General features: G+C 39.1%; 2 non-coding genes across 2 annotated transcripts; both read left to right on the top strand.

The window, feature by feature from the left end:
* Positions 1–22376: 22376 nt before the first annotated feature.
* LOC112716598 (small nucleolar RNA R71) lies at positions 22377–22484 on the top strand. Its single transcript, XR_003160414.1, has one exon. It is a non-coding gene; the product is annotated as a small nucleolar RNA R71 (small nucleolar RNA).
* An 8740-nt stretch (positions 22485–31224) lies between these two features.
* LOC112712617 (small nucleolar RNA R71) lies at positions 31225–31332 on the top strand. The gene has a single exon (XR_003157844.1). It is a non-coding gene; the product is annotated as a small nucleolar RNA R71 (small nucleolar RNA).
* Positions 31333–72089: the final 40757 nt, after the last annotated feature.

The raw sequence follows: 72089 nt of genomic DNA on the forward strand, positions 1-72089 counted from the left end.
ATAAAGAAGAACAAGTACAATATGCAGGTTCCATTCAATCAATTTTCACTTAGAGTTTGGTATTTAGAGATGGTTTGATACAACCTCATGATATCTTCCTTGGCGTTATCGTCCTAGCAATCACGTCCTTGTCTGTTTCCTTGGATAATGAGGTATGCTCATCCCCTGGGGTTGATTGGAATCCTGTAACACTATTGAAAGTTGCTTGTTCCCCAATCACTTGGAAAAGAGTTAGCATGCATGTGTATGTGTGAGCTTCTGAGCTTGGCTTGGTGTGTGAACACCAAACTTAGTTCCTTGCTTACCTTGACAAATTGGATGTATGCAATAACTTTGTGTGCTTTTATTCTGAAACAACTATGAGTTAAAAAGACAATTTATGTATTAGAGGCTAAGCCTCTGTCAAGTGAGTTCTCTAATTGCTTAGAGCAATGCTTCATCATTAAGGGCTACAATGCACTCTGGTTTTGGTGGGACACCAAACTTAGAGCCCTATATTCACCCTTGCATTATTTTTGGTGTGTAACACCAAACTTAGCTCTTCAAACTATAGAGAACCCAACTTGATATTTTTATCAAAAGACCTATGAAAAGAAAATTACCTCAGGTTGGGTTGCCTCCCAACAAAGCGCTTCTTTAGCGTCACTAGCCTGACGTTTGGTTCTTGTCAAGGTGGCTGATAGTGCTTGAAGTCCTCCCCTCTTGCAGTGAACCTATGTCCATTAGCTTTGTTGATAAGCTCCATATGCTCTAAGGACATGATTTTTTTGATGGTATACACTGGGGGCAGCTGAGATGGAATAGTGGGAAGGTGAGGTGGTATGGTTGGGAAGTATGTAGAGATCACTTCATCACCTGGAGAGAAATCTTCTGTAGGAATTTTCTTGTTTCTCCATCTTCTGGGTATTTTCTTCCTTGTTTCTCTTAGTGCTATCTTGCTTTCTACAGATTCTTCTTTCTAAGGGATTTTTGTTGCTAGCTTTGCATGGCTCTGGTGGTTCTTCCTGAGCACATGGCTTTCCAACCAATGGGGCTTCTATTTGTATTGTTTCTGCTTCACTGCTTGTTTCTTGCATCAATGCTTCCTTGGTTGGCTCTTCCATCAACTCTCTGTTATCATGATCTGATTCTTGTGAGGGTTTAAAGACATTGAAGGTGAGCTGCTCATCATGTATCCTTAGTACCAGCCTCCTCGCTCTACATCTATGAGTGCTCTGGCTGTGGCTAGGAATGGTCTTCCCAGAATGATGGGGTAGATAGGATTCTCATCCATTTCCAGAACAACAAAATCTGTGGGAAGGTAGTAGCTCATAACCTTTATCAGCACATTTTCAACCACTCCTATTGCTTGTCTTTGAGTTTTGTCAGCCAATCTGATAATTACATCAGTGGGAGTTAGTTCATTGATTTGGAGCCTCTTCATGAGGGAGAGAGGCATTACATTGATGCTTGCTCCCAAGTCACAAAGCCCTTTGTCAATCATTGTTTCTCCTATGGCACAAGGGATGTGGAAACTCCCTGGATCCTCCTTCTTTGTAGGTGCCCACTGCAGTCCTTGTTCATCTTTATGGTTTGTCCACCTTTCAATGGACTCTTTCTGGCTAGTAGCTCCTTTATATACTTGATGTAGAAAGGCATTTGCTGGAGGGCTCTAATGAATGGTATATTTACATCAAGAGATGCAAACATATCAAGGAACCTTGAGTACATTCTCCCTGCTACACCACCTTTAAGCCTGTGGAGAAAAGGTGCATATGGGTTCAACACATCCTTCTTCCTTAGCTATTCCTTGGATGTAGGTTGAGTTGTACAACTTCCTTCCTCCTGGCTTTCTTTGTGATTGTTTTGAAGGTGTTCTACTCCATTCATACTCTCTCCATCACTTGTGGTTATCATTTTACATTCTTCCCATCTTACTTTCCTTGTTTCTCCTCTTGGATTCTTCTCTGTGTCACTGGGGAATCCATCAGTGGACTTGGGAAGTTGTTGAGATAGGTACCCTACTTGGGACTCCAACCTCTTGATGTTCTCACCTTGGTTTTTTATGTTGGCTCGTACCTCTTCCTTAAACACCTTGTTGTCCTGAACTTCTCTGCATAAGCTTTCAAGTAGAGCTTCAATCTTTGAGAGTCTATCATCTGTCAATGATGGTGGGTTGAGATTAGGGGGTTGTGAAGATTGGTTGGATGGGTGTTGGTAATGTCTCTGTGTGGTGTTTTGATGAGTTGCATGGTTTTTGGAGTTGAGGTTGTGGCGTCTCTGATCTTGCACTTAGTCTTGTTGATTTCCCCATCCAAAGTTGGGGTGATTTCTCCATCCAGAGTTGTAAGTTTTGGAGTATGGATCATGGCTTTGTCTAGGTGAGTTTCCAACATAGTTGGCTTGCTCCCAGTCACCTTCTTCTCCTATGTTTGCTCCTTCTTAAGCTGGTGATGAAGTGATGGCTGCTGCAATTTGGTTTTCCTCCACCTTCTTGGTAAGATCTGCTAGCTGCTTGGTGATCATCTTGTTTTGAGCTAGCAAGGCATCCATGTGGTTCAGCTCCATGACTCCTCTGGTGTTACTTCTTTCGGATGCATAGAAGTAGTCATTTTCAGCAACTATTTCAATGACATCTATGGCTACTTCAATGGTTTTCTTCTTGTTTAGAGAGCCTCCTGATGAATGATCCACAGCCTTCTTTGACTCATATGAAAGACCTTCATAGAAGATGTGAAGTTGGACCCACTCATTAAACATCTCTGGTGGGCATCTCCTTGTTAGATCCTTGAACCTTTCCCAAGCTTCATAAAGTGTCTCCCCATCTTGCTGTCTGAACGTCTGCACTTCAGTTCTCAGCCTATTGATCCTTTGAGGGGGGTAAAACCTTGCCAAAAACTTCTTCACTACCTCTTCCCAATTAGTCAAACTCTCCTTTGGAAAGGATTCAAGCCACTTGGATGCCTTGTCCCTGAGTGAAAAGGGGAACAAGAGCAACCTGTAGACATCAGGGTGCACTCCATTGGACTTCACCGTGTCACAAATCCTCAAGAAGGTGGTCAAGTGTTGGTTAGGGTCTTCTTGAGCACCTCCTCCAAATGAGCAATTATTTTGCACCAAAGTGATGAGCTGGGGTTTTAGCTCGAAATTGTTGGCATGTAATGGTGGGTTTCTGAATGCTGCTCCCACAGTTTCCAGGATTAGGATTGATATAGGATCCTAAGACCCTCCTTTCTTGCCCATCACGGTTGGCATGGCCTTGATTATGAGCCTCCTCTTCATGGTTGTTCTCCAAATTCTCTTCCATGTTGGGTTCAAAATACTCTTCCTCTGCTTCCTCAGCACCAATAATCCTTTTTCCTCTTGTTTCCCTTCGTCGTCTCCAAAGGGTTCTTTCAGGTTCTGAATCAAAGGATGTTGAAGCTCCTTCTCTTCTCCCTGTCATACAACAGATTGCACAGCAGGAGATGAAAAGCTAAAACTAGTTTTGTTAGAGTAATTGTTAGTGTGAGTGATGCAAATTATCAAACAGTTAGTGGGTTAGTGAGCAGAATTATAATAAACAATGAAATGAAGAACGAAACAAAACTAAGGGGGTACAGGGTTGAGGAAGAAATCAAAACAACTAACAGAAATTGACTGAATAAATGGTGCACGAAATTGCAATCACACTTTTGCAATTCTGCACAACTAACCAGCAAGTGCACTGGGTCGTCCAAGTAATACCTTACGTGAGTAAGGGTCGATCCCACGGAGATTGTCAGCTTGAAGCAAGCTATGGTTATCTTGTAACTCTTAGTCAGGATATCAATAATTATCAGGGTTGATTGTGAAAAGTAAAAGAACATGAAATAAGTACTTGTTTTGCAGTAATGGAGAACAGGTTGAGGTTTTGGAGATGCTCTATCTTCTGAATCTTTGCTTTCCTACTGTCTTCTTCTTCATGCACGCAAGGCTTCTTCCATGGCAAGCTGTATGTAGGGTTTCACCGTTGTCAATGGCTACCTCCCATCCTCTCAGTGAAAATGTTCAACGCGCTCTGTCACAGCACGGCTAATCATCTGTCGGTTCTCAATCAGGTTGGAATAGAATCTAGTGATTCTTTTGCGTCTGTCACTAACGCCCAGCCTTCAGGAGTTTGAAGCTCATCACAGTCATTCAATCCCTGAATCCTACTCAGAATACCACAGACAAGGTTTAGACCTTCCGAATTCTCTTGAATGCTGCCATCAATTCTAGCTTATACCACGAAGATTCTGATTAAGGAATCCAAGAGATATCTACTCAATCTAAGGTAGAATGGAGGTGGTTGTTAGGCACACGTTCATAGGTGAGAATGATGATGTGTGTCACGGATCATCACATTCATCAAGTTTAGGAACAAGTGATATCTTAGAATAGAAGCAAGCGTGATTGAATGAAAAACAGTAGTAATTGCATTAATCCATCAAGACACAGCAGAGCTCCTCACCCCCAACCATGGGATTTAGAGACTCATGCCATAGAAGATACAATGAGAAACGTGTAAAGTGTCATGAGGTAGAGATACAATGTCAAAAGGTCCTATTAATAGTGAACTAGCAACCTAGGGTATACAGAAATGAGTAAATGACGTAAAAATCCACTTCCGGGGTCCACTTGGTGTGTGCTTGGGCTGAGCATTGAAGCTTTCATGTGTAGAGACTTTTTCTGGAGTTAAACGCCAGCTTTTATGCCAGTTTGGGCGTTTAACTCCAATTTTTGTGCCAGTTCCGGCGTTAAACGCCAAGAATTCTGAAGCTGATTTGCAACGCCGGTTTGGGCCATCAAATCTCGGGAAAAGTATGGACTATTATACATTGCTGGAAAGCCCAGGATGTCTACTTTTCAACGCAATTAAGAGCGCGTCGATTGGGCTTCTGTAGCTCCAGGAAATCCACTTTGAGTGCAGAGAGGTCAGAATCCAACAGCATCTGCAGTCCTTTTCAGCCTCTGAATCAGATTTTTGCTCAGGTCCCTCAATTTCAGCCAGAAAATACCTGAAATCACAGAAAAACACACAACCTCATAGTAAAGCCCAGAAGAGTGAATTTTAACCAAAAACTAATAAAAATGTAATAAAAACTAACTAAAATATACTAAAAACATACTAAAAACAATGCCAAAAAGCGTATAAATTATCCGCTCATCACAACACCAAACTTAAATTGTTGCTTGTCCCAAGCAACTGAAAATCAAAATAGAATAAAAAGAAGAGAATATACTATAGACTCCAAAATATCAAAGAAACTTAGCTCCAATTAGATGAGCGGGACTAGTAGCTTTTTGCTTCTGAACAGTTTTGGCATCTCACTTTATTCTTTGAAGTTTAGAATGATTGGCATCTATAGGAACTCAGAACTCAGATAGTGTTATTGATCCTCCTAGTTAAGTATGATGATTCTTGAACATAGCTACTTTATGAGTCTTGGCTGTGGCCCAAAGCACTCTGTCTTCCAGTATTACCACCGGATACATATATGCCACAGACACATACTTGGGTGAACCTTTTCAGATTGTGACTCAGCTTTGCTAAAGTCCCCAATTAGAGGTGTCCAGGGTTCTTAAGCACACTCTTTTTGCCTTGGATCACAACTTTATTATTTATTTTTTTCGTTTTTTTTTGTATTCACTGCTTTTTCTTGTTTCAAGAATCAATTTGATGATTTTTCAGATCCTCAATAACATTTCTCCTTTTACATCATTCTTTCAAGAGCCAACAATTTTAACCTTCTTAAAACAACAAATTCAAAAGACATATGCACTGTTCAAGCATTCATTCAGAAAACAAATAGTATTGTCACCACATCAAACTAATTCAACTAGTTTCAAAGATGAATTCGAAATCCTGTACTTCTTGTTCTTTTGTGATTAAAGCATTTTTCATTTAAGAGAGGTGATGGATTCATAGGACATTCATAGCTTTAAGACATGAACCTTAAATTTTATTAATCATGAATTAAGAACAAAACTCAAAAATAGATATAAGATAAGACTAATAGTAATAGAAAACAAAAATTTAAATAGACTCCTAATGATAGAGGTTATCACAGAGTTAGGACTCAACAACCTTGATTTTGAGAAGTGGATGCTCCCTCAACTTGTGGGGTATTTGACCCTTCAAGGGAGAGCTTTTGGCGCTTCAACTCCTGTAGCTCACGCCCCTGCTTCTCTTGTTCCTTCGGCAATTTGCAGAGCATGCAGTTTTGATTCTGCTATTCTTCCTTAATTTGTTCCATAGCTTCTTGCAGCTTGGCAACAGATGCTTCTAGACGAGTCCAGTAGTCAATTTCAGGAAGTTCAGGGAGGAACTCCTGCGCCCTCCTTTTGATAGAGTTATCTTGCATTTGTCCTTCCATTGACCTCTTGGTGATTGGGTGCTCAATTGGGATGAATTCATCTACTCCCATCCTCACCCCAGCATCTTTACATAGCAAAGAGATTAAGCTTGGGTAAGCCAGTTTGGCTTCAGTGGAGTTCTTATTTACAATTGTGTAAATCTCACAAGCAATCAGATGATGAATCTCCACTTCTTTTCCCAGCATAATACAATGAATCATCACTGCTCTCTTGATAGTAACCTCAGAACGGTTACTAGTGGGCAAGATAGAACGCCCTATGAAGTCCAACCAGCCTCTTGCAACTGGTTTGAGATCTCCCCTCTTGAGTTGGTTTGGGACACCTTTTGAATTGGTCATCCACTTGGTTCCAGGGAGGCATATGTCCTCTAGAACTTGATCCAACCCCTTATCTACTCTCACCATTCTCCTATTAAAGGATTCAGGATCATCTTGTAGTTGAGGAAATTTGAAGACCTCTCTTATTTTGTCCAGATGGAAGTAAATAATTCTCCCTCTAACCATGGTTCTGTAGGTATGGAAAGCGGTTCCAGTCATTCTCTGCTTATCTGTCAGCCACAGATTTGAGTAGAATTCCTGAACCATATTTCTCCCAACCTTTGTCTCAGGGTTGGTTAGAACTTCCCATCCTCTGTTTTGAATTTGCTCTTGGATCTCCGGATATTCATCTTCTTTCAGATCAAATTTAACTTCCAGGATCACTGACCTTAGACCCATTATTTTGTGGTAATGGTCTGCATGTTCTTTGGTTAAGAACTTCTCTTGACTCCAAAGGTCTTTTGGAGCATTCTCTTTCTTGCCTCTTGAATTGGTTTGTTTTCCTTTGGGGGCCATGATCTTGATGAGCCTTAATTTAGTGATCACGGAAAAACACACAAAACTTAGAGGTTTGCTTGTCCTCAAGAAAAGAAAGGAAAGAGGAGAGAGAGGAGGAGAGCAAATTCGAATGGTGGGGAAGGGGGGTGTGGCCGAACATATATTTATAAGGAAGGGAGAGAGAGTTCGAAAATTTTGAAGAAGATTTGAGAAGATATGGAAAGAAATTGAGAGATATTTGAGTTTTTTGAAGAAGGTTTGGAAAGGATTTGAAAGAGATTTGAAGAATGATTTTAATTTTTGAAAATTTGAAGGTGAATGATGAAAGTTTGAAATGTATTTATGTAGAAAATTATGGATCAAAATAGGAAAGTTTGAAAAAATTTGAGGTAGAAAGCAAAGTCTCTCTCTCCCACCTTTCTGGCGTTAAACGCCCAGAATGGTATCCATTATGGCGTTTAACACCCAAATGTTGGCCAATTTGGGCGTTTAACGCCAGCCAGGGTACCTGGCTGGCGTTAAACGCCAGAAACCCCTTCATCACTGGGCATTTTGCTAAACGCCCAGGATGCTGCACACCTGGCGTTAAACGCCCAGAATGGTGCCCATTCTGGCGTTTAACGCTCAAAGTACCCCTTACTGGCATTTTTTCGCCAGCAAGCTCCTTTTCTCTGCTTTTTGCACTGAATCCTTCTGTAACTCTGTGAATTCCTTCAATTTTGATGATTGCCCTTTGAGAATATGTATCAAACTTTGATTAAACAAAACAGATAACCTACGAATGACTGGGTTGCCTCCCAGCAATCGCTTCTTTAATGTCTTTAGCTGGACCTTTACTGAGAATCATTCAAGCCTCAGTTTTGAGCTTTCTTGCTCAAAATTGCTTTCAAGATAATGCTTGATCCTCTGTCCATTAACAATGAACTTTTTGTCAGAATCAGTATCTTGAAGCTCAACATATCCATATGGTGACACTCCTGTAATCACATACGGACCCCTCCACCGGGATTTAAGTTTTCCTGGGAACAGCCTGAGCCTAAAGTTGAAGAGCAGAACTTTTTGTCCTGGCTCAAAGACTCTGGATGACAACTTCTTGTCATGCCACTTCTTTGCCTTTTCCTTATAAATTTTTGCATTTTCAAAGGCACTGAGTCTAAATTCATCTAGCTCATTTAGCTGGAGCAATCTTTTTCCACCAGCTAACTTAGCATCCAGGTTTAGGAATCTGGTTGCCCAGTAGGCTTTATGTTCCAGTTCTACGGGCAGATGACAGGCCTTGCCATACACAAGTTGGTATGGAGAGGTTCCTATTGGAGTCTTGAATGCTGTTCTGTATGCCCACAGAGCATCATCCAAGCTCTTTGCCCAATCCTTTCTACGGGCAATTACAGTCCATTCTAGGATTCTTTTTAGCTCTCTGTTAGAGACTTCAGCTTGCCCATTTGTCTGTGGATGATATGGGGTTGCCACTTTGTGGCTAATTCCATATCGGACCATAGCAGAGTATAGCTGTTTATTGCAGAAATGAGTGCCCCCATCACTGATTAGTACTCTGGGAACACCAAACCTGCTGAAGATATGTTTCTGGAGGAATTTCAGCATGGTCTTAGTATCATTTGTGGGTGTAGCAATTGCTTCTACCCATTTAGATACGTAGTCCACTGCCACCAGAATGTAAGTGTTTGAGTATGATGGTGGGAACGGACCCATAAAGTCAATACCCCATAGATCAAACAATTCAATCTCTAGGATCTCTTGCTGAGGCATGGCGTATCCATGAGGCAAGTTACCAGCTCTTTGGCAATTGTCACAATTACGCACAAACTCTCGGGCGTCTCTATAGAGAGTGGGCCAGTAGAAGCCACATTGGAGGACCTTAGTGGCTGTTCGCTCACTTCCGAAATGTCCCCTATACTGTGATCCATGGCAATGCCACAGGATCCTTTGTGCTTCCTCTCTGGGTACACATCTGCGGATCATTCCGTCTGCACATCTCTTAAAGAGATATGGCTCATCCCATAGGTAGTACTTGGCATCTGAAATTAATTTCTTTCTTTGCACCCTGCTGTACTCCTGGGGTATGAACCTCACAACTTTGTAATTTGCAATATCTGCAAACCATGGAGCTTCCTGAATGGTAAAAAGTTGCTCATCTGGGAAAGTCTCAGAGATCTCAGTAGAAGGGAGGGACGCCCCAGCTACTGGTTCTATTCGGGACAGATGATCAGCTACTTGGTTCTCTGTCCTTTTTCTGTCTCTTATTTCTATATCAAACTCTTGCAGAAGCAACACCCATCTTATGAGCCTGGGTTTTGAATCCTGCTTTGTGAGTAAGTACTTAAGAGCAGCATGGTCAGTGTACATAATCACCTTTGATCCCACTAGATAGGATCTAAACTTGTCAATGGCATAGACCACTGCAAGTAACTCTTTTTCTGTGGTTGTGTAATTCTTCTGTGCATCATTTAGAACACGGCTGGCATAATAAATGACGTGCAGAAGCTTGTTATGCCTCTGTCCCAACACTGCACCAATGGCATGGTCACTGGCATCACACATTAATTCGAATGGTAATGTCCAGTCTGGTGCAGAGATGACTGGTGCTATGACCAGCTTGGCTTTCAGGGTCTCAAATGCCTGCAGACACTGTGTGTCAAACACAAATGGTGTGTCAGCAGCTAACAGGTTGCTCAGAGGTTTTGCAATTTTCGAAAAATCCTTTATAAACCTTCTGTAGAATCCTGCATGCCCCAGAAAGCTTCTGATTACCTTAACATTGGCAGGTGGTGGTAATTTTTCAATTACCTCTACCTTTGCCTTATCCACCTCTATTCCCTTGCTTGAAATTTTGTGCCCAAGGACAATTCCTTCAGTCACCATAAAGTGACATTTCTCCCAGTTCAAAACCAGGTTAGTCTCTTGGCACCTTTTCAGGACAAGTGCTAGGTGGTTAAGACAGAAGCTGAATGAGTCTCCATATACTGAGAAGTCATCCATGAAGACTTCCAGGAATTTCTCCACCATATCAGAGAAGATGGATAGCATGCATCTCTGAAAAGTTGCAGGAGCATTACACAGACCAAAAGGCATTCTCCTATAGGCAAACACGCCAGAAGGGCAGGTGAATGCTATTTTCTCTTGGTCCTGAGGATCTACTGCAATTTGGTTGTAACCTGAATAGCCATCCAAAAAGCAGTAATAATCATGACCAGCTAGTCTTTCTAGCATTTGGTCTATGAATGGTAAAGGAAAATGATCCTTTCTGGTGGCTGTATTGAGCCTTCTGTAGTCAATACACATACGCCACCCTGTAACTGTTCTTGTAGGAACCAGTTCATTTTTTTCATTATGAACCACTGTCATGCCTCCTTCTTGGGGACAACTTGGACAGGGCTCACCCAGGGGCTATCAGAAATAGGATAAATAATCCCAGCCTCTAGTAATTTAGTGACCTCTTTCTGCACCACCTCCTTCATGGCCGGATTTAGCCGCCTTTGTGGTTGAACCACTGGTTTGGCATTATCCTCCAATAGGATTTTGTGCATGCATCTTGCTGGACTAATGCCCTTAAGATCACTTATGGACCACCCAAGTGCTGTCTTGTGTGTCCTTAGCACTTCAATCAGTGCTTCCTCTTCCTGTGGATTTAAAGCAGAGCTTATGATCACTGAAAAAGTGTCACCCTCTCCCAGAAATGCATACTTCAGGGATGGTGGTAGTGGTTTGAGCTCAGGTTTGGGAGGCTTATCCTCTTCCTGAGGAATTTTCAAAAATTCTTTTGCTTCCTCTGGTTCTTCCTGCTCAGGCTGAACATCCTTGAAGATGTCCTCTAGCTCTGATTCTAGACTTTCAGCCATATTGATCTCTTCCACCAAAGAGTCAATAATGTCAGCGCCCATGCAGTCATTTGGTGTGTCTGGATGCTGCATAGCTTTTACAGCATTCAACTTGAACTCATCCTCATTGACTCTCAGGGTTACTTCCCCTTTTTGTACATCAATGAGAGTTCGTCCAGTTGCTAGGAAAGGTCTTCCTAGAATGAGAGTTGCACTCTTGTGCTCCTCCATTTCCAGCACTACAAAGTCAGTTGGAAAGGCGAATGGCCCAACCTTGACAATCATGTCCTCAATTATGCCTGATGGATATTTAATGGAGCCATCAGCAAGTTAGAGGCATATCCGGGTTGGTTTGACTTCTTCAGTCAACCCAAGCTTTCTGATAGTGGATGCAGGTATTAGATTGATACTTGCTCCAAGGTCACACAGGGTTGTCTTGGTGCAAGCACCTTCTAATGTGCATGGTATCATAAAGCTTCCTGGATCTTGAAGCTTTTCTGGTAAGCTTTTCAGAATGACTGCACTGCATTCTTCAGTGAGAAACACTTTTTCAGTTTCTTTCCAATCCTTCTTATGACTTAAGATCTCTTTCATGAACTTAGCATAAGAAGGTATTTGATCAAGTGCCTCTGCAAACAGAATCTTTATTTCAAGAGTCCTTGGATAGTCTGCAAAGCGGGAAAATTGCTTATCCTGTTCCGCTTGGCGGAGTTTCTGAGGATAAGGCATCTTGGCTTTATATTCTTCAACCTTAGTTACTGCAGGTTTATTCCTTACAAAGGTGGTTGAAGAAGCCTTTTTAGAGGGGTTACTACCAGCACTCTCAGGTGTCTGATTCCCCATTGGCGTTTGAACGCCAGGATTGGGTGAAGAATGGGCGTTTAACGCCAACTTTTCCCCCTTTTCTGGCGTTTGAACGCCAAAACTGGGCAGGGAATGGGCGTTTAACACCAGCTTTTCCCCCCCTTTCTGGCGTTTGGACGCCAAGAGTATTCCTCTCTGGGCTCTTACTGTCTTTTGAGGGATTTTGGACAGTGGTTTGGTTATCCTCTGTCAATTGTTCCTTTATTGGCTTTTTGCTACTTTGAGCAGTGTTATTCAATGTCTTCCCACTCCTCAGTTGAACCGCTTGGCATTCTTCTGTTATCTGTTTAGATAACTGCTGTTTTGCCTGATTCAACTGTGATTCTATGTTTTTGTTAGCAATTTTAGTTTCTTGGAGCATCTCTTTAAATTCTGCTAACTGTTTTGTCATCAGGTGTAATTGCTGATTAAGCTCAACCATCTGTTCTTGAGGATTAGGATCAGTGGCTACTGCCATAACTTTTTCTTTTGTAGAGGACTCATTGTTAGAGTACAAATGTTGATTTCTAGCAATAGTATCTATAAGCTCTTGAGCCTCCTCAATCGTCTTCCTCATATGTATAGATCCACCAGCTGAGTGGTCTAGAGACATCTGAGCTTTTTCTGTAAGCCCATAGTAGAAGATGTCTAGCTGTACCCACTCTGAAAACATTTCAGAGGGGCATTTTCTTAGCATACCTCTATACCTCTCCCAGGCATCATAAAGGGATTCATTATCCTCTTGTTTAAAGCATTGGATGTCCAGCCTTAGCTGTGTCATCCGTTTTGGAGGGTAAAATTGATTCAGGAATTTGTCTGATAACTGTCTCCATGTTTTTATGCTTGCTGTGGGTTGGTTTTTCAACCACCTCTTAGCTTGATCTTTTATAGCAAATGGAAACAGTAATAATCTGTAGACATCCTGATCTACCTCTTTATCACGAACTGTGTCAGTAATTTGTAAGAATTGTGCCAGAAACTCAGTAGGTTCTTCTTGTGGAAGACCGGAATACTGGCAATTTTGCTGCACCATGATAATGAGTTGAGGATTTAGCTCAAAGCTGCTTGCTTTAATGGGAGGTATACAGATGCTACTCCCATATGCAGCTGTAATGGGGTTAGCATATGACCCCAAAGTCCTTCTGGACTGCTCAATTCCACTTAGGTCCATGATGGAGAAAGGGAATATGATATGAATTCACAAGTAAAGAAAAATATTTTTTTTTAACTAAAAGTGACCGAAAAAAAATTAAAATAAAATAAATGGAAAATAAAATAAAATTTCGAAAACTAAAAGAAAATAAGATTAAAACAAATTAAAAACTAAATCAATTAGTTAATTGAGAAGATTATGATTGAAAATTATTTTGAAAAATATTTGATTTTTGAAAAGAGGAAAGATAAAAACAACAAAATGACACCAAACTTAAAATTTTTAGAAAATCAAACACAAATTTTCGAAAACTTAAAAGGAAAACACAAAGAAGACACCAATCTTAGAATTTTTAAGGATCAAGACAGGACTAAGGATATGCAAATTCGAAAAATAAAAGAAAACAAACGCATGCAATTGACACCAAACTTAAAATATGAAACTAAACTCAAATAAAAGACTCTAAACCAACAAAAATAAAACAGTCCTAATCTAAGCAACAAGATAAACCGTCAGTTGTCTAAACTCGAACAATCCCCGGCAACGGCGCCAAAAACTTGGTGCACGAAATTGCAATCACACTTTTGCAATTCCGCACAACTAACTAGCAAGTGCACTGGGTCGTCCAAGTAATACCTTACGTGAGTAAGGGTCGATCCCATGGAGATTGTCGGCTTGAAGCAAGCTATGGTTATCTTGTAACTCTTAGTCAGGATATCAATAATTATCAGGGTTGATTGTGAAAAGTAAAAGAACATGAAATAAGTACTTGTTTTGCAGTAATGGAGAACAGGTTGAGGTTTTCGAGATGCTCTATCTTCTGAATCTCTGCTTTCCTACTGTCTTCTTCTTCATGCACGCAAGGCTTCTTCCATGGCAAGCTGTATGTAGGGTTTCACCGTTGTCAATGGCTACCTCCCATCCTCTCAGTGAAAATGTTCAACGCGCTCTGTCACAGCACGGCTAATCATCTGTCGATTCTCAATAAGGTTGGAATAGAATCCAGTGATTCTTTTGCGTCTGTCACTAACGCCCAGCCTTCAGGAGTTTGAAGCTCGTCACAGTCATTCAATCCCTGAATCCTACTCAGAATACCACAGACAAGGTTTAGACCTTCCGAATTCTCTTGAATGCTGCCATCAATTCTAGCTTATACCACGAAGATTCTGATTAAGGAATCCAAGAGATATCTACTCAATCTAAGGTAGAACGGAGGTGGTTGTTAGGCACACATTCATAGGTGAGAATGATGATGAGTGTCATGGATCATCACATTCATCAAGTTTAGGAACAAGTGATATCTTAGAATAGAAGCAAGCGTGATTGAATGAAAAACAGTAGTAATTACATTAATCAATCAAGACACAGCAGAGCTCCTCACCCCCAACCATGGGGTTTAGAGACTCCTGCCATAGAAGATACAATGAGAAACATGTAAAGTGTCATGAGGTAGAGATACAATGTCAAAAGGTCCTATTAATAGTGAACTAGCAACCTAGGGTATACAGAAATGAGTAATGACGTAAAAATCCACTTCCGGGGTCCACTTGGTGTGTGCTTGGGCTGAGCATTGAAGCTTTCATGTGTAGAGACTTTTTCTGGAGTTAAACGCCAGCTTTTATGCCAGTTTGGGCGTTTAACTCCAATTTTTGTGCCAGTTCCGGTGTTAAACGCCGGGAATTCTGAAGCTGATTTGCAACGCCGTTTTGGACCATCAAATCTCGGGAAAAGTATGGACTATGATACATTGCTGGAAAGCCCAGGATGTCTACTTTCCAAAGCAATTGAGAGCGCGTCAATTGGGCTTCTGTAGCTCCAGAAAATCCACTTCGAGTGCAGGGAGGTCAGAATCCAACAGCATCTACAGTTCTTTTCAGCCTCTGAATCAGATTTTTGCTCAGGTCCCTCAATTTCAGCCAGAAAATACCTGAAATCACAGAAAAACACACAAACTCATAGTAAAGCCCAGAAGACTGAATTTTAACTAAAAACTAATAAAAATGTAATAAAAACTAACTAAAATAAAATATACTAAAAACATACTAAAAGCAATGCCAAAAAGCGTATAAATTATCTGCTCATCAATAAACTAAACAAAAAGGAAAAATGCTCAATCTAGTGATCTTCAAACTTAATCATTGTTGATTCAAAATCAATCCCCGGCAACGGCGCCATAAACTTGATGCGTGGAAACGTGTCTCTCAACAAATTTTCCTTCGGCAAGTATACCGAATTGTCGTCAAGTAAAACTCACAGTAGAGTGAGGTCGAATCCCACAGGGATTGATTGGTCAAGCAATTTTTGTTAGAAGAAAGTGCTAGTTGAGCTGAGCAGAAATTGGATTTGGAATTTGCAGAAAATTAAATGACTGGAAAGTAAATAGCAGGAATTAAAGTGCAGAATCTTAAATGGGGAGTTGGGGTAATAAGCATGAAATTAAATGGCAGAAAGTAAAGAAAATGGGTAAGATAAGATATGGGGAAATCATTGGGTTCAGGAGATGTTGCATTCTCCAGATCAAGTTCATTCTCATCTCTTCCTCAATCAATGCATTCATTGATCTCCTTGGCAATCTTAAGTGATTGGATCCCAATTCCTTGGCAATCCAATCTCTCTAAGCTTGAACAATTGCCCAATTCCTTGATTTAATTACTCATGGGAAGAGATGAAGTGTGGTCACTGATTATACCACATGTATTCCCAAATCAAAGTGTTGGTAGCATTACATGTCATAATATCCATCCAAACCCCAATTTGGTCCAACATGAGAAAGCATTTCTAGCATGATCTCCTCATCCCTTTTCCAAGGCTCAAAGGAGATCCAATTATGGAGAGTTTCTTTTCTAAGACAACTAACCAATTGAATTAAGATTGAAAGCTTTCTAGTAAGATCAAGAGAAAATAAAGAAGAAGAAGAATGAAAACTATAATTGATCCATCAAATTACAACAGAGCTCCCTAACCAAATAAAAGGAGTTTAGTTGTTCATAGCTCTAGAAATGAAAAATAGCAGAAAAGAAGAATCCATGCTAAAGTGCAAAAAAAGTAAATCTATAGAGAATAGTGCCCAGAAGTGCCTCTTTTCTCTAGTTCAAAATTACTCTTATATATACTACTCCTCATGATCTTCTAGTGAGTTCTTCAAGTCTTGGATGTGGGCTATGGACCTTGAGTTGAAGCAGTTCTCATCTTTAGTGGGCCCAGCATGCAGAGAAATATAAGTTAGGCTTGGGCATTTAGTGAGATTAATGTTGAGTCACATTTTTGGGTGCGAGAATGTTAGTGGCATTCACTTTTTCCACTAACATTCCACCCTTATATACCCACGTTAACTCCAACGTTAGTAGTCTTAACGTGACTACTAACGTCTCCTATTCAATCCTTGGCCAACGTTAATGGGACTCACTTTTCCCATTAACGTTGGCTTGTGCCCCTTTTCGCAAACGTTAATGGGACTCACTTTTCCCATTAACGTTGGCTTGCTTCTTGCCCCTACGTTAAGTCTCACGTTAGCTTAGCTAACGTGGCTCTTAACGTGGGTGTTCTTCACCTTCGAGAGCGTTAGTGACACTCACCTTTGTCACTAACGCTCCAATTGCCTAAAGTTCCTACGTTAGGACTCACGTTAACTAAGTTAACGTGGCTCTTAACGTAGTAAATGAAGCCATCTCCCAACGTTAGTGACAAAAGTGGGTGTCACTAACGTTGGTTCTTTAAATTCAACTCCACGTTAACTTTCACGTTAACAATCTTAATGTGTGAATTAACGTAGGCAATGCTAATGATCCAACGTTAGTGACAAAAGTGAGTGTCACTAACGTTGGCGTTGTTGCTCCTCTTCCACGTTAGAGTTCACGTTAACTAAATTAAGGTGACTCTTAACGTGGGGCATTGCCTAGTTTCCCAACGTTAGTGGTGTTCACTTTTCTCATTAACGTGGAGTTCCCCTTTTTCTTCTACGTTAACAACCACGTTAACTTAGTTAACGTGGCTATTAACGTGAGCTATGGATGGCTTCGCAGGCGTTATTGGTAATCACTTTTCTCATTAACGTTGCAAGCTCCTTGCCATTCCACGTTAGTGTTCTCGTTAACTAAGTTAACGTGAATGCTAACGTGGTTCTTCCATGCTTCATTTGTCCTGAAATCAAGCGATTAAAGTACATCAAAGCTCTAGCCAAAGTCATGAGATTATGCATCATCAAGTAATCATGTAATTCTAGCAAAAATCTCATGAAATCATGCAAAATTCACAATAGTTGCTTGAATCAATGTGTAAGTGTATTTTCACCCAAAACTTTCCTTATTCACTAAGAAAATGAATGAAACTACCCTAAAATAGTAAAGAAAAGGTCAGTGAAACTAGCCTAGATGCCCTGGCATCAAATGCCGACATCAATTCTAGCTTATACCACGAAGATTCTGATTAAGAAATCCAAGAGATACTCGCTCTTTCTAAGGTAGAACGGAAGTGGTTGTCAGTCACGCGTTCTTAGGTGAGAATGATGATGAGTGTCACGGATCATCACATTCATCATGTTGAAGTGCAACGAATATCTTAGAACAGGAATAAACTAAATTGAATAGAAAATAGTAGAAATTGCATTAAAACTCGAGGTACAGCAGAGCTCCACACCCTTAATCCATGGTGTGTAGAAACTCCACCGTTGAAAATACATAAGTGATGAAAGTCCAGGCATGACCGAATGGCCAGCCCCATGAATGATCAAAAGACCGAATGGTCAAGAGGCTATATTGTCAAAAAAGACCCTAGTACAATAGTAAAAAGTTCTATTTATACTAAACCTAGCTACTATGGTTACAGAGATAAGTAATTGATGCAAAAATCCACTTCCGGGGTCCACTTGGTGTGTGCTTGGGCTGAGCTTGAGCTTTACACGTGCAGAGGCTTCTCTTGGAGTTAAACACCAAGTTGTAACGTGTTTTTGGCGTTTAACTCTGGTTTGTGACGTGTTTCTGGCATTTACTCCAGAATGCAGTATGGAACTGGCGTTGAACGCCAGTTTGCATCGTCTAATATCAAATAAAGTATGGACTATTATATATTTATGGAAAGCTCTGGATGTCTACTTTTCAACGCCGTTGAGAGCGCGCCATTTGGAGTTCTCTAGCCCCAGAAAATCCATTTCAAGTGCAGGGAGGTCAGAATCCAACAGCATCAGCAGTCCTTTGTAAGCCTCCTTATCAGAGTTTTGCTCAGGTCCCTCAATTTCAGCCAGAAAATACCTAAAATCACATAAAAACACACAAACTCATAGTAAAGTCCAGAAATGTGAATTTTACGTAAAAACTAATGAAAACATCCCTAAAAGTAGCTAGATCCTACTAAAAACTACCTAAAAACAATGCCAAAAAAGTGTATAAATTATCCGCTCATCACAACACCAAACTTAAATTGTTGCTTGTCCCCAAGCAACTGAAAATCAAATAGGATAAAAAGAAGAGAATATACTATAAATCCCAAAATATCAATGAATATTAGTTCTAATTAGATGAGCGGGACTTGTAGCTTTTTGCTTCTGAACAGTTTTGGCATCTCACTTTATCCCTTGAAGTTTAGAATGATTGGCGTCTATAGGAACTCAAAGTTCAGATAGTGTTATTAATTCTCCTAGTTAAGTATGTTGATACTTGAACACAGCAACTTTTATGAGTCTTGGCTGTGGCCCTAAGCACTTTATTTTCCAGTATTACCACCGGATACATAAATGCCACAGACACATGACTGGGTGAACCCTTTCAGATTGTGACTCAGCTTTGCTAATGTCCCCAGTTAGAGGTGTCCAGAGCTCTTAAGCACACTCTTTTTGCTTTGGATCACGACTTTAACCACTCAGTCTCAAGCTTTTCACTTGGACCTGCGTGCCACAAGCACGTGGTTAGGGACAGCTTGATTTAGCTGCTTAGGCCTGGATTTATCTCCTTGGGCCCTCCTATCCATTGATTCTCAAAGCCTTGGATCCTTTTTACCCTTGCCTTTTGGTTTTAAGGGCTATTGGCTTTTTCTGCTTGCTTTTTCTTTTTCTTTTTTTTCGCCACTTTTTTTCGCAAGCTTTTTCTTTTTCACTGCTTTTTCTTGCTTCAAGAATCAATTTCATGATTTTTCAGATTATCAATAACATTTATCTTGTTCATCATTCTTTCAAGAGCCAACAATTTTAACATTCATAAACAACAAGATAAAAAATATGCACTGTTCAAGCATTCATTCAGAAAACAAAAAGTATTGTCACCACATCAATATAATTAAACTAATTTCAAGGATAATTTCGAAACTCATGTACTTCTTGTTCTTTTGTATTAGAAATATTTTTCATTTAAGAAAGGTGAAGGATTCGTGGAATTATTCATAGCCTTAAGACATAGTTACTAAATACTAATGATCATGTAGTAAAGACACAAACATAGATAAACATGAAGTTCATAAATCGAAAAATAGAGAAATAAGAACAAGGAAGTTAAGGAATGAGTCTACCTTAGTGAGATTGGCGTCTTCCTCTTGAAGAACCAATGGTGCTCTTGAGCTTCTCTATGTCTCTTCCTTGCCTCTGTTGCTTGATCCCTAGTGATTTTGGTGCTCCTATCCTTAGTTGCTCCCAATAATTGTGTAGAGGAAAATATATCCCCTGAGGTATCTCAGGGATTTCTTGATGAGGGAATTCCTCATGCTCTTGTTGAGGTCCATGAGTGGGCTCTCTTGATGTGCAGTCAAATGCTCTACCTCTGAGCTATGGACCCTTGAGATGAATCTCTCCATCTCCCATGAGTCGGAGGTGGAAGCGTTTGTCTTCTCTTTCCTCTTTCTAGAGGTTTCTCCAGCCTTAGGTGCCATAAATGGTTATAAAAAAACAAAACTATGCTTTTACCACACCAAACTTAGAATGTTGCTCACCCTCGAGCAAAAGAAGAAAGAATAGAAGAAGAAGAAGAAGATATGGAGGAGAGGGAGAGATGTTTGTGTTTCGGTGATTTATGGTGGGTTTGGGTGGAAAGGATGGATGGATGTGAGTGGTGAAGAGTTGATGGGGAAGAGAGATTGAGGTGATTGGTGAAGAAGAGAGAAGGTGAGTTGAGGTAGTGGGGATCCTATGGGGTCCACAAATCTTGAGGTAGGTGAAGAGTTTATCATCCCTGCACCAATTAGGCGTGTAAAATGCCCTCTGCATGCAATCCTGGCATTTAACTCCAGATTGATGCTTGTTTCTGGCGTTAAACGCCAGTTCTATGCTTGTTTTGGGCGTTCAACGCCAGTCTGCAGCATATTTCTGGCGTTGAACACCAGTTCCATGCTTGTTTCTAGCGTTTAACGCTAGCTCTCCTCAGGGTGTAATCCTAGCATTTAAACGCCAGATTGTTGCTTGTTTCTGGTGTTCAACGCCAGATTCATGCTCTGTTCTGGCGTTGAACGCCAGCCAGATGCTCCTTATTGGCCTTCAAACACCAATAAGCTCTTTCTCTAGGGTGTGCTGTTTCTTCTGCTGTTTTTGATTTTGTTTTCATTTTAGTATTTGTTTTGTGACTCCACATGATCATGAACCTAATAAAACATAAAAGAAAGAAAAAATAAAATAAAAATAAAATTAGATAAATAAAAATTGGGTTGCCTCCCAATAAGCACTTCTTTAATGTCAATAGCTTGACAGTGAGCTCTCATGGAGCTTCACAGGTGATCAGGTCAATATTGTGGACTCCCAACACCAAACTTAGAGTTTGAATGTAGGGGTTCAATACCAAACTTAGAGTTTGGTTGTAGCCTCCCAATACCAAACTTAGAGTTTGATTTTGGGGGCTTTGTTTGACTCTGTATTGAGAGAAGCTTTTCATGCTTCCTCTCCATGGTTGCAGAGGAATATTCTTGAGCTTTAAACACAAGGTAGTCCCCATTCAATTGAAGGACTAGCTCTCCTTTGTCAACATCAATTACAGCTCTTGCGGTGGCTAGGAAGGGTCTTCCAAGGATGATGCATTCATCGTCCTCCTTCCTAGTGTCTAAGATTATGAAATCAGCAGGGATATAAAGGCCTTTAACCTTTACTAACACGTCCTCTACCCATCCATAAGCTTGTCTTACTGACGTGTCTGCCATTTATAATGAGAATGTGGCAGCCTGTACCTCAAAGATTCCCAGTTTCTCCATTACAGAGAATGGCATAAAATTTATGCCTGACCCCAGGTCACATAGAGCCTTCTCAAAGGTCATGGTGCCCATGGTACAGGGTATTAAGAATTTACCAGGATCTTGTTTCTTCTGAGGTAAAGTTTGCTGAACCCATGTGTCTACTTCATTAATGAGCAAGGGAGGTTCACCTTCCCAAGTCTCATTACCACACAACTTGGCATTCAGCTTCACGATGGCTCCTAGATATTGAGCAACTTGCTCTCCAGTTACATCTTCATCCTCTTCAGAGGAAGAATAGTTTTCAGAGCTCATGAATGGTAGAATGAGGTTTAATGGAATCTCTATGGTCTCCATATGAGCCTCAAATTCCTTTAGGTCCTCAATAGGGAACTTCTTCTTATCTGGGAGACATCCCATGAGGTCTTCCTCATTGGGATTCACGTCCTCCCCTCCCTCTCTAGGTTCGGCCATTTTGATTATGTCAATGGCCTTACACTCTCTTTTTGGATTCTCTTCAGTATTGCTTGGGAGAGTACTAGGAGTTGTTTCAGTGATTTTCTTACTCAGCTGGCCCACTTGTGCCTCCAAATTTCTAATGGAGGACCTTGTTTCACTCATGAAATTTAAAGTGGCCTAAGACAGATCAGAGACTATATTTGCCAAGCTAGAGGTGCTCTGCTCAGAATTCTTTGTCTGTTGCTGAGAAGATGATGGAAAAGGCTTGCCATTGCCGAGCCTATTTCTTCCACCATTACTAAAGCCTTGTTGAGGCTTTTGTTGATCCTTCCATGAGAAATTTGGATGACTTCTCCATGATGAATTATAGGTGCTTCCATAAGGTTCACCCATGTAATTTACCTCTGCTATTGCAGGGTTCTCAGGATCATAAGCTTCTTCTTCAGAAGATGCCTCTTTAGTACTGTTGGATGCATTTTGCCATCCATTCAGACTTTGAGAAATCATGTTGACTTGCTGAGTCAACATTTTATTCTGAGCCAATATGGCATTCAGAGCATCAATCTCAAGAACTCCCTTCCTCTGAGGCGTCCCATTATTCACAAAATTCCTCTCAGAAGTGTACATGAATTGATTATTTGCAACCATGTCAATAAGTTCTTGAGCTTCTGTAGGCGTTTTCTTTAGTTGAATGGATCCACCTACAGAATGGTCCAATGTCATCTTAGAGAATTCAGATAGACCATAATAGAATATATCCAGAATGGTCCACTCTGAAAGCATGTCAGAAGGACACCTTTTGGTCATCTGCTTGTATCTTTCCCAAGCTTCATAGAGGGATTCACCATCTTTTTGTTTGAAGGTCTGAACATCCACTCCAAGCTTGCTCAACTTTTGAGGAGGAAAGAACTTAGCCAAGAAGGCCATAACCAGCTTATCCCAAGAGTCCAGGCTATCTTTAGGTTATGAGTCTAACCATGTTCTAGCTTTGTCTCTTACAGCAAAAGGGAAAAGCATGAGCCTGTAGACTTCAGGATCCACTCCATTAGTCTTAACAGTCTCACAGATCTGCAAGAACTCAGTTAAAAATTGATAGGGATCTTCTGAGGGAAGTCCATGAAACTTGCAGTTCTGTTGTATTAGAGCAACTAGTTGAGGTTTCAGCTCAAAATTGTTTGCTCCAATGCCAGGGATTGAGATGCTTCTTCCATCAAACTTGGAAGTAGGTGTAGTATAAACACCAAGCATCCTCCTTGCATTATTGTTGTTGGGTTCAACTGCCATATCCTTTTCTTGTTCGAAAATTTCAGTAAGGTTGTCTCTGCCTTGTTGTAATTTAGCTTCTCTTAGTTTCCTCTTCAGAGTCCTTTCAGGTTCAGGATCAACTTCAACAAGAATGCTTTTTCCTGGTTTCTGCTCATATGAAAGAGAAGAGAACAGAAAAGGAAGAGGAATCCTCTATGTCACAGTATAGAGATTCCTTTATGTTAGTAGAAGAATAAAAGAATAGAAGAAGGAAAAGAGTTAAGAAAACAAACACAAGGGGGAGGATAGGTTCGAATTCCTGATATGAAGAGAAGTGTTAGTAGATAAATAAATAGATAGAAGAAGATGAGAGGGAGATAATTTCGAAAATTAATTTTGAAAAAGGGTTAGTGATTTTCAAAAATTAAGAGAGGAAAAATAATTAAAATTAAAATTTGAAACAATTATTAATTAAAAGAATTTTGAAAAAGAGGGAGATATTTTCGAAAATTAGAGAGAGGAAAGTAGTTAGGTGATTTTGAAAAAGATAAGAAACAAACAAAAAAGTCAATTAGTTAGTTGAAAAAGATTTGAAAATCAATTTTGAAAAGATAAGAAGTTAGAAAAGATATTTTGAAATCAAATTTTTGAAAAAGATATTATTTGAAAAAAATATTTTACAAAGATATGATTGAAAAAGATATTTTGAAAAAGATTTAATTTTTAAAATTAAAATTGATTACTTGACTAACAAGAAACTAAAAGATATGATTCTAGAATTTAAAGATTGAACCTTTCTTAACAAGAAAGTAACAAACTTCAAACTTTTGAATCAATCACATTAATTGTTAGTAAAGTTTTCAAAATTTTGAAATAAAGATAAGAAAAAGATTTTGAAAATAAATTTTAAAAATTTTTGAAAATAATAAAAAAATTAAAAAGATGTAATTTTTGAAAAAGATTTGAAAAGATAAGATTTTTAAAATTGAAAATTTGACTTGACTTATAATAAATAGCTAAGTTTTAAAAATTTTTGACTAAGTCAACTCAAATTTTTGAAATTTATGAGAGAAAAAAGGAGAAGATATTTTTTTGATTTTTGAATTTTTAATGATGAGAGAGAAAAACACAAATATGACCCAAAACATGAAAATTTTGGACCAAAACACATGATGCATGCAAGAACACTTAGAATGTCAAGATGAACACCAAGAACACATTGAAGATCATGATGAACATCAAGGACTTATTTTTGAAAATTTTCAAGAAAAGAAAAACATGCAAGACACCAAACTTAGAAATTTTTAATGCTTAGACACTATGAATGCAAAAATGCATATGAAAAACAACAAAAAACACAAAACAAGAAAATATCAAGATCAAACAAGAAGACTTACCAAGAACAACTTGAAGATCATGAAGAACACCATGCATGAATTTTCGAAAATTGCAAGAAAAAGAGAAACATGCAATTGACACCAAACTTAAAACATGACACAAGACTCAAACAAGAAACACAAAATATCTTTGGTTTTTATGATTTTATTGATTTTTTTGTATTTTTATTTTTTATTTTTTTCGAAAACACATAGGAAAAAGAAGATAAGAAATTCAAAATTTTTAAAAAGAATTCCAGGAATCTTTGCAATGTTAGTCTAAAGCTCCGGTCCAGGAATTAGACATGGCTTAATAGCCAGCCAAGCTTTTTGTGAAAGCTTCTGTCCAAAACACTAGACATGGCCAATGGCCAGCCAAGCTTTAGCATATAAATCAGACATACAACAGCTGATACTTCATCCAACTTCATATACTGATAAGGGGAAGCCTCAATCCAATTGAGTTAGACATGGCTTTTCAGCCAGCCAAGCTTCAACATGCTTCACGAAACACTAGAACTCATTCTTAAAAATTTAGAATAATTTTTCGAAAACAGAAGTAAAAATTTTTTGAAAGATTTTTGAAAAATTTTTGAAAATAAAACAAAAAGAAAATTACCTAATTTGAGCAACAAGATGAACCATCAGTTGTCCAAACTCGAACAATCCCCGACAACGGTGCCAAAAATTTGGTGCACAAAATTATGATCTCTAACAATGGCGATCAACTTGGTATGCGCGTTTATAACTCAGCACTTTCTTCACAACTTCACACAACTAACCAGCAAGTGCACTAGGTCCTCCAAGTAATAAACCTTACGTGAGTAAGGGTCGATCCCACGGAGATTGTTGGTATGAAACAAGCTATGGTAATCTTGTAAATCTCAGTTAGGCGAATAATAAATGGTTATGGAGTTTTCGAATAATAATAATAAATAAACAGAAAATAAAGATAGAAATACTTATGTAAATCATTGGTGAGAATTTCAGAAAAGTGTATGGAGATGCTTTGTCCCTGTTGAATCTCTGCAACATACTGCTTTCTTACTTTCAATCATTTTTACTCCTTTCCATGGCAAGCTGTATGTAGGGTTTCACCGTTGTCAGTGGCTACCTCCCATCCTCTCAGTGAAAATGTTCAACGCACCCTGTCACGACACGGCTAATCATCTGTCAGTTCTCAATCAGGTTGGAATAGAATCCAGTGATTCTTTTGCGTCTATCACTAACGCCCAGCCTTCAGGAATTTGAAGCTCGTCACAGTCATTCAATCATTGTATCCTACTCAGACTACCACAGACAAGGTTTAGACCTTCCGGATTCTCTTGAATGCCGCCATCAATTCTAGCTTATACCACGAAGATTCCAATCAAGGGATCCAAGAGATAAACATTCAAGCCTTATTTTCTTATAGAACAGAAGTGGTTGTCAGGCACTCGTTCATAAGTGAGAATGATGATGAGTGTCACATAATCATCACATTCATCATGTTCTTGGGTGTAAATGAATATCTTAGAACAAGAATAAGCTGAATTGAATAGAAGAACAATAGTAATTGCATTAATACTCGAGGTACAGCAGAGCTCCACACCTTAATCTATGGTGTGTAGAAACTTCACCGTTGAAAATACATAAGAATAAGGTCTAGGCATGGCCGTGAGGCCAGCCCCATGATCTAAGATAGCATAAGACTAAAGATAGCTACCAAGATCTGATCTAAGAACTAGATGTCCAAAGATGATCAAAAGATCTAAAATGATCCAAAGATGAAAATACAATAGCAAAAGGTCCTATTTGTAGAGAACTAGTAGCCTAGGGTTTACATAGATGAGTAAATAACATAAAAATCCACTTCCGGGCCCACTTGGTGTGTGCTTGGGCTGAGCATTGAAGCATTTTCGTGTAGAGACTTCTCTTGGAGTCAAACGCCAGCTTTTGTGCCAGTTTGGGCGTTTAACTCCCATTCTTGTGCCAGTTCCGGCGTTTAACGCCGGGCAGTTTTGAGCTGATATGGATAGCCAGTTTGGGCCATCAAATCTCGGACAAAGTATGGACTATTAAATATTGCTGGAAAGCCCAGGATGTCTACTTTCCAACGCCGTTGAGAGTGCACCAATTGGGCTTCTGTAGCTCCAGAAAATCCACTTCGAGTGCAGGGAGGTCTGAATCCAACACCATCTGCAGTCCTTTTCAGTCTCTGAATCAGATTTTTGCTCAGGTCCCTCAATTTCAGCCAGAAAATACTTGAAATCACAGAAAAACACACAAACTCATAGTAAAGTCCAGAAAAGTGAATTTTAACTAAAAACTAATAAAAATATACTAAAAACTAACTAAAACATACTAAAAACATACTAAAAACAATGCCAAAAAGCGTATAAATTATCCACTCATCACAACACCAAAGTTAAATTGTTGCTTGTCCCCAAGAAACTGGAAATCAAATAAGATAAAGAGAAGAGAATATGCAATGAATTCCAAAAACATCTATGAAGATCAGTATTAATAAGATGAGCGGGGCTTTTAGCTTTTTGCCTCTAAATAGTTTTGGCATCTCACTCTATCCTTTGAAATTCAGAATGATTGGCTTCTATAGGAACTCAGAATCCAGATAGTGTTATTGATTCTCCTAGTTAAGTATGATGATTCTTGAACACAGCTACTTTATGAGTCTTGGCCGTGGCCCAAAGCACTCTGTCTTCCAGTATTACCACCGGATACATACATGCCACAGACACATAATTGGGTGAACCTTTTCAGATTGTGACTCAGCTTTGCTAGAGTCCCCAATTAGAGGTGTCCAGGGTTCTTAAGCACACTCTTTTTGCCTTGGATCACACTTTTATTTCTTTTTTTTCTTTCTTTTTCTCTTTCTCCTTTTTTTCGCTTCTTTTTTTTTGTATTCACTGCTTTTTCTTGCTTCAAGAATCATTTTTATGATTTTTCAGATCCTCAGTAACATGTCTCTTTTTTCATCATTCTTTCAAGAGCCTACCATTCATGAACAACAAATTCAAAAGGCATATGCACTGTTTAAGCATACATTCAGAAAACAAAAGTATTGCCACCACATCAAAATAATTAATCTGTTATAAAATTTAAAATTCATGCAATTCTTCTCTTTTTCAATTAAGAACATTTTTTATTCAAGAAAGGTGATGGATTCCTAGGACATTCATAACTTTAAGGCATAGACACTAAGACACTAATGATCATGAGACACAAATATAGATAAACATAAGCATGAAAATTCGAAAAACAAGAAAATAGAGAACAATGAAATTAAAGAACGGGTCCACCTTAGTGATGGTGGCTTGTTCTTCCTCTTGAAGATCTTATGGAGTGCTTGAGCTCCTCAATGTCTCTTCCTTGTCTTTGTTGCTCCTCTCTCATGATTCTTTGATCTTCTCTAATTTCATGGAGGAGGATGGAATGTTCTTGGTGCTCCACCCTTAGTTGTCCCATGTTGGAACTTAATTCTCCTAGGGAGGTGTTGATTTTCTCCCAATAGTTTTGTGGAGGAAGGTGCATCCCTTGAGGCATCTCAGGGATTTCATGATGAGTGGGATCTCTTGTTTGCTCCAACCTTTTCTTAGTGATGGGCTTGTCCTCATCAATGGGGATGTCTCCCTCTATGTCAATTCCAACTGAATAACAGAGGTGACAAATGAGATGAGGAAACGCTAACCTTGCCAAGGTAGAGGACTTGTCCGCCACCTTATAAAGTTCTTGGGCTATAACCTCATGAACTTCTACTTCTTCTCCAATCATGATGCTATGAATCATGATGGCCCGGTCTATAGTAACTTCGGACCGGTTGCTAGTGGGAATGATTGAGCGTTGGATAAACTCCAACCATCCCTTAGCCACGGGCTTGAGGTTATGCCTTCTTAGTTGAACCGGCTACCCTCTTGAATCTCTCTTCCATTGAGCACCCTCTTCACAAATGTCTATGAGGACTTGGTCCAACCTTTGATCAAAGTTGACCCTTCTAGTGTAAGGGTGTTCATCTCCTTGCATCATGGGCAAGTTGAATGCCAACCTTACATTTTCCGGACTAAAATCTAAGTATTTCCCCCGAACCATTGTAAGCCAATTCTTTGGGTCCGGGTTCACACTTTGATCATGGTTCTTGGTGATCCATGCATTGGCATAGAACTCTTGAACCATTAAGATTCCGACTTGTTGAATAGGGTTGGTAAGAACTTCCCAACCTCTTCTTCGAATCTCATGTTGGATCTCCAGATATTCACTCTTTTTGAGTTTGAAAGGGACCTCGGGGATCACCTTCTTCAAGGTCACAACTTCATAGAAGTGGTCTTAATGCACCCTTGAGATGAATCTCTCCATATCCCATGACTCAGAGGTGAAAGCTTTTGCCTTCCCTTTCATCTTTCTAGAGGTTTCTCCGGCCTTGGATGCCATAAATGGTTATGGAAAAATAAAAAGCAATGCTTTTACCACACCTAACTTAAAAGATTTGCTCGTCCTCGAGAAAAAGAAGAAAGAAGAGAGTAGAAGAAGAAGAAATAGAGGAGATGGAGATGGCTTTGTGGTTCGGCCAAAGGGGGAGAAGTAGTGTTTAGGTTGTGTGAAAATGAAGGAGTGAAGATGGGTTAATATAGGGGTGGAGAGAGGGGTAGGGCTCGGTTATGGGAGGGTGGGTTTGGGAGGGAAAGTGGTTTGAATTTGAATGGTGAGGTATGTGAGGTTTTATGAAGGATGGATGTGAGTGGTGAAGAGAAAGATGGGATTTGATAGGTGATGGGTTTTTGGGGAAGAGGTGTTGAGGTGATTGGTGAATAGGTGAAGAAGAAGAGAGAGGGTGGTGGGGTAGGTGGGGATCCTGTGTGGTCCACAGATCTTGAGGTGTCAAGGAAAAGTCATCCCTGCACCAAGTGGCGAGCAAAAATGCTATCTGTGCCAATTCTGGCGTTAAACACCGGGCTGGTGCCCATTTCTGGCGTTTAACGCCAACTTCTTGCCCTTTCCTGGCGTTTAACGCCAGTCTGGTGCCCCTTTCTGGCGTTAAACGCTCAGAATGGTGCCAGACTGGGCGTTAAACGCCCATTTGCTACCCTTACTGGCGTTTAAACGCCAGCAAGGTCTTCCTCCAGGGTGTGCTATTTTTCTTTCTATTTTTCATTCTGTTTTTGCTTTTTCAACTGTTTTTGTGACTTCTCATGATCATCAACCTACAGAAAACATAAAATAACAAAGGAAAAATAGATAAATATAATATTGGGTTGCCTCCCAACAAGCGCTTCTTTAATGTCAGTAGCTTGACAGTGGGCTCTCATGGAGCCTCACAGATGCTCAGAGCAATGTTGGAACCTCCCAACACCAAACTTAGAGTTTGAATGTGGGGGTTCAACACCAAACTTAGAATTTGGTTGTGGCCTCCCAACACCAGAATTAGAGTTTGACTGCGGGGGCTCTGTTTGACTCTGTTTTGAGAGAAGCTCTTCATGCTTCCTCTCCATGGTGACAGAGGGATATCCTTGAGCCTTAAACACAAAGGATTCTTCATTCACTTGAATGATCAATTCTCCTCTGTCCACATCAATCACAGCCTTTGCTGTGGCTAGGAAGGGTCTGCCAAGGATGATGGATTCATCCATGCACTTCCCAGTCTCTAGGACTATGAAATCAGCAGGGATGTAATGGTCTTCAATCTTTACCAGAGCATCCTCTACAAGCCCATAAGCTTGTTTTCTTGAATTGTCTGCCATCTCTAGTGAGATTCTTGCAGCTTGTACCTCAAAGATCCCTAGCTTCTCCATTACAGAGAGAGACATGAGGTTTATGCTTGACCCTAGGTCACACAAGGCCTTCTTGAAGGTCATGGTGCCTATGGCGCAAGGTATTGAGAACTTCCCAGGATCTTGTCTCTTTTGAGGTAATCTCTGCCTAGACAAGTCATCCAGTTCTTTGGTAAGCAAAGGGGGTTCATCCTCCCAAGTCTCATTACTAAATAACTTGTCATTTAGCTTCATGATTGCTCCAAGGTATTTAGCAACTTGCTCTTCAGTGACATACTCATCCTCTTCAGAGGAAGAATACTCATCAGAGCTCATGAATGGCAGAAGTAAATCCATTGGAATCTCTATGGTCTCAGTGTGAGCCTCAGATTCCCATGGTTCCTCATTGGGGAACTCATTGGAGGCCAGTGAACGTCCATTGAGGCCTTCCTCAGTGGCGCTCAATGCCTCTTCCTTCTCTCCAAATTTGGACATGTAGGTCATGTCAACGGCCTTGCATTCTCCTTTTGGATTCTCTTCTGTATTGCTTGGAAGAGTGCTAGGAGGGAGTTCAGTAATTTTCTTACTCAGCTGACCCACTTGTGCCTCCAAGTTTCTAATGGAGGACCTTGTTTCAGTCATGAAACTTTGAGTGGTTTTGATTAGATCAGAGACCATGGTTGCTAAGTTAGAGTGGTTCTGCTTAGAATTCTCTGTCTGTTGCTGAGAAGATGATGGAAAAGGCTTGCCATTGCTAAACCTGTTTCTTCTACCATTATTGTTGTTGAAACCTTGTTGAGGTCTCTGTTGATCCTTCCATGAGAGATTTGGATGATTTCTCCATGAAGGATTATAGGTGTTTCCATAGGGTTCTCCCATGTAGTTCACCTCTTCCATTGAAGGGTTCTCAGGATCATAAGCTTCTTCTTCAGATGAAGCGTCCTTAGTACTGTCTGGTGCAGCTTGCATTCCAGACAGACTTTGAGAAATGATATTGACTTGCTGAGTCAATATTTTGTTCTGAGCCAATATGGCATTCAGAGTATCAATCTCAAGAACTCATTTCTTCTAATTCGTCCCATTGTTCACAGGATTCCTTTTAGAAGTGTACATGAATTGGTTATTTGCAACCATTTCAATCAGTTCTTGAGCTTCTGCAGGCGTCTTCTTCAGATGAAGAGAGCCTCCAGTAGAACTATCCAATGACAACATGGACAGTTCAGACAGATCATCATAGAAGATACCTATGATGCTCCATTCAGAAAGCATATCAGAAGGACACTTTCTGATCAATTGTTTGTATCTTTCCCAAGCTTCATAGAGGGATTCGCCTTCCTTTTGTCTGAAGGTTTGGACTTCCACTCTAAGCTTACTCAATTTTTGAGGTGGAAAGAACTTTGCCAAAAAGGCATTGACTAGCTTTTCCCAAGAGTTCAGGCTTTCTTTGGGTTGTGAGTCCAACCATATCCTAGCTCTGTCTCTTACAACAAAAGGGAATAGCATACGTCTGTAGACCTCAGGGTCAACCCCATTGGTTTTGACAGTGTCACAGATTTGCAAGAACTCAGCTAGAAACTAATGAGGATCTTCCAATGGAAGTCTATGAAACTTGCAATTCTGTTGCATTAGAGAAACTAATTGAGACTTAAGCTCAAAGTTGTTTGCTCCAATGGTAGGGATAGAGATGCTTCTCCCATAGAAGTCGGGAGTAGGTGCAGTAAAGTCACCCAGCACCTTCCTTGCATTGTTGGCATTGTTGTTGTTTTCGGCTGCCATGTCTTCTTCTTTGAAGATTTCTGTTAGGTCCTCTACAGAGAATTGTGCTTTAGCTTCTCTTAGCTTTCGCTTCAAGGTCCTTTCAGGTTCAGGGTCAGCCTCAACAAGAATGCTTTTGTCTTTGCTCCTACTCATATGAAAGAGAAAAGAACAAGAAAATATGGAATCCTCTATGTCACAGTATAGAGATTCCTTGAGGTGTCAGAGGAAAAGAAAAATAGAAGGAAGAGGTAGAAAATTCGAACTTATCAAGGAAAGATGGAGTTCGAATTGTGCATCAAGGAGGAGTGTTAGTCCATAAATAGAAGGATGTGAGAAGAGGGGAAGAGATTTTCGAAAATTAAGTAAAAGATTTTTAAAAACATTTTGAAAAACACTAACTGATTTTCGAAAACCAAGAGTGGAAAAGAAATCAAGTGTTTTTTTAAAAAAGATTTTGAAATAAGAAATTAAAAAGATATGATTGAAAACTATTTTGAAAAAGATGTGATTTAAGAAGATATGATTGAAAAAGATATAGTTTTAAAAAGACATGATTGAGAAGATATGATTTGAAAAACAATTTAAAAAAGATTTGATTTTGAAAATTAATGACTTGGCTAACAAGAAAAGATATGATTCAAACATTAAACCTTTCTCAACAGAAAAGGCAATATACTTGAAATGTTGAATCAAATCATTAGTTGATAGCAAGTATTTTTGAAAATGGGAAGAAATTGATTTTGAAAAAGATTTGATTGAAAAGATTTGATTTAAAAAAGATTTGATTTTGAAAAATGTTGAAAACTTGAAAAAAAATTGAATTGAAAACAGAATCTTCCCTCTTGTGCCATCCTGGCGTTAAACGCCCAGAATGGTGCACATTCTGGCGTTTAACGCCCAAAGCACTACCCTTTTGGGCGTTAAACGCCCAGCCAGGCGCCCTGGCTGGCGTTTAAATGCCAGTTTTCCTTCTTCACTGGGCGTTTTTAACGCCCAGCTTTTTCTGTGTAATTCCTCTGTAGTATGTTCTGAATCTTCAATTCTCTATATTATTGACTTGAAAAGACACAAATTAAAATTTTTTTTTTTGGATTTTTAATAATGAGGAATAATCAAAATGCAACTAAGATCAAATAACGATGCATGCAAGACACCAAACTTAGCAGTTTGTATACTACTGACACTAACAAAATGAGAATGCACACAAAACACTCAAGTCAAGAGAATTTAAAGATCAGAGCAATGAAATCATCAAGAACATCTTGAAGATCACTTAAGACACATGAATGAATGCAAGAAGAACAGAAACATGCAATTGACAACAAACTTAAAATGAGACTAGTGTCTCAATAAGAAACATAACATATATTTGGTTTTTATGATTTTGTAATTTTTTTGTTTTTGTTTTTTTTTTCGAAAATTAAGTGGAAAAGAAAATAAAGATATCAAAATTCTTAATGAGAATTCCAGGAATCATGCAATGTTAGTCTAAAGCTTCAGTCTAAAGGAATTAGACATGGCTAGCCAAGCTTCAGCAGGACATTACATTCAAGAGCTAAATTGATGAAGATCAATCAGCTTTGGTGATGATAAGAACATCACCTTGAAACACTAGAATCCATTCTTAAGAACTCTGAAGAAAAGTACCAAATCTAAGCAACAAGATGAACCGTCAGTTGTCCAAACTCAACAATCCCCGACAACGGCGCCAAAAACTTGGTGCACGAAATTGTGATCATCAATGGCGCCATCAACATGGTACGCACAATTGTAATCTCAACTCTTTATCACAACTTCGCACAATTAACCAGCAAGTGCACTGGGTCGTCCAAGTAATAAACCTTACGCGAGTAAGGGTCGATCCCACGGAGATTGTTGGTATGAAGCAAGCTATGGTCATCTTGTAAATCTCAGTCAGGCAGACTCAAATGGTTATGGATGATGAATAAAACATAAAGATAAAGATAGAGATACTTATGTAATTCATTGGTAAGAATTTCAGATAAGCGTATAGAGATGCTTTGTCCCTTCCGTCTCTCTGCTTTCCTACTATCTTCATCAAATCCTTCTTACTCCTTTCCATGGCAAGCTGTATGTAGGGTTTCACCGTTGTCAGTGGCTACCTCCCATCCTCTCAGTGAAAATGTTCAACGCACCCTGTCACGGCACGGCTAATCATCTGTCGGTTCTCAATCAGGTTGGAATAGAATCCAGTGATTCTTTTGCGTCTGTCACTAACGCCCAGCCTTCAGGAGTTTGAAGCTCGTCACAGTCACTCAATCATTGAATCCTACTCAGAATACCAAAGACAAGGTTTAGACCTTCCGGATTCTCTTGAATGCCACCATCAATTCTAGCTTATACCACAAAGATTCCGATCAAGGGATCCAAGAGATAAACATTTAAATCTTATTTGCTTGTAGAACAGAAGTGGTTGTCAGGCACTCGTTCATAAGTGAGAATGATGATGAGTGTCACATAATCATCACATTCATCATGTTCTTGGGTGCAAATGAATATCTTAGAACAAGAATAAGCTGAATTGAATAGAAGAACAATAGTAATTGCATTAATACTCGAGGTACAGCAGAGCTCCACACCTTAATCTATGGTGTGTAGAAACTTCACCGTTGAAAATACATAAGAATAAGGTCTAGGCATGGCCGTGAGGCCAGCCCCATGATCTAAGATAGCATAAGACTAAAGATAGCTACCAAGATCTGATCTAAGAACTAGATGTCCAAAGATGATCAAAAGATCTAAAATGATCCAAAGATGAAAATACAATAGCAAAAGGTCCTATTTGTAGAGAACTATTAGCCTAGGGTTTACAGAGATGAGTAAATGACATAAAAATCCACTTCTGGGCCCACTTGGTGTGTGCTTGGGCTGAGCATTGAAGCATTTTCGTGTAGAGACTTCTCTTGGAGTTAAACGCCATCTTTTGTGCCAGTTTGGGCGTTTAACTCCCATTCTTGTGCCAGTTCTGGCGTTTAACGTCGGGCAGTTTTGAGCTGATTTGGGACGCCGGTTTGGGCCATCAAATCTCGGGTAAAGTATGAACTATTATACATTGCTGGAAAGCCCAGGATGTCTACTTTCCAACGCCATTGAGAGCGCGCCAATTGGGCTTCTGTAGCTCCATAAAATCCACTTCGAGTGCAGGGAGGTCAGAATCCAACAGCATCTGCAGTCTTTTCAGTCTCTGAATCAGATTTTTGCTCAGGTCCCTCAATTTCAGCCAGAAAATACCTGAAATCACAGAAAAACACACAAACTCATAGTAAAGTCCAGAAAAGTGAATTTTAACTAAAAACTAATAAAAATATACTAAAAACTAACTAAAACATACTAAAAACAAACTAAAAACAATGCTAAAAAGCGTATAAATTATCCGCTCAGCAGTAGGGCATCACCGTTGTCAATGGCTACATCCCATTTTCTCAGTGAAAAATGTCTAAATTCTCTTGTCACAGCACGGCTAATCATCTGTCGGTTCTCGATCAGGTCGAAATAGAATCCATTGATTCTTTTGCGTTTGTCATCACGCCCAACAATCGCGAGTTTGCAGCTCGTCACAGTCATTCAATCCCTGAATCCTACTTGGAATACCATAGACAAGGTTTAGACTTTTCAGATTCTCATGAATGCCACCATCAATTCTAGCTTATACCATGAAGATTTAGATTAAGAAATCCAAGACATCCTCGCTCTTTCTAAGGTAGAACGGAAGTGATTGTCAGTCACGCATTCATAGGTGAGAATGATGATGAGTGTCACGGATCATCACATTCATCATGTTGAAGTGCAACGAATATCTTAGAACAGGAATAAACTTAATTGAATAGAAAATAGTAGAAATTGCATTAAAACTCGAGGTACAGCAAAGCTCCACACCCTTAATCTATGGTCTGTAGAAACTCCACCGTTGAAAATACATAAGTGATGAAGGACCAGGCAAGGCCGAATGGCCAGCCCCCATGAATGATCAAAAGACCGAATGGTCAAGAGACTATATTGTCAGAAAAGACCCTAGTACAATAGTAAAAAGTTCTATTTATAAAAAAACTAGCTACTAGGGTTATAGAGATAAGTAATTGATGCAAAAATCCACTTCCGGGGTCCACTTGGTGTGTGCTTGGGCTGAGCTTGAGCTTTACACGTGCAGAAGCTTCTCTTGGAGTTAAACGCCAAGTTGTAACGTGTTTTTGGTGTTTAACTCTGGTTTGTGACGTGTTTCTGGTATTTTACTCCAGAATGCAGCATGGAACTGGCGTTGAACGCCAGTTTGCGTCATCTAATCTCGAATAAAGTATGAACTATTATATATTTCTGAAAAGCTCTTGATTTCTACTTTTCAACACCGTTGAGAGCATGCCATTTGGTGTTCGGTAGCTCCAAAAAATCTATTTCGAGTGCAAGGAGGTCAGAATCCAACAGCATCAGCAGTCCTTTGTAAGCCTCCTTATCAGAGTTTTGCTCAGGTCTCTCAATTTCAGCCAAAAATACCTAAAATCACAGAAAAATACACAAATTCATAGTAAAGTCCAGAAATGTGAATTTTACATAAAAACTAATGAAAGCATCCCTAAAAGTAGCTAGATCCTACTAAAAACTACCTAAAAACAATGCCAAAAAAGCGTATAGATTATCCGCTCATCACAACACCAAACTTAAATTGTTGCTTGTTCCCAAGCAACTGAAAATCAAATAGGATAAAAGAAGAGAATATACTATAAATCCCAAAATATCAATGAATATTAGTTCTAATTAGATGAGCGGGACTTGTAGCTTTTTGCTTCTGAACAGTTTTGGCATCTCACTTTATCCCTTGTAGTTTAGAATGATTGGCGTCTATAAGAACTCAAAGTTTAGATAGTGTTATTAATTATCCTAGTTAAGTATGTTGATACTTGAACACAGCTACTTTTATGAGTCTTGGCCGTGGCCCTAAGCACTTTGTTTTCCAGTATTACCACCGGATACATAAATGCCACAGACACATGACTGGGTGAACCCTTTCAGATTGTGACTCAGCTTGCTAAAGTCCCCAGTTAGAGGTGTCCAGAGCTCTTAAGCACACTCTTTTTGCTTTGGATCACGACTTTAACCACTCAGTCTCAAGCTTTTCACTTGGACCTGCGTGCCACAAGCACATGGTTAGGGACAGCTTGATTTAGCCGCTTAGGCCTGGATTTATCTCCTTGGGCCCTCCTATCCATTGATGCTCAAAGCCTTGGATCCTTTTTACCCTTGCCTTTTGGTTTTAAGGGCTATTGGCTTTTTTGCTTGCTTTTTCTTTTTCTTTTTTTTGCCACTCTTTTTTTCACAAGCTTTTGCTTTTTCACTGCTTTTTCTTGCTTCAAGAATCAATTTCATGATTTTTCAGATTATCAATAACATTTATCTTGTTCATCATTCTTTCAAGAGCCCACAATTTTAACATTTATAAACAACAAGATAAAAAATATGCACTGTTCAAGCATTCATTCAGAAAACAAAAAGTATTGTCACTACATCAATATAATTAAACTAATTTCAAGGATAATTTCGAAACTCATGTACTTCTTGTTCTTTTGTATTAGAAACATTTTTCCATTTAAGAAAGGTGAAGGATTCATGGAATTATTCATTGCCTTAAAACATAGTTACTAAATACTAATGATCATGTAGTAAAGACACAAACATAGATAAACATGAAGTTCATAAATCGAAAAACAGAGAAATAAGAACAAGGAAGTTAAGGAATGAGTCCACCTTAGTGAGAGTGGCGTCTTCCTCTTGAAGAACCAATGGTGCTCTTGAGCTTCTCTATGTCTCTTTCTTGCCTCTGTTGCTTGATCCCTAGTGATTTTGGTGCTCCTATCCTTAGTTGCCCCCAATAATTGTGTGGAAGAAAATGTATCCCCTGAGGTATCTCAGGGATTTCTTGATGAGGGAATTCCTCATGCTCTTGTTGAGGTCCATGAGTGGGCTCTTTTGATGTGCAGTCAAATGCTCTACTTCTGAGCTATAGACCCTTGAAATGAATCTCTCCATCTCCCATGACTCGGAGGTGGAAGCGTTTGTCTTCCCTTTCCTCTTTCTAGAGGTTTCTCCAGCCTTAAGTGCCATAAATGGTTATGGAAAAATAAAAAACTATGCTTTTTCCACACCAAACTTAGAATGTTGCTCGCCCTCGAGCAAAAGAAGAATGAATAGAAGAAGAAGAAGATACGGAGGAGAGGGAGAGATGTTTGTGTTTCGGCGATTTATGGTGGGTTTGGGTGGAAAGGATGGATGGATGTGAGTGGTGAAGAGTTGATGGGGAAGAGAAATTGATGTGATTGGTGAAGAAGAGTGGTGCACGAAATTGCAATCACACTTTTGTAATCCACACTACTGACCAGCAAGTGCACTGGGTCGTCCAAGTAATACCTTACGTGAGTAGGGGTCGAATCCCACGGAGATTGTTGGCTTGAAGCAAGCTATGGTTATCTTGTAATTCTTAGTCATGATATCAATTATAATTATCAATTTGAATTACGAAAAATAAAAGGGCATAAAATAAATAATTATTACTTAATAATGGAGAATATGTTGGAGTTTTGGAGATGCTTTGTCCTCTGAATTCCTGCAACATAATACTTTCTTACATGCAAAAGTGCAAAGTTCCTTCCATGGCAAACTATATGTAGGGTGTCACCATTCTCAATGGCTACTTCCCATCCTCTCAGTGAAAATGGTCCAAATGCTCTGTCACAGCACGGCTAATCATCTGTTGGTTCTCGATCATGTTGGAATAGGATCCATTGATCCTTTTGCGTTTGTCATCACGCCCAGCAATCACGAGTTTGAAGCTCGTCACAGTCATTCAATCCTTGAATCCTACTCGGAATACCACAGACAAGGTTTAGACTTTCCGGATTCTCATGAATACCGCCATCAATTCTAGCTTATACCACGAAGATTTTGATTAAGGAATCTACGAGATACTCATTCAATTTAATGTTGAACGGAGGTAGTTGTTAGGAACACGTTCATGGATTGAGAAAGGTGATGCGTGTCATGGATCACCACCTTCTCCATAGTTAAGCGCGAATGAACATCTTAGATAGGAACACGCATGTTTGAATGGAAAAACAGAAATAATTGCATTAATTCATCAAGACGCTGCAGAGCTCCTCACCCCCAACAATGGGGTTTAGAGACTCATGCTGTCAAAAAGGTACAAATTTCAGATCTAAAAATGTCATGAGATACAAAATAAGTCTCTAAAAGTTGTTTAAATATTAAACTAGTAACCTAGGTTTACAGAAAATGAGTAAACTAAGATAACTGGCGCAGAAATCCACTTCTGGGGCCCACTTGGTGTGTGCTGGGGCTGAGACGTAAGCTTCTCACGTGCCTGGGCTGTTTCTGGAGTTGAACGCCAGGTTGTAACGTGGTTTTGGCGTTGAACTCCAACTTGTAACCTGTTTCTGGCGCTGGACGCCAGACTGCAACATGGAACTGGCGTTGAACTCCAGTTTACGTCGTCTATCTTCACGCAGAGTATGAACTATTATATATTGCTGGAAAGCCCTGGGTGTCTACTTTCCAACCCAATTGAGAGCACGCCAATTGGACTCCTGTAGCTTCAAAAAATCCATTCCGAGTGCAGGGAGGTCAAAATCCAACAGCATCAGCAGTCCTTTTTCAGAAAATACTTGAAATCACAGAAAAACACACAAACTCATAGTAAAGTCCAGAAATATGATTTTTGCTTAAAAACTAATAAAATTCTATTAAAAACTTATTAAAATATGCTAAAATCTACATGACATTACCCCCAAAAAGCGTATAAAATATCCGATCATCACAACACCAAACTTAAACTGTTTCTTGTCCCCAAGCAACTAGATAAATAAAATAGGATAAAAAGAAATTAAGAAGCAATAATATCTCAGAGTTTTAAGTGAAGCTCAGATTCTAATTTAGATGAGCGGGGCTAGTAGCTTTTTGTTTCTGAACAGTTTTGGCATCTCACTTTATCCTTTGAAATTCAGAATGATTGGCATCCATAGGAACTCAGAATTCAGATAGTATTATTGATTTTCTTAGTTTAGTATGTTGATTCTTAAACACAGCTACTTTATGAGTCTTGGCCGTGGCCCTAAGCACTTTGTTTTCCAGTATTACCACCAGATACATAAATGCCACAGACACATAATTGGGTGAACATTTTCAGATTGTGACTTAGCTTTGCTAAAGTCCCCAATTAGAGGTGTCCAAAGTTCTTAAGCACACTCTTTTGCCTTGGATCACGACTTTAACCACTCAGTCTCAAGCTTTTCACTTGGACCTACATGCCACAAGCACATGGTTAGGGACAGCTTGATTTAGCCGCTTAGGCTAGGATTTACTTCCTTGGGCCCTCCTATCCACTGATGCTCAAAGCCTTGGATCCTTTTTACCCTTGCCTTTTGGTTTTAAGGGCTATTGGATTTTTTTCTTTTTCTTGATCCAATGATTCCTTTTAATTTTTTTTCCTTTTTTTTTCACTGCTTTTTCTTGCTTCAAGAATCAAATTCATGATTTTTCAGATCAGCAATAATATTTCTCGTGTTTCTCATTCTTTTAAGAGCCAATAATTTTAACATTCATAAAATTCAAGATAAAAAATATGCACGGTTCAAGCATTCATTCAGAAGACAAAAAGTATTGCCACCACATATAATTAATTATAATTTTTCTTATTAAGAACTCGAAAGATATAAATTACCTCTTTATTCTAAAAATCTACTATTTTATTCATGTTTGATGATGATGAGAAAAATAAATTATAACTTAATTGAAAATAAAGTCAAAATAGATATACTAATTACCACTACTCCTATATAACTTCTAAGGTAAATTCCTATACTAAAACATATCACAGAGTTAAAGCTAAAATTAGAACTCAACAACCTGTATTTTAGGAAGTGGATGTTCCTCTAGTCTGTGGGGTGCTTGGTCCTTCAAGAATTAATTTCTGGCGCTTCAGTTCCCTCAAGTCACGCCCTTGCTCCTCTTGTTCCCTAAGCAATTTGCAAAGCATGCTATTTTGATTATTCTGTTCTTCCTTTATTTGGTTCATAGCTTCTTGCAACTTGGAAACAGATGCCTCAAGGTGCTCCCAATATTCAAATTGAGGGATTTCTGGGAGGAATTCCTGTGCTCTCCTCTTGATGGGGTCATCCTGCAACTGTTGTTTTTCCATTGATATTTTAGTGATTGGCCGCTCAACTGAGATATACTCAGTTATTCCCATCCTCACTCCAGCATTTTTGCAGAGCATAGAAATTAAGCTTGGATAAGCCAATTTGGCATCCTTAGAGTTCTTGTTTGCTATTTTGTAAAGTTCACACGAGATTAGTTGATGAACTTCTACTTCTCTTACCAACATGATGCAGTGAATCATCACTGCTCTTTTAACAGTGACTTCAGAACGGTTGCTAGTGGGCAATATGGAATGCCCAATGAAGTCCAGCCAGCCTTTGGCGACTGGTTTGAGATCTTCTCTCTTGAGTTGAATTGGGATGCCAGTGGTGCTGGTGGTCCACCTGGCTCCAGGAATGCATATATCCTCTAGAATCTTGTCTAGGCCCTTGTTTGTTCTCATCATTCTCCTATTAAAGGAGTCTGGGTCATTTTTCAGCTGAGGCTGCTTAAAGATCTCCCTGATTTTGTTAGGGTGGATGTGAACAATCTTTCCTCTGACCAAGGTCCAATAGTCATAGAGGGCAGTTCCTGATATTCTTCGCCTGTCTTTTTGCCACAAATTAGCATAAAACTCCTGAACCATATTCCTTCCTACTTTTGTTTCAGGATTAGCTAGGATTTCCCAGTTCCTGTTTCGAATTTGCTCTTGGATCTTCGGATATTCATCTTCTTTCAGATCGAACTTGACTTCCGGGATCACTGATCTTAGACCCATTATTTTGTAGTAATGGTCTGAATGTTCTTTGGTTAAGAACTTTCCTTGATTCCAAAGTGGTTTTGGAATACTCTTTTTCTTACCTCTTGGAGTGGATTGTTTTCCTTTAGGAGCCATGATCTTAGTGAGTATGTTTTTGTGATCACGGATAAACACACCAAACTTAGAGGTTTGCTTGTCCTCAAGCAAAAGAAAAGAAAGGAGAGGGATAGAAAGAAAGCTAATGTCGAATGGTGGATGAGAGGAGGGAGGCCGAATGTGGATTTAAAAGGGAGGGGGTGGGTTTCAAAAAAAATTTTAAAAAGATAAGATAGAAGATATGATTTATGAAAGATAAAATATGATAAGAAAAAGATATAATTTAAAATAAAAAGTTGTGAATGATATTTGAAAAAGATAAATCTGAAAATTTTATTTTGAAAATGATTTTAAAAGATAATTGAGTGTTGGAAAATTTTGAGAAAAGAGTTAGATTGGATTGGAAAAATTTGTGTTTATGAACTAAGATACATTTGATATTTTTGAAAAAAGGATTTTAGAAATTAGGGTTTTTAGAAATTAGGATTAAAATTTTTGGAATTTAAGAATGAGAATTTGTAACATGTTTATGTAAGAAATCGTGAATTGGAACATAAAAATAAAAAAATTGAAGAAGAAAAAACAAATTTACCTCCTGCCCACCATCCCGGCGTTAAACGCCCAAATGCTGCATGTTTTGGGCATTTAACGCCCATGTGCAGCTTTTCCTGGGCGTTCAACGCCCAGCTGTTGCTTCTTTTTGGCGTTGAATGTCAGGAAGTCCTTTGTCACTGGGCGTTTTTCTGAACGCCCAGGATGCTGTAAATCTGGCGTTGAACGCCCAGAAGGTTCTTCTTTCTGGCGTTCAACGCCCAGAAGATGCTCCTTTCTGGCGTTTAATGCCCAGATGGCTATACTTACTGGCGTTGAACGCCCAGTAGGTGCTTCTTTTGGGCGTTCAATGCCCAAAACAGCTTTTACTGCCTTTTTCGCACCAGTGAGCTTCCTTTTTTGCTGTTTTATCCTCTGAATCCTTCTGTAACTCTGTGGACTTAAGCAGTTGCTATTTTACCTTGAAGATACTTGACATATACCTGTAAAAATCAATTACTTAACAAATAAGCTTTGTAAATGGCTGGGTTGCCTCCCAGCAAGCGCTTTTTTATTGTCTTTAGCTGGACTATTATTGAGCTTTAGTTAAGTCTCAGTTTTGAGCATTCTTGCTCAAAATTGCTGTCAAGATAATGTTTGACTCTTTGTCCATTAACAAAAAACTTTTTGTTAGAATCATTATCCTGGAGCTCTACGTATCCATATGGTGACACACTTGTAATCACATATGGTCCTCTCCACCGGGACTTCAATTTCCCGGGGAATAATTTGAGCCTAGAATTAAATAGCAGAACTTTCTGCCCTGGCTCAAAGACTCTAGATAACAATTTCTTATCATGCCATCTTTTTTCTTTCTCTTTGTAAATTTTTGCATTCTCGAAAGCATTGAGTCTAAATTCCTCTAGCTCATTTAACTGGAGCAATCGTTTTTCTCCAGCTAACTTGGCATCAAGGTTCAGGAATCTGGTTGCCCAGTAGGCCTTATGTTCCAGTTTCACTGGCAAGTGACATGCCTTTCCATACACAAGCTGGTATGGAGAGGTCCCTATAGGGGTCTTGAATGCTGTTCTGTATGCCCACAGAGCATCATCCAAGCTCCTTGCCCAATCCCTTCTACGGTTAATCACAGTCCGTTCCATGATTCTTTTAAGTTCTCTATTAGAGACTTCAGCTTGCCCATTTGTCTGTAGATGATATGGAGTGGCCACCCTGTGGCCAACTCCGTATCGAACCAAAGCAGAGTAAAGCTGTTTATTGCAAAAATGAGTGCCCCCATCACTGATTAATACTCTAGGGGTACCAAATCTGATGAAGATGTGTTTCTGGAGGAATTTTAGCACTGTCTTAGTGTCATTAGTGGGTGTTGTAATAGCTTCCACCCATTTGGATACATAATCCACTGCCACCAGAATATAAGTGTTTGAGTATGATGGTGGGAAAGGCCCCATGAAGTCAATACCCCATACATCAAACAACTCAATTTCCAAGATCCCTTGTTGAGGCATGGCATAACTGTGAGGCAGATTGCCAGATCTTTGGCAATTGTCACAGTTAAGTACAAATACTCGGGAGTCTTTATAGAGAGTAGGCCAGTAGAAGCCGCATTGGAGGACTCTTGTGGCTGTTCGCTCACTTCCAAAATGTCCTCCATACTGTGATCCATGGCAGTGCCAGAGGAACTTCTGTGCTTCTTCTTTAGGCACACATCTACGGATTACTCCGTCTGCACATCTCTTGAAGAGATATGGTTCATCCCAAAGATAGTACTTTACATTTGTAATCAATTTCTTTGATTGCTGCCTACTGTACTCTTTGGGTATGAACCTCACTGCCTTGTAGTTTGCAATATCTGTAAACCATGGCACTTCCTGGATGGCAAAGAGTTGCTCATCCGGAAAGTTTTCAAAGATCTCAGTAAGAGGGATGGACGCCCCTTCTACTGGTTCTATTCGGGACATGTGATCTGCTACTTGGTTCTTTGTCCCTTTTCTGTCTCTTATTTCTATATTAAACTTTTGTAGAAGCAACACTGATGAGTCTGGGTTTTGAATCCTGCTTTGTGAGTAGATATTTAAGAGCAGCATGGTCAGTGTACACAATCACTTTTGATCCTACTAAATAGGATCTGAACTTGTCAATGGCGTAAACCACTGCAAGTAACTCTTTTTCTGTGGTTGTGTAGTTCTTCTGTGCGTCATTTAGAACACGATTGGCATAATAAATGACGTGTAGAAGCTTGTCATGCCTTTGTCCCAACACTGCACCAATGGCATGGTCACTGGCATCTCACAATAATTCAAATGGTAATGTCCAGTCTGGTGCAGAGATGACTGGTGCTGTGACCAGCTTAGCTTTCAGAGTTTCAAATGCCTGCAGACACTCTTTATCAAAGATAAATGGCGTGTCGGCAGCTAGCAAATTACTCAGAGGTTTTGCGATTTTTTGAAAAATCCTTTATAAACCTCCTATAAAATCATGCATGCCCCAGAAAGCTTCTGATTGCCTTAACATTGGCAGGTGGTGGTAATTTTTCAATTACCTCTATCTTAGCTTGATCCACTTCTATTCCCTTGTTCGAAATTTTATGCCCAAGGACAATTCCTTCAGTCACCATAAAGTGACATTTCTCCCAGTTTAAAACCAGGTTAGTCTCTTGGCACCTCTTTAGAACAAGTGCTAGATGGTCAAGACAAGAGCTGAATGAGTCTCCAAATACTGAAAAGTCATCCATGAAGACTTCCAAAAATTTTTCCACCATATCAGAGAAAATTGAGAGCATGCACCTTTGAAAGGTTGCAGGTGCATTGCACAGGCCAAATGGCATTCTTCTGTATGCAAATACTCCAGATGGACATATGAATGCTGTTTTCTCTTGATCCTGTGGATCTACTGCAATTTGATTATAACCTGAATATCCATCCAGGAAGTAGTAGTATTCATGACCTGCTAGTCTTTCTAGCATCTGTTCTCTGAATGGTAAAGGAAAATGATCCTTTCTGGTAGCTGTATTGAGCCTTCTATAATCAATACACATACGCCACCCTGTAACTGTTCTTATAGGAACCAGTTCATTTTTTTCATTATGAACCACTGTCATGCCACCCTTCTTAGGGATGACTTGGACAGGGCTTACCCAGGGGCTATCAGAAATAGGATAAATAATCCCAGCCTCTAGTAATTTAGTGACCTCCTTCTGCACCACCTCCTTCATGTCTGGATTCAGCCGCCTCTATGGTTGAACCACTGGCTTAGCGTCACCCTCCAATAGGATCTTGTGCATGCATCTGGCTGGGCTAATACCCTTAAGATCACTGATGGACCACCCAAGAGTTGCCTTGTGTGTCCTTAGCACTTGAATTAGTGCTTCCTCTTCCTATGGCTCTAAGGCAGAGCTTATGATTATAGGAAAGGTATCACATTCTCCCAGAAATGCATATTTCAGGGATGGTGGTAATGGTTTGAGCTCGGGTTTGGGAGGTTTCTCCTCTTCTCGAGGAATTTTTACAGGTTCTATTATTCTCTCTGATTCCTCCAGATCAGTCTGAACATCTTTAAAGATATCCTCTAGCTCTGATTCGAGACTCTCAGCCATATTGACTTCTTTTACCAGAGAGTCAATAATATCAATGCTCATGCAGTCATTTTGGGTGTCTGGATGCTGCATGGCTTTGACAACATTCAACTTGAACTCATCCTCATTGACTCTCAGGGTTACTTCCCCTTTTTTAACATCAATAAGGGTTCGGCCAGTTGCTAGGAAAGGTCTTCCCAGAATGAGAGTTGCACTCTTATGCTCCTCCATTTCCAGCACCACAAAGTCAGTGGGAAAGGCAAATGGCCCAACCTTGACAATCATGTCTTCAATCACGCCTGATGGGTATTTAATGGAGCCATCAGCAAGTTGGAGACTTATCCGGGTTGGTTTAACTTCTTCAGTCAACCCAAGCTTTTTGATAGTGGCTGTAGGTATTAGGTTAATACTTGCCCCAAGATCACATAGAGCTTTCTTGGTACAAGTACCTTCTAATGTGCATGGTATCATAAAGCTTCCCGGATCTTTAAGCTTCTCAGGTAAGCTTTTCAGAATGACTGCACTGCATTCTTCAGTGAGGTAAACTTTTTCAGTTTCCCTCCAATCCTTCTTATGACTTAAGATCTTTTTCATGAACTTAGCATAAGAGGGTATTTGCTCAAGTGCCTCTGCAAACGGAATCTTTATTTCAAGAGTCCTGAGATAGTCTGCAAAGCGGGCAAATTGCTTATCCTGTTCCGCTTGGCGAAGTTTCTGAGGATAAGGTATTTTGGCTTTGTATTCCTTAACCTTAGTTGCTGCAGGTTTATTGCCTACAGATGTGGGTTGGGAAGCCATTTTAGAAGGGTTATTATCAGCACTAGTATGTGTCTAATCCCTCACTGGCATTTGAATGCCAGGGGTGGAAGCTGGAGTGGCGTTAGACGCCAGCTCCTTTCCTGCTTCTGGCGTCTGAACGCCAGAACTGTGCTCCCTTTGGGCGTTCAATGCCAACTCCTTGCTTGTTTCTGGTGTTGAATGCCAGGACTGAACATGGTTTGGGCGTTCAACGCCAGCTTTCCACCCATTTTCTGGCATTTTAGCGCCAGAATTATTCCTCTCTGGGCTCTTACTGTCCTCAGATGGATTTTGGGTAGTTTGCTCATTCCTTGGCTTTCTGCTACCTTGAAGTGAGGTATTTAATGTTTTCCCACTTCTTAATTGAATTGTTTGGCATGCTTCTGTTATTTGTTTTGATAACTGCTGTTCTGTTTGCTTCAACTGTACTTCCATATTCATATTAGCCATTCTTGTTTCTTGTCTCATTGAATTCGGCTAACTGTTTTGCTAGAAAGTCTAATTGCTGATTGAATTCAGTAGCTTGATCTGCAGGACTGAGTTCAGTAGTTACTGTTTTAGCCTCTTCGTTGATGGAAGATTCACTGTTTAGGTACAGATATTGATTTCTGGCAACTATATCAATAAGCTCTTGAGCTGCTTCTATTGTCTTTCTCATGTGTATAGATCCACCAGCTGAGTGGTCTAGAGAAATCTGAGCTCTTTTTGTAAGCCCATAGTTGAAGATGTCTAACTGCACCCACTCTGAAAACATTTCAAAGGGGCATTTTCTTAGCATCTCTCTGTATCTCTCCCAAGAATCATAAAGAGATTCATCATCTCCTTGTTTGAAGCCTTGGATGCTCAGCCTTAGCTGTGTCATCCGTTTTGGAAGAAAATAGTGATTCAGAAATTTTTCTGACAGTTGTTTCCATGTCTTTATGCTGTCCTTAGGTTGGTTATTTAACCACCTCTTAGCTTGATCTTTTACAGCAAATGAAAATAGTAATAATCTGTAGATATCCTGATCTACTTTCTTATCATGTACTGTGTCAGCAATTTGTAAAAATTGTGCCAGAAACTCTGTAGGTTCTTCCTGTGAAAGACCGGAATACTGGCAACTTTGTTGCACCATGATAATGAGCTGAGGATTCAACTCAAAACTACTAACTCCAATGGAGGGTATACATATACTACTCCCATATGAAGCAGTAGTGGGGTTAGCATATGACCTCAAAGTCTTTCTGGACTGCTCATGTCCACTTAGGTCCATGATGGAGAAAGGGAGATGACGTGGATTTATTTTATAAATAAATAAAAAAAATGATTTTTGAAATAAAATAAAATAAAATAAAAACCGAAATAAAAATAAGATAAAATAGGAAAATTAAAATTAAAAAATTAATAAAAATTTGAAAATATTTTATGAAGATTTCAAAAAAGTGAGGAGAGAGAAAATGGTTAGGATATTTTCGAAAAAGATATAATATGTTTTTTTTAAAAAAAACTTAAAAGGATAAGATTTGAAAAATTTTGAAATTGAAATCTGAATTTTTCTAAAAGAATTCGAAATAATTGCTAAAAAATAGTTAGAAAAGATATATATTTTTTGAATTTTGAATTTTATGATGAAAGAGAAAAAAACACAAAAGACACAAGACTTAAAATTTTTAGATCTAATGATCCTTGTTTTCGAAAATTTTGGAGGGAAAACACCAAGGAACACCAAACTTAAAAATTTTAAGATAAAAACACAAAGAAGACTCAAGAACACTTTGAATATTCACAAGAACAACAAGAACAAAAGAAAGAACACCAAACTTAAAATTTTTTTAGAAAACCTCAATAAAATTTTCGAAAATTATAAAAAGGTTAACAAGAAAACACCAAACTTAAAGTTTAGCACAAGATTCAATCAAAGAAAAATTATTTTTGAAAAAGATTTTAAAAAGGAGATACCCAATTACCAAGAGCATAGACCAACGCTCTAGCCAATTGGGCAGTAAAGGTAACACTTGTTTTGAAGAGGTGTATTCCTTTTGGAAGACTAATGCTTTGGAATAGCACAAGAAAAACAAGAAAAAACACAGAGCAAGAAAAACTAAAGATCAAACAAGAAAAATAAACAAGAACAACTTGAAGATCAAAGAACACGACTTCGAAAATTTAAAAGAAAAATATAAAATATGTAATTGACACCAAACTTAGAACAAGACACTAAACTCACGAAAAAAATTAAAAATTGATAAAGAAAAATAATATTTTTGAAAAATTTTTGAAAAGGAAATAAAGGACTCAGAATTTAATGATTCTATAGCAACAAAATAAATTATTCCTAATCTAAGCAACAAAATAAACCTTTAGTTGTTCAAACTCGAACAATCCCCGGCAACGGCGCCAAAAACTTGGTGCACGAAATTGCAATCACACTTTTGCAACCCACACAACTAACCAGCAAGTGCACTGGGTCGTCCAAGTAATACCTTACGTGAGTAAGGGTCGAATCCCACGGAGATTGTTGGCTTGAAGCAAGCTATGGTTATCTTGTAATTCTTAGTCAGGATATCAGTTATAATTATCAATTTGAAATATGAAAAATAAAAGAGCATAAAATAATTAATTGTTACTTAATAATGGAGAATATGTTGGTGTTTTGGAGATGCTTTGTCCTCTGAATTCCTGCAACATAATACTTTCTTACATGCAAAAGTGCAAAGTTCCTTCCATGGCAAGCTGTATATAGGGTGTCACCGTTTTCAATGGCTACTTCCCATCCTCTCAGTGAAAATGGTCCAAATGCTCTGTCACAGCACGGCTAATCATCTGTTGGTTCTTGATCATGTTGGAATAGGATCCATTGATCCTTTTGCGTTTGTCATCACGCCCAGCAATCGCGAGTTTGAAGCTCGTCACAGTCATTCAATCCTTGAATCCTACTTGGAATACCACAGACAAGGTATAGACTTTCCGGATTCTCATGAATACTGCCATCAATTCTAGCTTATACCACGAAGATTCTGATTAAGGAATCTAAGAGATACTCATTCAATCTGATGTAGAACGGAGGTGGTTGTCAGGCACACGTTCATGGATTGAGGAAGGTGATGAGTGTCACGGATCACCACCTTCTCCATAGTTAAGCGCAAATGAACATCTTAGATAGGAACACGCATGTTTGAATGGAAAAATAGAAATAATTGCATTAATTCATCGAGACGCTGCAGAGCTCCTCACCCCCAACAATGGGGTTTAGAGACTCATGCTACCAAAAGGTACAAATTTCAGATCTAAAAATGTCATGAGATACAAAATAAGTCTCTAAAAGTTGTTTAAATACTAAACTAGTAACCTAGGTTTACAGAAAATGAGTAAACTAAGATAATTGGTGCAAAAATCCACTTCTGGGGCCCACTTGGTGTGTGCTGGGGCTGAGACTTAAGCTTCTCACATGCCTGGGCTGTTTCTGGAGTTGAACGCTAGGTTGTAACGTGTTTTTGGCGTTGAACTCCAACTTGTAACCTGTTTCTAGCGCTGGACGCCAGACTGCAACATGGAACTAGCGTTGAACGCCAGTTTACTTCGTCTATCTTCGCGCAAAGTATGGACTATTATATATTGCTGAAAAGTCAGAATCCAACAGCATCAGCAGTCCTTTTTCAGCCTAAATTAGATTTTTGCTCAGCTCCCTTAGTTTCAACCAGAAAATACCTGAAATCATAGAAAAGCGTATAAAATATCCGCTCATCAAAGAGAGAAGGTGAGTTGAGGTAGGTGGGAATTCTGTTGGGTCCACAAATCCTGAGGTAGGGGAAGAGTTTATCATCCCTGCACCAATTAGGCGTGTAAAACGCCCTCTGCATGCAATCCTGGCATTTAACTCCAGATTGATGCTTGTTTCTGGCGTTAAACGCCAGTTCTATGCTTGTTTTGGGCGTTCAACGCCAGTCTGCAACATATTTCCGGCGTTGAACGCCAGTTCCATGCTTGTTTCTGGCGTTTAACGCCAGCTCTCCTCAGGGTGTAATCCTGGCGTTTAAACGCCAGATTGCTTGTTTTTGGTGTTCAACGCCAGATTCATGCTCTGTTCTGGCATTTTACGCCAGCCAGATACTCCTTATTGGCGTTCAAACGCCAATTAGCTCTTCCTCCAGGGTGTGCTGTTTCTTCTGTTGTTTTTAATTTTGTTTTTAATTTTAGTATTTGTTTTGTGACTCCACATGATTATGAACCTAATAAAACATAAAAGAAAGAAAAAATAAAATAAAAATAAAATTAGATAAATAAAAATTGGGTTGCCTCCCAATAAGCGCTTCTTTAATGTCAATAGCTTGACAGTGAGCTCTCATGGAGCTTCACAGTTGATCAGGTCAATATTATGGACTCCCAACACCAAACTTAGAGTTTGAATATAGGGGTTCAATACCAAACTTAAAGTTTGGTTGTGGCCTCCCAATACCAAACTTAGAGTTTGATTGTGGGGGATTTGTTTGACTCTGTATTGAGAGAAGCTTTTCATGCTTCCTCTCCATGGTTGCAGAGGAATATCCTTGAGCTTTAAACACAAGGTAGTCCCCATTCAATTGAAGGACTAGCTCTCCTCTGTCAACATCAATTACAGCTCCTGCTGTGGCTAGGAAGGGTCTTCCAAGGATGATGCATTCATCCTCCTCCTTCCTAGTGTCTAAGATTATGAAATCAGCAGGGATGTAAAGGCCTTTAACCTTTACTAACACATCCTCTACCAATCCATAAGCTTGTCTTACTGACTTGTCTGCCATTTGTAATGAGAATGTGGCAGCTTGTACCTCAAAGATTCCAGTTTCTCCATTACAAACAATGGCATATGATTTATGCCTGACCCCAGGTCACATAGAGCCTTCTCAAAGGTCATCGTGCCCATGGTACAGGGTATTAAGAATTTACCAAGATCTTGTTTCTTCTGAGGTAAAGTTTATTGAACCCATGTGTCTAGTTCATTAATGAGCAAGGGAGGTTCACCTTCCCAAGTCTCATTACCACACAACTTGGCATTCAGCTTCACGATGGCTCCTAGATTTGAGCAACTTGCTCTCCAGTTACATCTTCATCCTCTTCAGAGGAAGAATAGCTTTTAGAGCTCATGAATGACAGAATGAGGTTTAATGGAATCTCTATGGTCTCAATATGAGCCTCAGATTCCTTTAGGTCCTCAATAGGGAACTCCTTCTTATCTGGGAGACATCCCATGAGGTCTTCCTCATTGGGATTCACATCCTTCCTTCCCTCTCTAGGTTTGGCCATATTGATTATGTCAATGGCCTTACGTTCTCTTTTTGGATTCTCTTCAGTATTGCTTGGGAGAGTACTAGGAGGGGTTTCAGTGATTTTTTTACTCAGCTGGCCCACTTGTGCCTCTAAATTTCTAATGGAGGACCTTGTTTCACTCATGAAACTTAAAGTGGCCTTTGACAGATCAGAGACTATATTTGCTAAGCTAGAGGTGCTCTGCTCAAAATTCTCTGTCTGTTGCTGAGAAGATGATGACAAAGGCTTGCTATTGCTGAGCCTATTTCTTCCACCATTATTAAAGCCTTGTTGAGGCTTTTGTTGATCCTTCCATGAGAAATTTGGATGATTTCTCCATGAAGAATTATAGGTGTTTCCATAAGGTTCACCGATGTAATTTACCTCTGCTATTGCAGGTTTATCAAGATCATAAGCTTCTTCTTCAGAAGATGCCTCTTTAGTACTGTTGGATGCATTTTGCCATCCATTCAGACTTTGAGAAATCATGTTGACTTGCTGAGTCAACATTTTATTCTGAGCCAATATGGCATTCAGAGGATCAATCTCAAGAACTCCCTTCCTCTAAGGCGTCCTATTATTCACAAAATTTCTCTCAAAAGTGTACATGAATTGATTATTTGCAACCATGCCAATAAGTTCTTGAGCTTCTGCAGGCATTTTCTTTAGGTGAATGGATCCACCTGCAAAATGGTCCAATGACATCTTAGAGAATTCAGATAGACCATAATAGAATATATCCAGAATGGTCCACTCTGAAAGCATGTTAGAAGGACACCTTTTGGTCATCTGCGTGTATCTTTCCCAAGCTTCATAGAGGGATTCACCATCATTTTGTTTGAAGGTCTGAACATCCACTCTAAGCTTGCTCAGCATTTGAGGAGGAAAGAACTTAGCCAAGAAGGCCGTGACCAGCTTATCCTAAGAGTCCAGACTATCTTTAGGTTGTGAGTCCAACCATGTTCTAGCTCTGTCTCTTACAGCAAAAGGGAAAAGCATGAGCCTGTAGACTTCAGGATCCACTCCATTAGTCTTAACAGTCTCACAGATCTGCAAGAACTTAGTTAAAAACTGATAGGGATCTTCTGATGGAAGTCCATGAAACTTGCAGTTCTGTTGCATTAGAGCAACTAGTTGAGGGTTTAGCTCAAAATTGTTTGCTCCAATGGCAGGGATTGAGATGCTTCTTCCATCAAATTTTGAAGTAGGTGTAGTATAATCACCAAGCATCCTCCTTGCATTATTATTGTTGGGTTCGGCTGCCATATCCTTTTCTTGTTCGAAAATTTCAGTAAGGTTGTCTCTAGCTTGTTGTAATTTAGCTTCTCTTAGTTTCCTCTTCAGAGTCCTTTCAAGTTCAGGATCAGCTTCAACAAGAATGCCTTTTTCCTTGTTCCTGCTCATATAAAAGAAATGAGAACAGAAAAGGAAGAGGAATCCTCTATGTCACAGTATAGAGATTCCTTTATGTTTGTAGAAGAATAAAAGAATAGAAGAAGGAAAAAAGTTAAAAATCCAAACACAAGGGGGAGGATAGGTTCGAATTCTTGATATGAAGAGAAGTGTTAGTAGATAAATAAATAGATAGAAGAAGATGAGAGGGAGAGAATTTTGAAAATTAATTTTGAAAAAAGGTTAGTGATTTTCAAAATTTAAGAGAGGAAAAATAATTAAAATTAAAATTTGAAACAATTAATTAATTAAAAGAATTTTGAAAAAGAGGGAGATATTTTCGAAAATTAGAGAGAGGAAAGTAGTTAGGTGGTTTTGAAAAAGATAAGAAACAAACAAAAATTCAATTAGTTAGTTGAAAAAGATTTGAAAATCAATTTTGAAAAGATAAGAAGTTAGAAAAGATATTTTGAAATCAAATTTTTGAAAAAGATATTATTTGAAAAAAATATTTTACAAAGATATTATTGAAAAAGATATTTTGAAAAAGATTTAATTTTTAAAATTAAAATTGATTACTTGACTAACAAGAAACTAAAAGATATGATTCTAGAATTTAAAGATTGAACATTTCTTAACAAGAAAGTAACAAACTTCAAATTTTTGAATCAATCACATTAATTGTTAGTAAAGTTTTCGAAATTTTGAAATAAAGACAAGAAAAAGATTTTGAAAATAAATTTTAAAAATTTTTGAAAATAATAAAAAAATGAAAAAGATGTGATTTTTGAAAAAGATTTGAAAAGATAAGATTTTTAAAATTGAAAATTTGACTTGACTTATAAGAAATAGCTAAGTTTTAAAACTTTTTGACTAAGTCAACTCAAATTTTTGAAATTTATGAGAGAAAAAAGGAGAAGATATTTTTTTTTATTTTTGAATTTTTAATGATGAGAGAGAAAAACACAAATATGACCCAAAACATAAAAATTTTGGATCAAAACACATGATGCATGCAAGAACACTTTGAATGTCAAGATGAACACAAAGAACACATTGAAGATCATGATGAACATCAAGAACTTATTTTTGAAAATTTTCAAGAAAAGAAAAACATGCAAGACACCAAACTTAGAAATTTTTAATGCTTAGACACTATAAATGCAAAAATGCATATGAAAAACAACAAAAAACACAAAACAAGAAAATATCAAGATCAAACAAGAAGACTTACCAAGAACAACTTGAAGATCATGAAGAACACCATGCATGAATTTTCAAAAATTGCAAGAAAAAGAGAAACATGCAATTGACACCAAACTTAAAACATTACACAAGACTCAAACAAGAAACACAAACTATTTTTGGTGTTTATGATTTTATTGATTTTTTTGTATTTTTATTTTTTTCGAAAACATATAGGAAAAAGAAAATAAGAAATTCAAAATTTTTAATAAGAATTCCAGGAATCTTTGCAATGTTAGTCTAAAGCTCCGGTCTAGGAATTAGACATGGCTTAATAGCCAGCCAAGCTTTTTGTGAAAGCTTCTGTCCAAAACACTAGACATGGCCAATGGCTAGCCAAGCTTTAGCATATAAATTAGACATACAACAGCTGATACTTCATCCAACTTCATATACTGATAAGGGGAAGCCTCAATCCAATTGAGTTAGACATGGCTTTTCAACCAGCCAAGCTTCAACATGCTTCATGAAACACTAGAACTCATTCTTAAAAGTTTAGAATAATTTTTCGAAAACAGAAGTAAAAATTTTTTGAAAGATTTTTGAAATTTTTTTGAAAATAAAACAAAAAGAAAATTACCTAATCTGAGCAACAAGATGAACCGTCAGTTGTCCAATCTCGAACAATCCCCGGTAACGGCGCCAAAAACTTGGTGCACAAAATTATGATCTCTAACAATGGCGATCAACTTGGTATGTGCGTTTATAACTCAGCACTTTCTTCACAACTTCGCACAACTAACCAGCAAGTGCACTGGGTCGTCCAAGTAATAAACCTTACGTGAGTAAGGGTCGATCCCACGGAGATTGTTGGTATGAAGCAAGCTATGGTCATCGTGTAAATCTCAGTTAGGCGAATAATAAATGGTTATGGAGTTTTCGAATAATAATAATAAATAAACAGAAAATAAAGATAGAAATACTTATGTAAATCATTGGTGAGAATTTCAGACAAGTGTATGGAGATGCTTTGTCCCTGTTAAATCTCTGCAACATACTGCTTTCTTACTTTCAATCCTTCTTACTCCTTTCCATGGTAAGCTGTATGTAGGGCATCACTGTTGTCAATGGCTACATCCCATTCTCTCAGTGAAAAAGGTCCAAATTCTCTTGTCACAGCACGGCTAATCATCTGTCGGTTCTCGATCATGTCGGAATAGGATCCATTGATTCTTTTGCGTTTGTCATCACGCCCAACAATTGCAAGTTTGAAGCTCGTCACAGTCATTCAATCCCTGAATATTACTTGGAATACCACAGACAAGGTTTAGACTTTTCGGATTCTCATGAATGCCGCCATCAATTCTAGCTTATACCACGAAGATTCAGATTAAGAAATCCAAGAGATACTCGCTCTTTCTAAGGTAGAACGGAAGTGGTTGTCAGTCACGCGTTCATAGGTGAGAATGATGATGAGTGTCACGGATCATCACATTCATCATGAAGTGCAACGAATATCTTAGAACAGGAATAAACTGAATTGAATAGAAAATAGTAGAAATTGCATTAAAACTCGAGGTACAGTAGAGCTCCACACCCTTAATCTATGGTGTGTAGAAACTCCACCGTTAAAAATACATAAGTGATGAAGGTCCAGGCATGGCCGAATGGCCAGCCCCCATGAATGATCAAAAGACCAAATGGTCAAGAGACTATATTGTCAAAAAAGATCCTAGTACAATAGTAAAAAGTTCTATTTATACCAAAACTAGCTACTAGGTTTACAGAGATAAGTTATTGATGCAGAAATCCACTTTCGGGGCCCACTGATGACTTGTCATCATATACCCATTTTTCAAGCTAATTTCACTTGTTTCACTAGTTTTCATGCACTTTCTTGCATTCTAAGTAAGTAATTTGGAATGAAAATGCATGACTTCTTTAAATCAAACAACCACCATTTAATTGATGCTAAATCATGAGGTTTGGGCAAAAATTAATTGATTTTTAATGATTTATAAACCTTGTGAATTTGGTGATACTTTGATTGGTTGTTTTGATTAATTGTAGGTGAAGAAAAGAAGAAAAGAAGAAAGCGTGGCCCAAGGAAGAAAAGTGTGGCAAAAAACATGAGGAAGTGTGGCACATGAAAGGAGCACAAAGGAAAATTCCAAGGAGGCAATGTTTCAATGCTCTGCTCACTTTGTGAGCTGAGCACAATTTGAAGCAAAGAAATAAGGAAAGGAAAAACAATGCTCAGCTCACCAAGTGAGCATTGTTGAAAGTATTGAAGAAATAATTCAAGGAAATTATTTGCCAAATGCCTTCTCCAAGATTTGAACCCATGACCAAAGGGGGGTGGGGGAGCGCTCCTTGCAAGGAAAATAAGCCAAAATTGGCCAAAATGCTGCCAGCAAGTTTCGAACATGGAGGTTTCAGCAAGGAAGGTGCGCTCCTAGCACCACTTGAGCGCTACCCTGATGATGTCCAAGACTTGGCACGCAAAATATTTCAAAAGACCTCCCCTTGGAAGCCAATGCTCAGCTCACAAATGGAGCAGAGCGCTACTCCTGGTGCACCACACAAACACTTAACACGGGCCAGGGGAGTGGAGCGCGCAACAAATTTGGCACGGTCCAAGGCAAGACGTGCGCACAAGGCCTTAATGCTCAGCTCAACTTGTGTGCTGAGCATTCCCCTGGTGCCTCCCCCCCAACATTGCACGCTACAAGGGAACCCACACACAAGGCCTCAATGCTCAACTCAACTTGTGAGCTAAGCATCCTCCTGGGAGCAATTTTCAGATGGGCCAAATTCACCAAAAATCTATTTACATTCAATTCCTCACCAATTGAACCAAGGCCATCTAGATCCTCAAATCCAAAGCAAGCTAAGCCCATTATCATCACTTAAAGGCACAAGGATCAATTAGCTTAGGAATTTATTTTTAATTGTAATTTGTTTAGAATTTGATTTTCATTTTTTCAGCCTATAAAAAGGCATTTGTTTCATTTTCAAAGGGGGAGCCCCCATTAGAGAATATGGGAGGGCAGCTCCATTAGAATAGCTCTCTCTTTTAAATTTTCTTTTGAATTTTGGATTGGGAATGAAGGAATTCTGTTTCATTCCTGATTTGAGATTCATCTTGTTCTTTTACTGCATAATTCAATTTTCATTTGCTGTTTTAAATCTTCTTCTTCTGCAATTTGTTCTTTTACTTTTCTGCAACTTTTCTCTTGTTGGATCAAGGAAGGATTGGAGATCTATACTTGTTTTCTAGTCTCCTCCACCCCTGAGATCTTCAACATCCTTTTTAATTTGATGCAAATTAAGCATTGCTTTTCTGTTTTTTTAATCTTTCAAGCATTTTTACTTTCTGTTGCATTGCTTCCAATTTACATTTCCTGCAATTGCTCTAAGTTCTTATTCACTACAATTTTGTTTCTCTGTTTACATTGCTCCCAGCACCCAGTTCCTTTTATTCTTCCTGCAATTTAGATTTCCAGTTGCTTGAATTACTGCTTCCATTTTACTTTTCATGCAAGATAATTCTTCTGCAATTGTTCTAAGTTACTGATTTACTACTTTCATTTAAATTCCTTGCACCCAATCCCCTTTACTTTTCATGCAATTTACGTTTCTTGTCATTTAAGATTCTTGCAATTTACATTTCTTGCTCTTTAAGTTACTTGCCAATTTACATTCTGCAACTTTAAATTCCCTGCAATTCAATTTTTGTTGCTTCAATTTCACATCCAATTCACTTCAATGTTAGCTTGACTAAACTAATCACCCACTAAAGTTGCTTGATCCATCAATCCCTGTGGGATCGACCTCACTCTAAGTGAGTTATACTACTTGATACGACCCGGTACACTTGCCGATGAGTTTTGTGTTGGATCGTTTTCCGCACATCACCCACTTGGTGTGTGCTTGGGCTGAGCTTGAGCTTTACACGTGCAGAGGCTTCTCTTGGAGTTAAACGCTAAGTTGTAACGTGTTTTTGGCGTTTAACTCTGGTTTGTGACGTGTTTCTGGTGTTTTACTTCAGAATGCAGCATGGAACTGGCGTTGAACGCCAGTTTGCATCATCTAATCTCGAATAAAGTATGGACTATTATATATTGCTGGAAAGATTTAGATGTCTACTTGCCAACACCGTTGAGAGCGCGCCATTTAGAGTTTTGTAGCTCTAGAAAATCCATTTTGAGTACAGGGAGGTCAGAATCCAACAGCATCAGCAGTCATTTGTCAGCCTCCTTATTAGAGTTTTGCTCAGGTCCCTCAATTTCAGCCAAAAAATACCTGAAATCATAGAAAAATACACAAACTCATAGTAAAGTCCAGAAATGTAAATTTTACATAAAAACTAATGAAAACATCCCTAAAAGTAGCTAGATCCTACTAAAAACTACCAAGAAACAATGCCAAAAAGCGTATAAATTATCCTCTCATCAAAGACCCACATTAATGGCCACGTTAGTTACACTAATGTGGACACTAACGTGGGAAAAAGTTTCACCTGGCAGCCTGACCATGCATTCTTCAAACAAGAATAACTTGAGCTGCAAAACTCCAAATGAGCTGATTCCAAAAGCATTGGAAAGTAGGATTCCAGTGCTTTCCAAGCATATATGGCACTACATGGTGGACACTAAATTTTGAGGGAGAAAACCTGCCCCGAAAGTGCAAAGATGAACATGGTATCAACCTGTAGTAAGGCCAACTGACCTCTTCACCTTCCAAGAAGTGTAACTCGAGCTGTAGAGCTCCAAATGATGCGCTTCCAAATATGTTGAAAAGCCGACATCCAAAGATTTCCAACAATATATAATAGTATGAGGTGGACATTAAGTTTGAGCTCTAAAACCTGGCAATATTAAGCCCCTGATTGCTAGCGTTATCGTGACTCACGTTTTCTAGTAACGCTAGCGACTGTGCCAGCGACCTTGTCTACTTCAAAGGAGCATAACTTGAGTTACAGAGGTCTAATTGAGGTAATTCTAGTTGTGTTAGAAAGATGACATTCAAAGATTTCCAGAGATATATAATAGTCTATAGTGGGCATGAAATTGGAGTACAAACAAGAGGCATCTTTTAAGCCCCAAAAACACCAACTGGGTAGCAAGTGTGACGTTAGCCATACTAACTTCAGCACTAACGCCACACTTGTAGCGTTAGTGTGGCTAACGGAAGCAATAAAGCCAAGTCACCCTGGACCTCAATTTGATTCACTTCTCTTTCAAGGACCACCCAACCTCAAGGAAGCAAGCACAAAATTGTCAACCAATCAAGGCCACAAGAAGCATCTAAAATAGGAATTTTCATTTAATTATAATTTGCTTTTAATTTCATTTCATTTTGTAATTTAGGAGAGCCTATATAAGGGCATTAGTTTTTACATTCAAGATATTCTGGAACAGAGAATTGAAGGAAGGGGGAGAGAGTGAAGACCAATTCGAGTGAGGAGAGCTTTCTTTTCTTCCTCTTCTTTCTTTTCTCTTAATTTTACTAGAGAGCTTTCGATCTTCATTCAATTGGTTAGCTATCTTGGAAGAGAAGCTCTCCATAATTGGATCTCCTCGGAACCTTGGAAAAGGAATGAGGAGATCATGCTAGAAATGCTCTCTCACATTGGATTAGGTTGGGAGTTGGGCGGATATAGTGACATGTAATCCTCCCAATACTTTGATCTATGAATGTGTGTGGTATAATCAGTGACCAAACTTCATCTCTTCCCATGAGCAATTAAATCAAAGAATTGGGAAATTGTTCAAGCTTAGAGAGATTGGATTGCCAAGGAATTGGGATCCAATCACTTAAGACTGCCAAGGAGATCAATAAATGCATTGATTGAGGAAGAGATGAGAATGAACTTGATCCGGAGGATTGCAATATCTCTTAATCCCAATGTTCATTTTATTTTTAGTTCTTATATTTACTTTTCTTACCATTTTACTTTTCTGTATTTTATCTCTTTCTTTATTTTTGTGCCATTTACTTTTCCTGTTGCTCATCACTCCTTAATGATTCGTCTAACTAGAATAATCAATTAACCATTGATTTCTTAATCCGTTAATCCCTATGGATTCGACCTCACTATATTGTGAGTTTTTACTTGACGACAAATTCGGTATACTTGCCGAAGGGAAATTTGTTGAGAGACAAGTTTTCGTGCATCAAGTTTATGGCGCCATTGCCGGGGATTAATTGTGATTAACAAACTATCGGTTGATTGATTTACTAGATTAGACACTTTTCTTTTGTCTTTGTTTTCTTTTGTTTCTTTATTTTCTATGCTCTTTAACTGTTTGTGTTAATGCCTCACCAAGAAGACCCTATTCGTGACAGCTCTGGCTCTTGGTGATTTTGTTATTAATACAACAGTTTCTTTTACTTAGCTTCTTTTCAAATAAAATTGGCATATGATCACATTCTAAGTTTGGTGTTACCCTGCAATAGTCTGTTTTCAATCTTTTTGGATACTTGCATCAATTCCAAGAGAAAGTGCCACACTAAGTTTGGTGTGCCACTTATTTTTCTATGCAATGTATCCAGCAATACCACTTGTTTGTACAATCATAATGCCTTTGCTTCTTAGGCATGTAGTGTCATTTTTAACCAAGCTTGCTTAATTTTATGCATTACTCATATCTTGTTTCTCTTTTTTGACATTCATGGTTGAATCACAATCTCAACACCACTGCTCCTACTCGTTGCTTGCCAGCAAAGCACTTATTCTAAGATGGTGATTGGAGGGAGGAAGTCTGTAGGAAGGGACAACAAGGGCGAAGATGAGCTACAAAGGTTGTAAAGTTCCTTTCCTTCTCATTTACTCCCAGTAGACTTAATGGCAATCATGAATGTCTCTTGTTTTGAATCATGTGGTCTACCTTTGTTCTGTTATGTTACTTTTAGTGATAAGCATGGTTCACTGCTTATTATTGCACCTTCATCTTTAATCTGCTTGCACCCATTATACTTAAAAATGCATCGAAGAAATCATTCTTTTGAAAGGAAAGTGTTGAGGAATTTTATCAACTTTGAGGCAAGCTAAAGATTAAGAGAAATGGATTGATTGTATGATTGTGTATTGAGGTTACATGTTTGTGAAAACTTGCATAGGAGCTCATAGACAGGAATGAAAATTTGGAGAAGTGTTACGGAAATTCTCAAAAATCTATTGAACCAAGAAGTAGTAAACAAAAGAAAACAAAAGAAAAAGAAAAACAAGGAAAAAGCCCAATGCTCTGAGCATCAATTACTAGGATGAAAAAGAGAGATACAAAAACTCAAAGAGTTATTGTCCTAGTTACATGCGTGTGGTGAATTTGTGTCAAAGAAAGAGGCCTGAGCAAGTAAATCGTAAGGGGTGCTTCATCACCTAATACCTTAACCCAACTGGGTTGGGAGTATTGATTGAAAACTTATCCTAAAGGGCCGCTTTGAGACATGACACCTAGAGTCGAGGCCAAGATAAATAAATACTGCTTCAAGGTGATAATCTATAAAGAGGACTCCATAATGCCATCCGAATGACACTCCTAAGATCTAAGACTTCCAATATGTAAGGACTAATGAACACTGGAACCCTTGCATAAGCATATAATTGGAGTTGGCTTCCATTATCACTTAATCACTTCACTCACCAAGGCATCATAAGAAATTCTTCAGCACACTCCAATAAAAAGAATCCTTTGGGCATAATTCTTTCCTTGCTTGGGGACAAGCAAGATTTAAGTTTGGTGTTGTGATGCGCATGCATCATTGCCTACTTTTAGTAGTCATTTCAGTAGATTTCTATTTAGTTTTCATACAAATTTTGCCAAAATATGAGTAATAGCATGAAAAATCTCTGCATGAAACAAAATCACAAGTATAGGTGAATTTTAGCTAGTATACAAGGTAAATATGATAAAATAGATCACACTAAGTGAAGTTTTGATTTTAAGTATAATTAGCACACTTAGCATATAAAGATCATCTTGTATGTTACCTTGATGCACTATGTTTGTTTGATTTCAGGCAAAAAAAAAAAAGCAGAGAAGAGCCACGTTAGTGGCTACGTTAATCTAATTAACGTGACCACTAACGTAGAAGGAAAGAAAATTGGAACGTTAGTGGGAACGTTAATGGCATCAACTTTGAAGAAGGAGCAGCGTTAATGGCAAAAGTGAGTGCCATTAATGCTAGCGAAGGCCAAGAAGACCCACGCTAGCTTCCACGTTAGTTACATTAACGTGGGAACTAACGTGGAAGGAAAGGGAAACACTAACGTTAGTAGAAAAAGTGAGTGCCACTAACGTTTGTGAAGCAAAAAGACCCACGTTAGCTTCCACGTTAGTTACATTAACGTGGGAACTAACATGGAAGGAAAGGGAGATGCCAACGTTAGTGGAAAAGGTGAACGCCACTAACGCTAGCGAAGCAAAGGAAGACCCATGTTAATGGCCACGTTAGTTACACTAACGTGGACACTAACATGGGCAAAAGTCTCACCTGGCAATCTGACCATGCCTTCTTCAAACAAGAATAACTTGAGCCTCAAAACTCCAAATGAGGTGAATCCAAAAGCATTGGAAAGTAGGATTCCAGAGCTTTCCAAGAATATATGGCACTACATGGTGGACACTAAATTTGAGGGAGAAAACCTGCCCCGAAAGTGCAAAGATGAACATGGTATCAACCTGTAGCAAGGCCAACTGACCTCTTCATCTTCCAAGAAGTGTAACTCAAGCTGTATAGCTTCAAATGATGCGCTTCCAATAACGTTGGAAAGTGGACATCCAGAGCTTTCTAGCAATATATAATAGTATGGGGTGGACATTAATTTTGAGCTCCAGAACCTGGCAATATTAAGCCCCTGATCGTTAGCGTTATCGTGACTCACGTTTTCCAGTAACGCTAGCGAATGTGCCAGCAACCTTATCTACTTCAATGGAGCATAACTTGAGTTATAGAGGTTCCCTTGAAGTGATTCTAGTTGCATTAGAAAGCTGACATTCAGAGCTTTCCAAAGATATATAATAGTCTATAGTGGACATGAAATTGTAGCACAAACAAGAGGCATCTTTTATGCCCCAAAAACACCAACTGGGTAGCAAGTGTGACGTTAGCCATACTAACTTCAGCACTAACGCCACACTTGTAGTGTTAGTGTGGCTAACGGAAGCAATAAAGCCAAGTCACCCTGGACCTCAATTTGATTCATTGCTCTTTCAAGGACCACCCAACCTCAAGGAAGCAAGCCCAAAATTGTCAACCAATCAAGGCTACAAGAAGCATCTAGAATAGAAAATTTCATTTAATTGTAATTTGCTTTTAATTTCATTTCATTTTTTAATTTAGGAGAGCCTATATAAGGGCCTTAGTTTTTACATTCAAGATATTCTGGAACAGAGAATTGAAGGAAGGGGGAGAGAGTGAAGACCAATTCGAACTTTTGTGAATTGGCACACTCCAAGGGGAGTGGGTCTTCGGACCCCTCCCCTCAACCACTCTTCTTCCTTTTCTCTTCTTTTCTTCCTTAGGAGTAGTTTCTTTTCTTTGTACTTTTCATTTATGAATTTTGAAGTTTCAATTTCAGTTCTAATCTTCATCTTTACTTTTCTGCACTTTCTTTCCTTTCTATTTTGGTAGAGCAATGATCAACTAACTCTTTTCATTGGGTTATAGAGCTCTATTGTGATTCAATGGATCAATTGTAGTTCTTATTCTTCTTCTTCTTTCTTTTCTCTTGATTTTACTAGAGAGCTTTCGATCTTCATTCAATTGGTTAGCTGTCTTGGAAGATAAGCTCTCCATAATTGGATCTCCTCGGAACCTTGGAAGAGGAATGAGGAGATCATGCTAGAAATGCTCTCTCACATTGATTAGGTTGGGGGTTGGGCGGATATAGTGACATGTAATCCTCCGAATATTTTGATCTATGAATGTGTATGGTATAATCAGTGACCAAACTTCATCTCTTCTCATGAGCAATTAAATCAAGGAATTGGGAAATTGTTCAAGGTTAGAGAGATTGGATTGCCAAGGAATTGGGATCCAATCACTTACGACTGCCAAGGAGATCAATGAATGCATTGATTGAGGAAGAGATGAGAATGAACTTGATCCGGAGGATTACAATATCTCTTGATCCCAATGTTTATTTTATTTTTAGTTCTTACATTTACTTTTCTAGCCATTTTACTTTTCTGTATTTTATCTCTTTCTTTACTTTTGTGCCATTTACTTTTCCTGTTGCTCATCACTCCTTAATGATTCGTCTAACTAGAATAATCAATTAACCATTGATTGCTTAATCCGTTAATCCTTGTGGATTCGACCTCACTCTATTGTGCGTTTTTACTTGACGACAAATTCGGTATACTTGCCGAAGGGAAATTCGTCGAGAGACAAGTTTTCGTGCATCAACGGAAGAGTTGTAAGCTTTAGTCTTGATGAAGCCATGAGGCACCCACCAGAGGATGATTCCATATTCCGGTGTGACTTAATTGACAATGTTGTGGCCGAAGTACATTATGCTAATATTGATGAGAAGAGTATGATTGAAAGATCAAGTGTGGGGAGTGATGAGCGGATAATTTGTACGCTTTTTGGCATTGTTTTTAGTATGTTTTTAGTATGATCTAGTTAGTTTTTAGTATATTTTTATTAGTTTTTAGTTAAAATTCACTTTTCTGGACTTTACTATGAGTTTGTGTGTTTTTCTATGATTTCAGGTATTTTCTGGCTGAAATTGAGGGACCTGAGCAAAAATCTGATTCAGAGACTAAAAAGGACTGCAGATGCTGTTGGATTCTGACCTCCCTGCACTCGAAGCGTATTTTCTGGAGCTACAGAAGCTCAATTGGCACGCTCTCAACGGCGTTGGAAAGTAGACTTCCTGGGCTTTCCAGCAATATATGATAGTCCATACTTTGCCCAAGATTTGATGGCCCAAACCGGCGTTCAAAGTCACCCTCAAAATCCCAGCGTTAAACGCCGGAACTGGCACCAAAATGGGAGTTAAACGCCCAAACTGGCATAAAAGCTGGCATTTAACTCCAAGAAGAGTCTCTACACGAAAATGCTTCAATGCTCAGCCCAGGCACACACCAAGTGGGCCCGGAAGTGGATTTTTATGTCATTTACTCATCTCTGTACACCCTAGGCTACTAGTTCTCTATAAGTAGGACATTATACTATTGTATTTTCATCTTGGTTCTTCTGGTTCCCTATTTGGGACCGAAGCCAATGATCACTCTTGTTCTTATGTATTTTCAACGGTGGAGTTTCTACACACCATAGATTAAGGTGTGGAGCTCTGCTGTACCTCGAGTATTAATGCAATTACTATTGTTCTTCTATTCAATTCCGCTTGTTCTTGTTCTAAGATATCACTTGTTCTTCAACTTGATGAATGTGATGATCCGTGACACTCATCATCATTCTCACCTATGAACGTGTGACTGACAACCACCTCCGTTCTACCTTAGATTGGGTGAATATCTCTTGGATTCCTGATACACGATGCATGGTTGATCGCCTGACAAACGAGCGCTCGCCTGTAAACGAGCCAGCCATTCCGTGAGATCAGAGTCTTCGTGGTATAGGCTAGAACTGATGGCGGCATTCAAGAGAATCCGGAAGGTCTAACCTTGTCTGTGGTATTCTGAGTAGGATTCAATGATTGAATGACTGTGACGTGCTTCAAACTCCTGAGGGCGGGGCATTAGTGACAGACGCAAAAGAATCACTGGATTCTATTCCGGGCTGATCGAGAACCAACAGATGGATAGCCGTGCCGTGACAGGGTGCGTTGAACATTTCCACTGAGAGGATGGGAGGTAGCCACTGACAACGGTGAAACCCTTGCTTAAGCTTGCCATGGAAAGGAGTAAGAAGAATTGGATGAAGACAGTAGGAAAGCAGAGAGACGGAAGGGAAGGCATCTTCATACGCTTATCTGAAATTCCTACCAATGAATTACATAAGTATCTCTATCTTTATCTTTATGCTTTATTCGTATATCACCCATATCCATTTGAGTTTGCCTGACTAAGATTTATAAGGTGACCATAGCTTGCTTCATACCAACAATCTCTGTGGGATCGACCCTTACTCGCATAAGGTTTATTACTTGGACGACCCAGTACACTTGCTGGTTAGTTGTGCGAAGTTGTGTTTATGGCATGGTATTGAACACCAAGTTTTTGGATTCATTACCGGGGATTAATTGATTTGTGAAAAGTAGTGATCACAATTTCGTGCACCAAGTTTTTGGCGCCGTTGCCGGGGATTGTTCGAGTATGGACAACTAACGGTTCATCTTGTTGCTTAGATTAGGTATTTTTTCTTCAGAGTTCTTAAGAATGAATTCTAGAGTTTCATGATGATCTGTTGAAATCTGGCTGGCTGTGAAGCCATGTCTAATTTCATTGGACCGAGGTTTCAACTTATCATCACAAGAGCTTGTTGATTTCTATCAAACTTGCTGTTGGAGCAGTGATCTGCTAAGGCTTGGCTGGCCATTGGCCATGTCTAGTGTTTTGGACCGAAGCTTTCCTTGAAAGCTTGGCTGGCTGTAAAGCCATGTCTAATTCCTGGACCGGAGTCTTAGACTAAACATTGCATGATTCCTGGAATTCTCATTAAGAATTTTGATAACTTTATTTTCTTTTTCCACCTAATTTTCGAAAAAAAGCACAAAAAAAATTACAAAATCATAAAAACAAAAAAAATATTCTATGTTTCTTGTTGAGACACTAGTCTCATGTTAAGTTTGGTGTCAATTGCATGCATTCATTCATGTGTCTTAGTGATCTTCAAGATGTTCTTGATGATTTCTTACTCTGATCTTTGAATTCTCTTGACTTGAGTGTTTATGAGTCTCATATGCATTCTCATTAGTGTCAGTAGTATACAAACTGCTAAGTTTGGTGTCTTGCATGCATTGTTATTTGATTCTTGTTGCATTTTGATTATTCCTCATGATTAAAAATCCAAAAATATTTTTAATTTGTGTCTTCTCAAGTCAATAATATAGAGAATTGAAGATTCAGAACATACAGCAGAGGAATTACACAGAAAAAGCTGGGCGTTCAAAACGCCCAGTGAAGAAGGACAGACTGGCGTTTAAACGCCAGCCAGGGTACCTGGTTGGGCGTTTAACGCCCAAAAAGGTAGTGTTTTGGGCGTTAAACGCCAGAATGTGCACCATTCTGGGCGTTTAACGCCAGGATGGCACAAGAGGGAAGATTCTGTTTTTCAATGCAATTTTTTTCAGGTTTTCAAAGTTTTTCAAAATCAAATCTTTTTCAAATCATATCTTTTCAATCATGTGTTTTCAAAATCAATTTCTTTCTTTTTTTTAAATAAAAAAAAATACTTGCTATCAATCAATGATTTGATTCAACATTTCAAGTATGTTGCCTTTCCTGTTGAGAAAGGTTTAGTGTTTGAATCATATCTTTTCTTGTTAGCCAAGTCATTAATTTTCAAAATCAAATCTTTTTAAAATGTTTTCCAAATCATATCTTCTCAATCACATCTTTTTAAACTAATCATATCTTCTTAACCACATCTTTTTCAAAATAGTTTTCAATCAAATCTTTTTGATTTCTAATTTCAGATTCTTTTTCAAAAATCACTTGATTTCTTTCCCACTTTTGTTTTCGAAAATTATCAATCAAAGTTTTTCAAAAATGTTTTCAAAATCTTTTACTTGATTTTCGAAAATTACTTCTCCCCTTTACACATCCTTCTATTCATGGACTAACACTATTCCTTAATGCAAAATTCGAACTCCATCTTCTTTGATAAGTTCGAATTTTCTACTTCTGTCTTCTATTTTTCTTTTCCTCTGACACCTCAAGGAATCTCTATACTGTGACATAGAGGATTCCACATTTTCTTGTTCTCTTCTCTTTCTTATGAGCCGGAGCAAGGACAAAAGCATTCTTGTTGAGGCTGATCCTGAACCTGAAAGGACCTTGAAGCGAAAGCTAAGAGAAGCTAAGGCACAACTCTCTGTAGAGGACCTAACCGAATTCTTCAAAGAAGAAGAACCTATGGCAGCCGAAAATAACAACAATGCCAACAATGCAAAGAAGGTGCTGGGTGACTTTACTGCACCTACTCCCGACTTTTATGGGAGAAGCATCTCTATCCCTGCCATTGGAGCAAACAACTTTGAGCTTAAGCCTCAATTAGTTTCTCTAATGCAACAGAATTGCAAGTTCCATGGACTTCCATTGGAAGATCCTCATCAGTTTTTAGCTGAATTCTTGCAAATCTGTGACACTGTCAAGACTAATGGGGTTGACCCTGAGGTCTACAGACTTATGCTATTCCCTTTTGCTGTAAGAGACAGAGCTAGGACATGGTTGGACTCACAACCTAAAGAAAGCCTGGACTCTTGGGAAAAGCTAGTCAATGCCTTCTTGGCAAAGTTCTTTCCACCTCAAAAATTGAGTAAGCTTAGAGTGGAAGTCCAAACCTTCAGACAGAAGGAAGGAGAATCCCTCTATGAAGCTTGGGAAAGATACAAACAATTAATCAGAAATTGTCCCTCTGACATGCTTTCTGAATGGAGCATCATAGGTATTTTCTATGATGGTCTCTCTGAACTGTCCAAGATGTCTTTGGATAGCTCTGCTGGAGGATCTCTTCATCTGAAGAAGACGCCTACAGAAGCTCAAGAGTTGATTGAAATGGTTGCAAATAACCAATTCATGTACACTTCTGAAAGGAATCCTGTGAACAATGGGGCTAGTCAGAAGAAAGGAGTTTTTGAGATTGACACTCTGAATGCCATATTGGCTCAGAACAAAATATTGACTCAACAAGTCAATATGATTTCTCAAAGTCTGTCTGGAATGCAAAATGCACCAAGCAGTACTAAAGAAGCTTCATCTGAGGAAGAAGCTTATGATCCTGAGAACCCTTCAATGGAAGAGGTGAATTACATGGGAGAACCCTATGGAAACACCTATAATCCTTCGTGGAGAAATCATCCAAATTTCTCATGGAAGGATCAACAGAAGCCTCAACAAGGTTTCAACAATAATAATGGTGGAAGAAACAGGTTTAGCAATAGCAAGCCTTTCCCATCATCTTCTCAGCAACAGACAGAGAGTTCTAAGCAGAATACCTCTGACTTAGCAACCATGGTCTCTAATCTAATCAAAACCACTCAAAGTTTCATGACTGAAACAAGGTCCTCCATTAGAAACTTGGAGGCACAAGTGGGACAGCTGAGCAAGAAAATTACTGAACTCCCTCCTAGTACTCTTCCAAGCAATACAGAAGAAAATCCAAAAGGAGAGTGCAAGGCCATCAACATGGCCGAATTTTGGGAGGAAGAAGAGGCAGTGAACGCCACTGAGGAAGACCTCAATGGACGTCCACTGGCCTCCAATGAGTTCCCCAATGAGGAACCATGGGAATCTGAGGCTCAAAATGAGACCATAGAGATTCCTTTAGACTTACTTCTGCCATTCATGAGCTCTGATGAGTATTCTTCCTCTGAAGAGGATGAGTATGTCACTGAAGAGCAAGTTGCTAAATACCTTGGAGCAATCATGAAGCTAAATGACAAGTTATTTGGAAATGAGACTTGGGAGGATGAACCCCCTTTGCTCACCAAAGAACTGGATGACTTGTCTAGGCAGAAACTGCCTCAAAAGAGACAGGATCCTGGGAAGTTTTCAATACCTTGTACCATAGGCACCATGACCTTCAAGAAGGCCTTGTGTGACTTAGGGTCAAGTGTAAACCTCATGCCTCTCTCTGTAATGGAGAAGTTAGGGATCTTTGAGGTGCAAGCTGCAAAAATCTCACTAGAGATGGCAGACAATTCAAGAAAACAAGCCTATGGACTTGTAGAAGATGTTCTGGTAAAAGTTGAAGACCATTACATCCCTGCTGACTTCATAGTCCTAGAGACTGGGAAGTGCATGGATGAATCCATCATCCTTGGCAGACCCTTCCTAGCCACAGCAAGGGCTGTGATTGATGTTGATAGAGGAGAATTGATCATTCAAATGAATGAAGAATCCTTTGTGTTTGAGGCTCAAGGATATCCCTCTGTCACCATGGAGAGGAAGCATGAAGAGCTTCTCTCAAAACAGAGCCAAACAGAGCCCCCACAGTCAAACTCTAAGTTTGGTGTTGGGAGGCCACAACCAACTTCTAAGTTTGGTGTTGAACCCCCACATTCAAACTCTAAGTTTGGTGTTGGGAGGTTCCAACATAGCTCTGAGCATTTCTGAGGTTCCATGAGAGTCCTCTGTCAAGCTAATGACATTAAAGAAGCGCTTGTTGGGAGGCAACCCAATGTTATATTTTATCTATTCTCTTTTGTTATTTTATATTTTTTGTAGGTTGATGATCATGAGAAGTCACAAAATCAATGAAAAAAGCAAAAACAGAATGAAAAACAAAAAGAAAAATAGCACACCCTGGAGGAGAGCGCACTGGCGTTTAAACGCCAGTAAGGCTAGCAGATGGGCGTTTAACGCCCAGTCTGGCACCATTCTGGGCGTTTAACGCCAGAAAGGGGCACCAGACTGGCGTTAAACGCCAGAAAAGGGCAAGAAGCTGGCGTTAAACGCCAGAAATGGGCACCAGCCCGGCGTTTAACGCCAGAAATGGCTAAAAACGTATTTTTTCATGCCATTTGGTGCAGGGATGACTTTTCCTTGACACCTCAGGATCTGTGGACCCCACAGGATCCCCACCTACCCCACCACTCTCTCTCTTCTTCACCCATTCACCAATCACCTCAACACCTCTTCCCCAAAAACCCTTCACCTATCAAATTCCATCTTTCTCTTCACCACTCACATCCATCCTTCATAAAACCCCACCTACCTCACCATTCAAATTCAAACCACTTTCCCACCCAAACCCACCCTCAATTGACCGAACCCTACCCTTCCCCCTCTCCTATATAAACCCATCTTCACTCCTTCATTTTCACACAACCTAAACACCACTTCTCCCCCTTTTGGCCGAACACAAAGCCACTCCCTTCTTCCTCATTTCTTCTTCTTCTACTCTCTTCTTTCTTCTTTTGCTCGAGGACGAGCAAACATTTTAAGTTTGGTGTGGTGAAAGCATTGCTTTTTGTTTTTCCATAACCATTTATGGCATCCAAGGCCGGAGAAACCTCTAGAAAGAGGAAAGGGAAGGCAAAAGCTTCCACCTCCGAGTCATGGGAGATGGAAAGACTCATCTCAAGGGTGCATCAAGACCACTTCTATGAAGTTGTGGCCTTGAAAAAGGTGATCCCCGAGGTCCCTTTTTCACTCAAAAAAGGGTGAATATCCGGAGATCCGACATGAGATCCAAAGAAGAGGTTGGGAAGTTCTTACCAACCCCATTCAACAAGTCGGAATCTTAATGGTTCAAGAGTTCTATGCCAATGCATGGATCACCAAGAACCATGATCAAAGTGTGAACCCGGATCCAAAGAATTATCTTACTATGGTTCGGGGGAAATACTTGGATTTTAGTCCGGAAAGTGTAAGGTTGGCATTCAATTTGCCCATGATGCAAGGAGATGAACATCCTTACACTAGAAGGGTCAACTTTGATCAAAGGTTGGAC

This window comes from Arachis hypogaea, chromosome 1 (genome assembly GCF_003086295.3).
Source record: "Arachis hypogaea cultivar Tifrunner chromosome 1, arahy.Tifrunner.gnm2.J5K5, whole genome shotgun sequence".
Classification (NCBI taxonomy): Eukaryota; Viridiplantae; Streptophyta; class Magnoliopsida; order Fabales; family Fabaceae; genus Arachis; species Arachis hypogaea.